We start from the raw sequence: 72,089 nt of genomic DNA, 5'->3' as shown, positions 1-72,089 counted from the left end.
TGCTGAAAACGTCAAACCAAATTTCAGTATATTACGAAATATTTTCTGTAAATTTTGATTCTGGAACTTGGGCAATTACATTTCCGAACGAATTTCGTCTACCTTTCCAATCAAATAAAAATATACTTAAGAAAAGCTAGCGTGTTCTATAAATTCGGACCTTTCAAAACCTTGTTTGGTTTTCAGCTTCGTTAGGACACGGAGGTTATTTATATCGTTATGTGTGTGAAGTTTCTTTCCAATAGGTGGGGTAGTTTCTGAGAAACAGCGTTACAGACATAACGCCATTTGAGTCGCTAGTGAAGGAGCTACTCTCCAACAATGAAATTGAACCTTCGGTAAATTTCCAAACACACTGTACAACTGGCAAAACAACTTACGAAGCACATTTTATTCATCTTATACGTTAACTACGAGTAATATTTTAATCAACCAGTACACTTACCTAAAACAACACAACAATCTACGAAAAGAATACCTATAACATTAACTCATTAACTTTAAGCTCATTTAAGTAACTTTCATGGGACACAAAAATCTTTAAAAACTCGGTAGCCTTATCAACAAATTTGTGTATTTAGGAACGAAGATTCGAGGATCAAACCAATGTTGCTATTAACGACGCTCAGAACTAGAGAGTATGGTCTCTCAAACTACTATTTTTCTGACTCTTAACGCAGCAGACTAGTCGTATCGTCGCAATGCATAATGACCCTCCATTTGAAATTGAATTTCGAATCTAGAGAGATACGCAACAACTGCTTTCAGCGCATCAACGCACCGTCGATCACAATACGAGTGAAGCTATTTATTTCGACGTTGAAAACTGAAAAACATTGACATACAGTTTTATAATCAGGGCTTTCCTTAAGTGATGACTTTTTAAGCTCTCTATTATTTTGTATGTGTAATACCAATAAAATTTTGCTTCAAATTATTTTTACCCTGTACATTTTTTTCGAAACTGATTTAAATAATGGGTGGGAGCCCTAAGAGTAACTTGTTTCAAAATTAAAACATTAGCAGTATAGAGAGTCGGATAAATTTATCGTATACCTTTTTGTTATTTTATTAAAAAAAATTATTTTCAATTCTCTTTTCTAGCAAATTTAAATTTTTAGGGATTTCCCTAGAAATGGATTACATCAGAATCTGTGTGAAACTTCTACTGTATTTGGCATTTTTAGACCTTTCTTTTTGTGAAACAGAGAGCGATGAAAATAAAATAATTCTGAAACTAGAACACCGTAAGTTTCTTAGTTTAATAATTGTTCACAGAGAAATGTAAACCGGAAGTTTATAATTAACAAAATGTTTAATATTTAATATTTAAAAAAACATCGTGATGATTATGTAGCAACGTATGCCAATGTTGGGTTGTTCAACAGTAGCGGCGCCAGGATTTTTCGGGAGGTAGGCGAACAATTTGGAGGCCCCACTTAAATTGTGGAGCCCCCCCCCCCACAGTTAATTCTTACTAAAAACTGAGTGTGTGTTGATCCTCTTCTGTGTACTGATAACACTTAACAAATGAGTGGTTATTTACTTATTTCTACGACTGAATTATTTTACATTCATTCCTTCGGTACTTCCCTTACATCAAAACTTACAACTTTACGAAAATGAATGTACACTAACGTCGTAAGTAAAGTAAGTTTAAGAACCATTAATTGGTTAATATAAAATTGAAGATACAATTTTGATATAGTAGCGCTTGCGAAAACTTAAAACTAAAAAATAAATTACTGTCAAAGAAAAGTGACTCGTACCTTTGAAAGGAATAAAAACAGCAGTGTCGTTAAGCGAATCACTCGCGTTGAATATTGGAAAATTAATAAATAAATAATTAATTTCGCCAAAAAATTACATAATTTTTTATATTAAATAATTTGGAGGCCCATATATTAAAGGCGCTCCAAAGTTCGGTGTCAAAATGTGTGTAAAGTAAGTAAAGTGCGAAATTTACGGTTGACTCTGCCCGTCTCTGCCAACCCCGAGTGAGGGGTTTGGGGAATGCAAAGCATGCTCAATTCTCTTTTATTTTGCCACTGAACTTTGGAGCCCCTTTAAATAATTTGGAGGCCCATATATTAAATAATTTGGAGGCCCATATATTAAATTTTGGAGGCCCCTTAAGACGACTTTTGGAGGCCCCTACCTAACCCGGCCTATTGCTGGCGCCGCTACTGTTGCTCAAGGCTTAGAAACTTACTTGACGAAAATGGGGGTCAAATCAAGGCGGACCCAATACGGAAGAAGTTCAATATAAGCAGCATCTACACAACTTTAGATTTGAAATGGCTGAATGCTGAGATTCGGGAGGATAGGTTAAGCAGATGGCGCTTAAATCGTACTTGTTCCGCAATGGCTTCGCCTCTATTTTACCCTCAATGTCAATCCACCCGGAGTTTCGGTGCTCCTGCTTGGATTAATTGAGCGCCGAATTTAAGACTACCCTATCCTGCCTGATTCAGGTACGCTTATACTCAAAGTGCCAACATAAGCCAAAGTCTCGCATTTGCCGCAAATCACGGGTCCTGTTATCTCAATTTCTGTTGCTAAAGTCAATCTTTACCAAAAACTAGTTGGATTAAATGTGACTACTTGAAAAATGTAATGTCTAATCAGTTTACCCTGACGGGTCATAATTAATGTATATTAAAACTGGCTCCGAGTTTGGTAGAACCCTATTTTAGGAAAGTTTCGAAGTTCTAATATTAATTTAATAATTTTTCGTATCAAATTAAGTTTAAGTAAACCGAGATTAGATTTCGGGTTCTCCTTCATCCTTTACCCTTGTTTGGAAATTATCTCGCTTCTAGAATGAGTATTTATAACAACATATCAAGTTTGCCAAAATATACCCAGCGCCGTAACCCGCCCTAAAATTTTAGTAGTGCACTGTTTTTAGTGGCGTAGTATAGATGAAAATTATAATGTTTTAATCTGTCGTCCAATGCGCAGAGCCTGTAACCAAAGCTGAACGGGCTCGTCTCTCACTAAGAGCCCGAGCTCGATTTAAGACTGAGCCCAGGCTTTATTATTAGAATGATACGAGCCCGAGAAGAGACCAAAACGTTGTGGTCATTTAATTTGATCTCGAGATGATACCATTAAAATATAGTAAATTGCTGTGAGCCTGAGCTGAGTACTATTATATATTTAATTTATTTGTAACGAGCCCGATATGAGACCTTTTAATTTTTAAGAGACGGTTATGTATCCGTTTTTGCACTATTATGTTTCCCTTGGCCACTAGGGAGCGCTGCGGCGCTGAGAAACCCGTGCCGTAACCGTACCGCTTTTGTTCTCTCCGATACGACCAACTTTGATTACGTGCTTTTTGCGCTATACTTTGGCGTGCCATATTATCGCTAAAGCTCGAACAGCGCGTGATCACAGTTGGCCGTGTGAAGAGAGCTCTGGCCTACAGGGTTAATACGGAGCTTACGTAATAGACGCTTCAATAAATCATCCTCCCAGGAAATCGCCCAGAAAGAATATTTCCGAGAGCCAGGACCTGCAAGCCACTCTTTATATAGTGCTTGTTACAAAAATGGACACTTTTTACCTTTACGGCAGACACAAGCGTTCCCCATGGCGATATATTTTAACCAGCTAGCTTTTTCGACTTAATTAATAAGGCTTGGCAAAAACACGACGTTCTGTTTACAGGTGAAAACTTTCCATTATTTCCACAAGCATTATATAAACCAAACCTTGCGGGTCCTGGCTCTCGGAAATATAACTTCTTGGCGATTTCCTGGGTGGATGATTTATTTAAGCGCCTATTGGCTATTTCGGATAACGTGATTTAGCCCAGTCTTTTTCTTATTGGTCCAAAGTAGTATACCTTCTAGAATTTCCTAAGATTGTTGTAGTGAAGAGAGTACCAAGCCTGGTCGCCCGGCTGTTTCGTTGGACTTAATATTTTTTCATATTGATAAATAAATCATAAGAATTAACAGAGATATTGGTAAATTGGAACAATAGCCCGCCACCCCCTTTGTTCCCCTTTCTCGACCCCCTTAAAGTACTTTTTAAGGAGATTCCAATGGTGCGAAAATTATTCCCCGCAAAGCATTATTTAAAAAGTTAATTAAAAATAGCCCAAAGACTATACCTTGGCGGCTGAAGGCACTCGTGTTGGATGAGGTAGGACTGATGACGTGGACGATTCTTTAAATTCCTCGATTAATACATTTTGGATAACGTAGGACTGATGACGAAAAAGAAAAAGGCTGAAATGCAAAACAGTACTAACTTTTAAGGGTTGGGAATGTTTCCCGTATTTCAACGCATTTTAGGCTTTTTTAACCATACTATGTAATATTATAAGTCTTCTGTGTGATGTTGACTTATACAACGTCGAATGTATTCTAAGTATTGGAGCCTGACGGCGCCGCGCACTCACTTCGCTCGAGAGCTGGGGGTGCGCGGCGCCTCCTCAAACCCATACTAAAAAAAGCTATGGGCCATCTATAACGCATTCTAGAGGACAGCACCAAGCCTTACGCATCAAGGAACGTCAACCCGATATTAATCCAACTAACCTAATAATATAAATAACCTAACCTATTTTCCCCGCCAAAACCCCTAAAATGCGTTGAAATACGGCGAAAATAAGTAAAATAAAAAAGTAAGTTAGTAGTGTTTTGCATGTCCACATTTTTATTTTTCGTCATCAGCCCCACGTTATCCAAAACGCATTAAAATCTAGTAATTTAAAGAATCGTGCTAGGGAAAATTCTTTGCAAAAGGCCAATGTTTAAAAATTCATATCTTAGTACATATTCATTTCCGGCAAAAAATTATTTAACATTAAAATAATCCCCATCTTGCCCTCTATCCAAAAAAAAATATATATAAAAAAAATCGGGTGGGGGGCAGCTATTCTACACTTTACCCAAAATTTATGGCAAGTAACAACTTTATATTTATCATATCTTTCTAAATAATAAATTGCGGTTAAAACTTTTTGCATTATTGTAATCCTTGACAAATAATAAACGAAAAACAATAAACAAAACCAAAACAAAAACAAAACCTATTGTTAAAAATAGCCAAAACATTTTGATTTACTGTAATCCTTGACAAATAATACATCTTAAAAAATAAACAAAAACCAAACGTACCTATTCTTTGTTAAAAATAGCCTCAGAATCTTCCGAACTTGCGGAACTACGTGAAGACCCGGAATCGGGCATGGTTAGCCGAAAATAAAACCGTATTATTTGTTTTGTTAAATGTTTCTTTTTGTTTCGCGCATCGTCATATTAATCCCTAGACCCCACGTCTACTACAGCAGCATATTTCGCGAATATTGTGGTCCTACTGGTGCCAATACCACTCCCAACAAATAAAGAAAGGCTGTTTTACGAAAGGGCAAAAACGGAGTGACGGCGAACTCTCTTCGCCGCGGAATAAAATCTAGGCCCCGAACCGTTCGGTTCGTACATCTTTAAAATTAGTATATCTTTCAAATTAATTATTCGCGGCTAATAATTTTTGCACCATTAAGTTCCCCTTAATAAGTACGTTGGTATGGTGGAACTAAAAAGTGGGAAACATGTGGCGGGGCTATTGTTCCAAATAGCCGAGATATTAAAAGAGTAGAATGAGCCCAGCAAATTAATGAGTTCGAGACGAGCTCTCGTAGTTAGGAAAAAACTATGAGCCCGAGACGAGCTCTCGTAGTTAGGAAAAAACTATGAGCCCGAGACGAGCTCTCGTAGTTAGGAAAAAAAACTATGAGCCCGAGACGAGCTCTCGTAGTTCGGAAAAAAAACTATGAGCCTTAGACGAGCTCTCGTAGTTAGGAAAAAAAACTATGAGCCTGAGACGAGCTCTCGTAGTTAGGAAAAAAAACTATGAGCCCGAGACCAGCTCTCGTAGTTAGGAAAAAAAACTATGAGCCCGAGACGAGCTCTCGTAGTTAGGGAAAAAACTATGAGCCCGAGACCAGCTCTCGTAGTTAGGAAAAAAAACTTATGAGCCCGAGACGAGCTCTCGTATATAGGAAAAAAAATTGTGAGCCCGAGACGAGCACTCGTATTTAGGAAAAAAAAACTTGTGAGCCCGAGACGAGCTCTCGTATTTAGGAAAAAAAAACTTATGAGGCCGAGACGAGCTCTCGTATTTAGAAAAAAAAAACTTATGAGACCGAGACGAGCTCTCGTATATAGGGAAAAAACTTGTGAGCCCGAGACGAGCTCTCGTATTTAGAAAAAAAAAACTTATGAGACCGAGACGAGCTCTCGTATATAGGGAAAAAACTTGTGAGCCCGAGACGAGCTCTCGTATTTAGGAAAAAAAACTTGTGAGCCCGAGACGAGCTCTCGTAGTTAGGAAAAAAAACTATGAGCCCGAGACGAGCTCTCGTAGTTCGGAAAAAAAACTATGAGCCTTAGACGAGCTCTCGTAGTTAGGAAAAAAAACTATGAGCCTGAGACGAGCTCTCGTAGTTAGGGAAAAAACTATGAGCCCGAGACGTTCTCTCGTAGTTAGGGAAATATCTTTGAGCCCGAGACGAGTTCTCGAATTTAGGAAAACAAACTTATGAGCCCTAGACGAGCTCTCGTGTTTTTGGGGAAATTATTGTGAGACCGAGACGAGACTAAGGCCAAACAAAACGTTTGGTAAGACTGAGCGCGAGACTAAGTCTTGGGGTGCAGCTTTGCCTGTAACGAGTGACGGGCGCCCCGTTTGTGTTAGATTTACTGCAAGTTCATAATCTGAACTTTTCTAGTGGGGTAGGTAAACACCGTTTAACTCACACGATAGAAATATCTTTGTATATCAGGTGTAACTACGAAGAAAGATTTATAGACTATTTTTGCGATGGTTCGACAAATATTGAAAATTTTAGTTATTATTTTTTTTATAATTTTATTTGTTTATATTGCTAATTATTATTTTTTTCGTTCCAAAAATTTAGTAAAAATGCGTACAGCTGAAAAACTTAAATGATAAGAAAAATATCTGGGTAGTGCACTTTCATGAGATTTCAATTTCATCTAAAAATTCTAGGTAGGGCACGGTCCGTGTGGCACCCCCCCCCTGGTTACGGCCCTGAATATACTTATCCTCGGAAAATTTGCTGGACACGGTACTCAATGATATTTCGCCATCAAAAGCCTCCTCCAAAAACATGTTATCCCGGTGCTATCCCAACCAGAAGATTATTTTATATTTTAATTATAAATATTACTAATAATATTGCATTAAACAAATTTCCAATATCAATCCAACAAAAAAACCTACTTTATGCCTGAAACGTTATTAATTACCAAATCAACAAAATGATAATTAGAAAATACAAAATTTAAAATTATTAGAACGCTCACGAAATGTAAAATCCACCCAAAAACCATTTGGTTAAAAATTGCAAGGTCCTTTAAACAAAAACGTCACGTCCTATATTACTCCAGGCCATAAAAGTAGTGAAATCAAATAACGGGCAAAATCTGTAATAATATTCCCATAAACGTCATAAACTGGACTTATTTATCGACAAGTGAAGTGCTCTGAAGTAATATGCTAGACCTTGCGCGTCCTTAGTGTTTTACTGAGTTAAAATCCTTTGTACAACCATAAAAATTTCAAAGAGAATGGCTAATATTAGAAGAGACAATTTTTCTCAGCTAAGCTGTAACGATTCTAAATAATTTACAAATTTAATTAAAGAAAAAGGTCAATATAAGATAAAACGTTTTCTTAAGAATGTATAAAGAGTGAACAAATCATAAAATATACAACGTAGCGGACGAAAGGCAAGCATAAATATCAAGAATTAGTTCCTAAAAACGATGTAGATGGCAGCATTACCTAATCAAGGGGACCATTTCAACCTCCCGACTTTAAAGTTTTCTTTCGTTCTCGCAAAACGTGGCCTGGCTTGTTTATTTTATTTATAGGTGCATATATTATTTAGATCGAAATATATTATCTACTCGGTTTCGATTTACTCTTTTACCTTAAAAGCCTAGTAAGTAGTAAACGAGTTTCAATAATCAGTCAACATAACTTGGCAGTGAAATAAACGTTGGCACGTGTTTAATTCTTGTCTCGCTTAAAGTACCACCTTGGCCAACCGAGACAAAATAAAAACACTCGATAAAATAACTGAATTGGTCCGTACTAGTGGTACTCGAACATTTCTGTACATTATCGATAGGTGGCGGTGCGACTATTGAAACTGGCAAATTACTGAAAGCAGACAAGTTGTTGACTGCAGTGACGTAATTACTGCAGTCAACAACTTGTCTGCTTTATTTAATTATGGTTTTAAGGTAAAAGAATAAATTTAAACAAAGTAGATAATATATTTCGATCTAAATAATATATTTGATACAATGCGATTCTAATATTAGCCATTCTCTTTGAAATGTTTTATGGTTGTACAAAGGATTTTAACTCAGTAAAACACTTAGGACGCGCAAGGTCTAGCATATTACTTCAAAGCACATCACTTGTCGATAAATAAGTCCAGTTTATGACGTTTATGGGAATATAATTACAGATCTTGCCCGTTATTTGATTTCACTACTTTTATGGCCTGGAGTAATATAGGACGTGACGTTTTTGTTTAAAGGACCTTGCAATTTTTAACCGAATGGTTTTTGGGTGGATTTTACGCCTTTTTCTTTATAACAATAGAAGTGAAGTTATTATAATACCTTCAAAAGTAACAAAGCGGAAATAATATTTATAAACAAAATTGGACAACCCCCACCCTGACACTCGCAAGACTATTGTTGTCGAACTCAGCGCCCATTTTTACCTACAATCCACCTATAAATATGTTGCATACATAGTTTCCAAGTATATCCGTCATTGCGGACTATTTTTTCGAACACAGCGCCACTTTTTTACGTAAAATCAACCCTCAAACCGTTTGCATTCTTTTTTTTAAATCGCTGGTCGCTCCGGTATAGTACTTCTTATGTGTTTATTACTCCATGGTTTCGTTACCGACTCGCTGAACTGTACATTTGTCGCCATAACTATACCAGATATGAACTTCTCCTTTGGACACAATGGGACCTTAATTTGAATCTGTATACCAAATTTCATTTAAAACGGTTCAGTGGTACTTGCTGTAGAGCAGTCTGCGAGGAGAAGATGGAAGAAGAAGCAATAGAAGAAGAAAAATTAAGCCTTACTTTGCCCCATTACTACGAAACGTCGCCTCAACCCTGTTCGATGGAATTCGTATATGTTTGTCGCGTTCTTGTAACCTTTCAAACGATACATCACTTGTTTTGATACGATCCATAGGTTTTGAGATACGAGGGGGTAAAATCGGCTTCATTCTGACTCGAGATAATATAGCAAGTGCTCGGGTAGGTGCTCTACTCTATACCCGGACCTTGCATAGGGACTACCGTCCCTTTTGATATACGTGCAAGAAACTGTTTTATAGAGAAAAACCAACCCATTGTAAACAATTAAATTTAAATGGAAAACAAGAGTTAAAGCGAAAACCAAAACTATAAGTGGGGTGGCGGAGTGGTTAGCACTTTCGCCTCGCAGCAAGAGGAGCTGGGTTCGATCCCAGCTTGTGGCACTGGGTGAAAACTCGGAATAACTCCTTCTGCGTTGAGTTTGCAAGTTCTCTCCCCACTGGTTTAAGGGGTTTTCCCCCGAGTTCTTCGGTTTCCCCTTCCATAAAAACTTGTCGAGGTTAACGGTAATAGTTAGTGTAGGGAGCTGTTGGCTCGATCTCGTGGCATGCAGGGCTTTCCACCAACCTCCTACGCATTGTAACCCGGCCACCTGAATTAATGGCTTCAAAAGTCGCTTGATGACTTAGGCCTAAGGTGGTGCCTTGGGTATTAGCCTAGCTGATTAAGTGAAAGCACCCAATCAAACAACAAGGTAATCCAAATACTTAAAAATCCAGGAAATGTCAATCCCTATACCCACGGTAATAAATATTGTAATAGAAAAAACCATAAACACCTTACCATTAAGAATTCCCGGCTTATAACGCACAAAAAAAACCTTAACTGAATAGTGAAGGCTAAACAACAGCGCTTATCTCGAAATATAAAACCAACGAAACCCTTTATTTAAAATGTATCACACATTTAAAGCCGATAAGAAAACACGTAAAATAAACTACGAAGTTACGAGTAAAGTAAGTAAAACGAAAAAAGCGCGTTGAAGCACTTGAATTGGTATTCATAAATGACCCTCAACGGTTCAAAAGTACCAATAGGCAAAAAACTAAGTGGACCACCCATGGGTACTACCCATTAACCCTCTTACCTCTGCTGACTGCGCTAAAACAAGATTTGACCTTTAAAATTTCATACGTAAAAATATAAAGACTTCAAAAACTATTAATATTCTCTTCCGCTTAAACTGAGCTTATAATTTTCAATTATCCATTATATGTATCGGTAGTTTTGTGGTCGAAAACTCACCTATCACGCAGAAGGGCTCGGGTTCAAAACCAGCCCGATGCGATCGCCAAATGATACTATGACGTTTACCGTGAACATTTGGTGGAGTCCCTGCCATTTGGAAGTTAATACTTTTACCGTAGCCCTCAACACTCGGTCCGTCCCAAACGTTGAAGTTTCTTCACGTACAATCACAATTCACAAAAGAAAAGCATAATACACCCAATTACAAAAAGAGGGCGCTTTTGGAAAAACATTTTCCCTAATTCTAAGAACCTGCGTACACAGCGATTACATTTTGCTCAGAAAATGCGAACGCGTTTGCATCCAAGACACTGGGAGGCCAGATTATGAATCCTAAACCCGCCAAAACAAAACTGAAAATAGCCAAAAAAACGCCAATCCTTATTTTGACAAGTAGCCCAAAAACTAGCAAAAAGATTTGCCAGGATTTTTTTGATTTTTTCTATTCTCAAGTTAAAGACACATATACATACATGTAGGTGTCTTAATCGTAATTTGACGAGTTGTAGCTTTCAATCAAGTTTAATGGTGGCTGGAGCTTCGAAATTTTAATATTTTTAATTGCCAGGCCAAATCCCAAGTACAAAACGCTTTCTAATAATTTCAGTTCCATGTGGTTTCTTAGTTCGTTTTTAACGTGAATGAATTTTGGAAATTGACGGTTTTCTTAGTGCAAAAAACCCAAAATAAAAACACGAAAAGCCCATTTTTCTGCCAACAGCCAACCCTTCTATTTCCAGCCCAATCTGGCATCCCTGCCCAGACAGACAAACTCACACACCGACAGACACAGACACGGTGACTTTAAAATATATATAAAAAATATAAATAAAATTGATTTTTTTAATAATAGATGGCACTCCAATTTTTATATCAATCGTGCACTTTGAGCAGAAAAATATCAATATTATAATAAATCTTATACGTTTCGAAATATAACTAATTAATAACAAATTAAAAAAGACTTTGGCGATATACATACTTAAAAACACCGAAAAGATCTAAATTCGTTAAAATAATTTATCGGTGGCCCAGAGTCCAGCTGAAGATTTATATAACCTTTATTTGAAAAAAAAAATACCTGTTTCACCGTCCCACTAAAGATTTTCTTCGTAGCCTTCTTTAAAGAGGCAGATTGGATTTTATTAATTTATAATCTTTTATTTTTAGCTTGGCAATCAAAATTTGTTCGATCACGAACAACGCATCTGAATATAAAATTAAAATGCGAGGATAAGAAATGTGAAATAGTTTGTAAAAACTCAAGCGATATATTTGTTGGAGTAATTCCCAAGAAAGTTGCAGACCTAAAAAACAAAAATAATTTCGATTGCGTTTGTAAGTATATTTTTAATGAATTAATTATTGGTATTATTATTGAGTGGGGTGGCAAGCCAAACACTTCAACCTAACGTCCGTTGTGCATCCCCAAACTGGGGGACTTCAATAAGTCCTATTGCTGACACAAAGCTTAAAATCTGCCTCACCGTGATATTAGAGACGTCATACGTCTCCAACCGATGCATACCCAAATGCTCAAACCTCTGGGCTGCATAGTAATCGCAGCTACAGGGTACATGTGAGGCAGTTTCCTCCTCAGCTAGACAAGCTCTGCAAATCGGGTTATCACTGACCCCAATAAGAGTTAAATGTCTGTTAAGATGGCAGTGACCTGTAAGTAGGCCAATAACAATCCTAATACTAGCCCTAGAGAGCGAGAGCAATTCTCTGGCTCTTTCCCTAGAAGGGCCAAGAGTAAACTTTAATGAATTAGACTAAAGATATTAAACTTGAAAGTGAGTTCTTCCAGTTTGAATTGTAGGTAATTACATGTCACTCCCGGTTATGAAAATATTTTGATAATTATCCCTGATGCATTATGAATCATATGAATGCTTACTAGTTTTCTCTCTAAAGTTGAGAAAGTTTGATTACATTTTACCATGGCGTTATGATTGCGCAATTTATTAATAAACTATTAACAAATTACCGAAGTGTTAAGTAAACTTTAAAGTATTGTGAACGGCTCGCCTCTTTTTTTGCTATAAAACGTTTACGGTTCATATAACCAACGGCTGGTGGAATTTGCAATTTATAATTAAGAATCACATTAGTTTATTCGTTATTGTTCATTTGTTTATCTTTAAGGGCCATTTTAATGGTAAAAATTCCAACTCTTTCGACGATTTCCACGTTATTTGAACAGTCATAGGTTTTCCCCCGAGATCTTCGGTTTCCCCTTCCATAAAAACTTGTTGAGGTAATAGTTAGTGTAGGGAGCTGTTGGTTCGCGTGGCTTGCAGGGCTTGCCAGCACCCTCCTACGCATTGTAACCCGGCCACCTGAATTAAAAAGGCCTTAAAAGTCGCTCGATGACTTAGGTCTAGGGTGGTGCCTTGGGTATTAGCCTAGCTGATTATTATTATTATTATTATTATTTTTAAAGCCAAATGGAGTTCTGCATTTAGAATTTCCTTAAATCCAACCAAACTTATTTCTGTAAAAGCAAAGGCCTAAATTTTAATAATGAATATTATTTAATTTAAAAAAATACATTAATATACTGATTAATAATTTGGTTATCATTCAGATATATAAACTTCTATGTGACACTTCACTTATATAGATAGCGCTCAGGTCACTAAAATTTATATTTCCACCAACTATAGTGATATTGAACGAGATTGACATTTAATAGCTCAACTGCCGTCAATAAAATATATCAATTATAATAATACGTCATTTATACTAGTACAGCGGAAATTATATAAACGCTTTTCTATTCGTTTCAGTAAGGCTGATTGTTAACTAGTTACAAGGTTTCACATCGACTATACACTCTTTTTAGCGGTATTTTCTGGGTGCATCCATGTTTGGTTTTCCCCTTTCAGCCCCATCCTCCATTACGGATACCCAAATAGTGGATGATGGACTCCCCGCTGATGACAGAAGAAACGGCCGAAGAGCGGGAGGCTATTAAGAGGGGTATAATAAAGGCGCGAAAAAGAGTGTATAGATTATAGGTGGTGCCTTAGGTATTAGCATAGCTGATTAGTATTATTATTATTATTATAATTATAATTTGGTAATTTCTAGTTTCACGGAACTAAATGTTTTAAAATCTGCAATTTAAAATTTCTTAAGTAGTACGTTCGCAATAAAAATGTGAGTTCATCATTATCTTTAGGCGCATAAAACTTAGAGAACAGAACTAATAAACAGTTTTGCCCCAAGAATTTTGGATTTTAAGTTATTTAAAGCAAATGGTGGAAAATGGAGGAATGGTGATTTGGCGAGATTCCAGAAGTTAAATGTCTTGGAAACGTACCTAAACCAATTTTAATTAAATCTGAAATTTTAGCGAAAATGACTAAGCCGTTGTGAAACTAGAGCATTTTCCATATATTTCTCAAAGAGTCGAAAGTCGATTTTCTTCAAAAGATAGGGAGTCTATTATCGCTACAATTTTCCGCTTGGGGAACACAGCCTGATTTTAAAATTCTTTATTTCAATTATCTAAATTGAAACGTTCTTTTTATACCAGGAATGATCTTGGAAATATTTAAACCTGACAAAAGATTAAATATTACTAATAATCTGATTTATAAATTTCACTAAGGTGTCATATTACACATGAATAAAAATAAAATATTTGTGTTTGTAGCTTCTAAATGTTCACTTATTTCGAAAATAAATTGCAAAAATTTACTAAAACAATCGTTTACCTGTGAAGTTCAAGAAAACGAATCTTGCGAACTCAGGGGAGGAGCACATGCTACGGCCAACTGCTTCTGTACAAAACGAAGTAAGTTATCAATAATCTACAGCTCTATAAATTAACACTAATATCGGAGCTCATTTACAACTAACATATTAAACTAAGCTAACTTCGTAGGTTCATATTTAAATCATCAATAATTTCAGAAAACGGTAGCAATATTAGCCAGATCTTTCCATAAAACTGAAGTTAAGCAATGTAACTAGATTAAGAAAATAAATAGAAAACTATTGTTCTGAAATGGAACGGATGTAGTCGGTGCTTAGTAGTTTAAAAATTAAAGTAGGATGTTTTGTGTACTTTTAATTTTATTAAATTATAATAATGGTAGAAATTTGAAATTTACATGGTTAATTAATTGTAAAAGATGTTATTATGCAGTAAATTTCACATTGTATTGAAAATGTTTTACAATTTTTCATAAAACTTGCCTTTTGCCTGTGGATGCTAAATAAGTTGAGTCAATCTGAAAGTTGTAGATCAATAACGAAAACCAATTACCATGTTTAACTCAATAACATAAAATACCGTTTAACTGAAATCAACATACAATTAAACTGCAATTATATGAAAAAATTTTAAACTTATAATTAGCAATTGTAAAACTTAAGAAATCGTTTTTAAACGCCTTAAATGCCAAGAATTAATTTTGTAAAAATGTGAAAAAAATTTGAATAATTATGAACATTTCACACAACAATAGCCTGGTAGAATTACTAAAAAAAATATTTCTATTATTTATTGTTTTAAAAACGAACAACTTGTCTAAACAAAACACACTTAAGAAAGACCTTTGGTTTTCTTAACCCTTTTATTCATTTGGATATCATTTAACGCTATAAGTGTATAGTACACCACAGATTGCAAAACTACCTTATTCAGATTTCGTAAAATATTTAAAATTCCTTGATTTAGAATTATGCGAGCCCCCGGAATTAGATAATGGAAATGTTAAGTGTCAGTCATCTCAAACTCTCCACGTGAAAAAGGAATGCGAATTTACTTGCGACGGCCATTTCAAACTAAAAGGAGTGTCGAAAATGTCGTGCCTCGACAGTGGAGAGTGGTCTGATTACTTGCCCAAGTGCGTGCATGGTAAGTCATAGTTACTCAGCCAAGAAACAGTTGATACCTTACGCGGGTTGCGGTTTGGGTTAAAATTATTACACTCTGATTCTAGCCGTCGCTAATTGGTTTGCATGCGTAACACGATTAATGACGTCAAATTCAGCTACTTGAGCTATACAATTAATTGAACTTTATACATTTAATTATTTCGTAAAAGTTGATTGCCCAAAAATTGAAATGGATCGATGCACCGGAAAGATGAATTGTTCTGAATTGGAAGAGCCGACGTGTGAAGTATCTGACTCGAAATTCAATTGTGGTTGTCGCCAAATTGGTAAATATTTCAATTATTTCCCCTTTGTACTTGATATAGATTTGAGCACTATTATGAAAAACAACGTTAAATAACTGGGTATCAAACTCTATTTGGAAATTTTTACCAAATTTCATATAAAAGATAACAATCATAATCTTTAAACGTACTTTAAGCCAAGGAATTTAATATTTAGAATTAAATTTCAATTTAGAGACAACATACTTTATGGCAAAAATATTTGATTAACATAATAAAATGACGTTCTAAGGGGCTTGACGAGGAACCACGGTTCTAAAGCCCACCATTTTATTATGTAAAGAAAGATTTTAGCCAAAAAAGAAGTATCTTGTCTCATTATCGAGGCCCTTAACGGGTCACAGTTTGCAATAACTGTTGGCTTTTCCGGTGAGCCAGGTCCGGCTCTAGTTACCCTTAAGGGTGGTGGTGCACTGGGCAATTTTAGCTCCGATCAAACGGTCCTATCTCAACCTCTGATTTGATCAGGTAGGAGCTGGCTAACAGAGAGGGTCTGGTCAAACTGGCCAGCCCGGAGGATTGGGTAGCCTACTGTGGGGTGGCGGTTCTCCGTAAAAAGCGCAATGGTCCTGTTTCCCGGATTTTGCAGCCCACCGGGATCTCCGGTTATGTGACCACTGTGTGCCCGTCGCTCTCTTTTCGGAGCCCTTGCTGAAGGGTGTGGCTCTCTACCTACGTAGTTAGGGTGTCGGCTGGAGATACTACAACATCAAACTCTCTTTACCGCAGCTGTGCGCGAAGTGACGAGGTGGTGGGCCTATTGCTGCGTATTTTGTCGGGTTGAGTAGCTCGCGTCGAGGGGTCGAACGCCAGTAGTGGGTTTCTGGTGCCTATGGCTGTCTTTGTCATCAGTCCGGGCTTGACGACGCTTGCGTAGGGCAGAATGATGAGACCACCGGTGTAGTAGGGTGCTTGATCGCTTGGAGCACCGGTTAATATATTTTGGACCACAAATCTCTCAATTGAAATTTATTTCTATAAAAGATAATAAATTGGGCATCATCGATAAATTGGATAATCATTAATTTGATTTGATGGGTTATGAGTATTTAAATATGCAGTGAACCACTACTTCTTTTCGAGCGTATATATAACAAAAACAATTAAAACAATTGGAGTAAGTTATCAACAAATTGTTTTGATTGATTCACTCTAAGATGTTATGTTAAATGAAGACTTCTCAGTTAGATATCTAGCTTTTTTAATATTGTTTAATGAATATGTATATGAATAAACTTTACAAGTAATTAATGGTTCACAGATGCAAATGTGTCTGCTATGATTTTATCAAAAAACAAACTTTTTGTTTAAATTTTTTTTGCTTAACTACCAGAACGTGGCTATTTTAACATTTGATTATTTGTAAATAATCAAATGACAAGTCTAAGATACAAGAAATATGAAATATTTGGTGGTGTGTTATTCAAATTTCAACAAGAATCCAGAGTGTTATGAACAAAAGGTATAGAAGAGCATTTTGAAGTTTAATTACTAACAATAAAATTCAATTTTAGTTATTTTCAAGAGTTTTGAAATCTTTTTAATATCAACTTGAATATAGTGCGCAACAAAAAATCTTTATTTAGAATTTGATATGGTTTAAATAGCTTTGAAATATTTCATCAGACTAGAGATAAGTTAAACATTTAATATTATTTATCAGTATATCAATAATTAAGCAAATTTTTACTCTAAATTGATCAGATGTAGTATAAATCTACCCTTCTAAAGTAAATAAATATTGACTTTTAGATGATCCATAACATAAGTTCACGGACTAAGGTGTAATTCACATTAGAAGCTAGTTTCTAATAAATTTAATAACGTAAATTTAACCGTACCAACCCTAAGTAATCCCAAATATTGAAGAAAAAAAGATTGTGTAGTGTTAAGTTGACAATTTGGAGAATCCCAGGGTCAGTTGCATTCATGGTTGGTTACTTTTTGGATTGAAGTTTAAACAGTAGAAATATTTTTTTTATTAAAAATATTTGGCATTGAACACGTTTTTTACGAGATTTGTACCATAACGCGCCGAGGGTTCCAATCATTTGCTAATATTTAAAATAAACATTAAGCGATCGATATACAGGATCACACTTGTAAATTATTAAAAAAATGGTTATAATTTTATATTTTAAAGAACCAATTGTTGACAAGCTAAATAAGCTATGCCACGAGGCAGCCAGACAATTAAATATGTGGCCGAAAGGAGTAATATTGGAAAATAATGAAAAATATAGCCATTTGTTACTTGTTTAACTTTTTTAGTTTGCCTGATGAGCAAATATGCGAAAGAACCAAATCTTTTTATTGATGGAACCTTTTCGGTAGTAAATAGCGTAATTCGTGCGGCTAGGATTAATTACCATCGAATGGGAGAAACCACAGCTTTATGGTTATAAAAAAGATACTGACCATACATACGCTTTCATACTTATCCCCAATTTTAAGGTTAAGTTTTATATAGTAACTATTGACCTGGTAAATATTTGACCGCCTAATGTTAACCCAGCAAATTTGTCAACGAAACTCATATTTTAGCCATAATAATGTAATCTATGAAGAAAATACAATGGATCATTCGACTGTGCTATGTTGTGGGAAATAAAGTATACAGCTTAGTTTAGTCAGGAAACACGTGAAGTGTGCGGCGATTTCCACAATCATAAATTGTTTTCTAGCTAAATCAATGATTACCGCAAATCAAAGAAATGTGGACATCCATTATTCCTGTTCTAGAGAACACTAAAATCATTATCTCAGAATCGAACCAGCTTCTCTAAAAGAAGCGTGGAATTTTTGAGTTTGAGTATTTTACGAAATTGTTTCCTTTATATTTAGTAAAAGGTGCGAGTATCAACTGTAGATTACCTAAAATAGAAAATGGAAGGCTTGATTGCTTCAGCACGGGTTGTGTCGTAATAATTAAATCTTCTAAAATGTTTTTATTGTCTTATGAAATGTAAAAATTGGGTCATATTTGAAGTGTGCATTAATTGAACCATATTAAGATGTGGGCATTTAAATAAAATCACTATCTGAAAATTTCTTTCGCACTGTGAAGTTTGGAAACCTCTCGTTCGAACCTTCTTATTCACAGACTTTTCTATTTTCACGATGTAGAAAATTGCAATAGTTAAGTTGACCGACAAAATGGCCATTAAAAATCGTTTAATGTGAACCTAGTTTAAAGAAAGTATAACCCCGGCAGGATAGATCAAGCTTCTTGAAAAAACGCTGCGGCCGTCGTGGCGCTGATTAACACTTCTTAAGAAATCTTCTACGCTAGTCTCGTACTTATCTTTCTTATGAGTAGGAAAATACAGCGTTTAAACCCCAAATTCCGAAAACAACTCTACTCCCTTTAAATGTTAACCAGCAAAATTGCTATACTCTTTTACTTTCGAGAGTGGAAAATGTTTAATGAGACGTTTTCCGGTTTGTTGGTAGATAAACATCACGTGGTGCTGTGTTGGATAACCCAATAGGCTTAAAAGGGTCTCGAAATCGTGGTTAAGAGAAAAGATACGATCAATCGACTAAAAGCCAGGCCCTAATGATATAATCTGGTTTTAAAAAAACCCGTTTTTTTTTAAATACCCAGCCCAGTGGGTTTTATTGGGTATTTATGGGCTTTATTGGGTTTTTTATTTTAAAAATATTAAATATATTATGTTTATTAAATTATTATTGTTTATTAAATATATTTTGTTTATTAAATATGTTATGTTTATTAAATATAATAACAATTTAATTTTACAATTTTACATGTGAAAAGGCATTGAAACTTGTGAAAGTCTATAGATATTTCCGCGCTGAACCAAAACACTGGTAATAGGCTAATAGTCTAATAGAGTAGTAACACTCTGTAGCTTTGGCCATGGCCGCCATTTTGGTTGCAGACTTTTTATCTATAGGAAAGAGCATGGATGACGTACTAGGACGTCACATTGCCATTACTCTATAAAGAATTAGATATAAGGTGGTTTAGATAATAAAAGTAATATAAATCTTACTCTTAGTAAGTTGTAAGAATATTTTCAAATTTCTAAAATAATAAATATCTAAAAATTTTCCACTCGTGTTTTAAAAAAATTCAAAACTTTGAATGGGGTTTTTTAAGTGGTTTTTTTAAGTGGGTATTTTTAAGTGGGTAATACCCAAAAAAAACCATGGGTTTTTTGGGCTGGGTTTTTTTAATTCGAACCCTGGATATAATGGACCTAATCATTGATATGGCCCTGATCGTGCGAGCCCGTTTCTAGTCATGTCGCTTTGAACATGATTATTGAAATCATCACTGCCCTCACCAAAAACAAAAAACAGAATGTTACTTTTTAGAAGACAATAGACACTTCAATAAAAACTTTTCAAGGAAATTGCCAAGAATTAATATTTCTGAGAGCCAGGAACTGAAAGTGACCGTTTTTATAGTGATTGGTTAAATAAAGGAAACTTTCCCCTTGTACAGTGTGCAACAATTGTTTCCTTTTATCCAGGTAGCTTTTTTGTTCCAAATTAAGGCTTAGCCGAAACACGACGTCCTTTTTCAATAGATGAAACCTAGGTTATGACATGACAGGAAGTGAATATGCTTAACGAATTCCGAGATGAATCTGCTATTCATATCTCAGTTTTCTATGGTAAAATATAGTTTTTAAATAAGTAAATGTCCGCAAAAAGTGTAATTTCTACCTTTAAAATCGTTAAACAGCAGTGATTTTGACTTGTGATACACATCGGATGCGCACTGTTGTAGGAACCTCGGTTCGGCAACCGCCTATGACAGTGAATCCCCCCCCTGGTTTTACGACCTGCATCTGCAGTTTGGCGGATAAATAACTTCTATTGAAAAGTGCCGATGCATAGACAAACAAGTTGCCATGCCAAAATATCCCTCTCCTCGGAAGAATTGTCGCTAGTGGTATTAATTTCTCGACACGACCATTAAAGATATATCCGCAATTCAGAGTTATTTACTAAAATGGTAATCCCGGTCCAATCCCGCCAGGTATAAATTTTAAATTTTAATTAAAGTAATTGAGACGAAACAACCGAGTTTAATTTATTCAGAATAATATAAATTAAGTCGTTACAACAGCGAGTTAGACGTACTAAAACAATGCACAATTGAATTTAACCCTATTTACAGTACAAGTTTATCAGTTAAATATAATACGAAGCAAATTTTAATGAAATAAATATCTACAGAGGGTATTTGTATTTTTGTCGCTTACGAAATACTTGCCGCATCTTTAACGCTCATTTTATTTCAACACTCGCCCTTGATGAAGATACCGTAGAATAGCTTTATTCGGCATCTGGTAGTGGACGACTCGTAGACTTCCTGTGGATGTTGTGACACATACCGCCTGAAAAAGACCAATACCGTCCAATTTCCAATATCATATAATGACTCACACACCCAGGAAATCAATGACTGCATTAGAAATCGTAGATGTCCAAATATCCACACCAATAAAAATTTATTAACAAGAAGCGAAAAACTTACCATTCACAAAGCACAGAAAGCCACTAGACTAAATGACAGCTCGTATATCAATAAATGACCGTAGACGGAATAGTTAGGGCTCTTTATTAAAAAAAAACAAACGAACCCACTTGATGAAGTGCTTTAACATGTATCGGTGGTTCTGTGATAGGACACTCGCCTATCATGCAGGAGGGCTCGGGTTCGAATCCCGCCCGATGCGATCGCAAAATGATACTAAAACGAATACCGTAAGCAATTTGTGCAAACCCTGCCAATTGGACGTTGAGACGTCTATCGTAACCCTCAGCACTCGGTCCGTCCCAAAAGTCAATAAGAAGAAGTTGGAGAGAAAACACCCGTACATACTAAACTCATACACCACGAACTCATCGCCCACAACCGCCATAACACAAACTCAACATTCTCACACTACACATAAAATTACAAAAAACAAACTTTACAGTAAAGCTGTGTTGAAACCGTCGCGACGGTGAGCGTTAACGAAAAAAAAACAATCGCACCCAACCCCAACCGCAAAATCATCCGTTAACGCTCACCGTCACACGGTGGTTTTGCCTCCCTTTCAACTGCAACACGGTTTTTGACTTTGTCCCGGTAACGCGTTCGCAGCACGCATACACACAGACAGACAGACACGGTGATTGTAAAACCCCACCTAGAGGGCATAGTTCCCTCGGCGAGGTAAAAACCTTAAGGAACTCAGAATTTTTCTATAGATAAAATGGTAGAAGTTAGGGGGCAAATCACAATAAGCCAAACTGAGATGGAACTGCCTGTCGAACTTTCCTCCCCACAATGTCAGTGGCAATTTCCTCCCTCATATGAAAAAATCAGTCGTTTCACTTACGTCATAACGTCGTCTGCTATGTCGTCCTGCCTCTCCCTTTCCTAAGCTTAAGTTAAGTCGATGAAGCAAACGTCCTTCGGCCGTAGAGGAAGAGAGTCTTCATTTCATTAGGGAATTGTCACCCACTGGCTTTCGGAATCAATCTATTTTGCATTATATTTAAAGTGAGTTTACTAGTTACACTAAAAAGGTCCAACCTTAGTTGCGCTACTGAATGATTGACATCACCCTTTTATAAAGTCACGTAAATAACGGGCAAGCAGTGCATACAGCGGAGGTGGCCCCCAAATGATTCCAAATTAAATTATGATCAGAGGAAAACTCGATAATTATTTCGTGGGTGGGTCCCAGTATCTTAAGGTACGCCACTACTCAAATAAATTATTTGCGACGATCGCAATGTCGCTTGAAGCGTATAATTATCATCCTAGAAGGAATTTTGGTTTAAAGAATTTATGTTCCCACACTGAAGCGTTCTCGTAACTTCCTCTTTAAACATTACTTCACTTGAAGGCTTTCGGAACACTTAAAAGTGAATTTTTATAGATTGAAGGAATTTCAGATACTTTTTGCTGAAATATGTTATTTTCTAAAACCTGTAATTTTCAAACGAATACGCAAGATACGTCTTTTTTGTTTTAAAACCTTCAACTTATAGTTGGAATACGATTTTTTCGCGAAATAATATGATTAAGGTAGTTTATTCTTCAAAGGCACTCCAGGAAGGGAAGATGCCCACCTTTGACCATATGTAAACTACCAGTTTTTCCATGGTGAACTTTTACGCATTCACGTAGGTGCCCAAACTTTTTTTGTCGTTCATTGGTCCATATAGGTACCCAACGGGTTAAAAGTCATATTTAACGATTTTCTAATTACTAACGAGGTAAACGTTATTTTATATGGCATCCGGTTTTTTATTCAAAGAAAGTACACTACAATTAACAGACACATTTAATAAGCAAGAAAACCTGTATCGAAAGGTTTTCGTCCTCAGACAAAATGAAAGAAGGCTCCTTCACAGGGTCAAATGTTTTGTAACTGGTTCACATCTTTTACAAAGCATTGCTTTTTAAATTTGGATTATTTTACAAGAATTGACAGCTTTTACAAAATATTGCTTTTTAAATTTAGATTATTCCACAAGAAATGACAGTTTTTCCAAAATATCGCCTTTGTAAATTTAGGTTCTTCCACAAGAAATGACACCTTTTCCAAAATATTGCTTTTTAAATTTAGATTCTTTTACAAGAAATGACAGCTTTTCCAAAATATTGCTTTTTAAATTTAGATTATTTCACAAGAAATGACAGATTTTCCAAAATATTGCTTTTGTAAATTTAGGTTCTTCCAAAAAGAAATGACAGCTTTTCCAAAATATTGCTTTTTAAATTTAGATTATTTAACAAGAAATGATACCGTTTCCAAAATATTGATTTTTAAATTTAGGTTCTTCCACAAGAAATGACACCTTTCCAAAATATTGCTTTTTAAATTTTGATTCTTCTACAAGAAATGACAGCTTTTCCAAAATATTGATTTTTAAATTTAGGTTCATCCACAAGAATTGACACCTTTTCCAAAATATCGCTTTTTTAAATATAGGTTCTTCCACAAGAAATGACAGCTTTTCCAAAACATTGCTTTTTAAATTTAGATTTTTACACAAGAAATGACAGCTTTTCCAAAATATCGCTTTTTTAAATATAGGTTCTTCCACAAGAAATGACAGCTTTTCCAAAACATTGCTTTTTAAATTTAGATTCTTACACAAGAAATGACAGCTTTTCCAAAATATTTCGTTTAAATTTAGATTCCTCCACAAGAAATGACAGCTTTTCCAAAACATTTCGTTTAAATTTATATTCTTCCACAAGAAATGACATCTTTTCTAAAATGTTGTTATTTAAATTGGTTGAAATTTTAAATTTAAATAGCAATATTTTGAAGAAAAAAAAGCTGCTATAACATTTTTTTTTTCAGAAATAACTGCAAATACACATTCAAACTAGTTCAGATATTGGTACATTTCCGTATTTTTCCTACTTTTCCGTTCTTTTCCGTTCTTTTCCGTTTTCCGCACTTCTCCGTAGTTTTTCCAACTTTTCTGTACTTGAAAATCTCGAAAAAGGTGCAATACAATGATGTATTTGTCAACGCTTCATTTCCGGTTGTTTCCAAATAATCGTTTCCAAAGGAATTATATAATTTATTACCGCTTCTCATTTTGCCTAAAGCCTTACTTTTTCGTACTTTTCCTTACTTTTATGTACTTTACCATACTTTTCCACATTTTTCCGTACTTTTCCGAATTTTTCTGTACTTTTCTGTAATTTTTAAATATTTTTATATCAAACTTCCGGAGAACCAAGATTTGTTTAAATATTTTATTTGGAATATTCCGCCCAAAATCCTACGAACACATTATTATTGGAGCAAAACCAGTAGACTAGAATCCTACCATCTTCTTTTCGGTTAATTTAAATTCCGGATTCCCGGTTTACGCGTACTGACCAGAGCTCGTGAGAAGTCAGATTAATCCCGCAGTGATTCCATACACGTTAGACCCATTTGCATGTTTGATGGTCTACCACTGAATTCCCTAACTTTTTTATTTAGAACCTATCTGATATGTGACTTTATCACAACTGGTTTCATATGCATCCCAATATCCACCATGGATAAAACTACATTACCGAATTTCATCTTTGAAACCTTTAGATTGGGGCGTAAACCATTTTTCTTACCTTAACTCAAATTGTCTATTAAGACGTTTGTTGGTAAATCAACTGTCAGTATAGATTCTTAGATATATCATTGTAATTTAGAAACTAATTCATACGGTTTGCTAGGATGCTCCTCTCATTCATAGTCTTAAGGATACGTAGCAAAGTCCCAAGTATTATGGCCTCAAAACAGTCATAAGGATAACCAAAAAAGTTGGTGTACGTTACCTTTTTCTGGTGCGTTTTTTGTAACAGGTGTAAACAAGAAAAGGGTCAAGCCGAATCGAACAAATAAGAAAATTTTCCTATTATAACCTTTTTTCCATCTCCCGAAACTTTAAAAGCGACGTTAGTTTACAGAGGTCAAAGATGATTGATAAATAACTTATAACATAACGTTAAATGGTAAATTATGGTCATTTTGATGGTTTCGCCTTGTCAATAAAAGAATGGAAACATATCTAAATATAGCTTACTATCAACCGAATTGTTGCCAATGTTATTTATTTTTATTCATTGGGCAATTAATTAAATGTTCAAAATTAAATGGAAATCTATCTTTAACATTCCATTGGGCATAAAATTGATTGGCGGGAATAACATATATTTCAAATACTACCATGAACAAAATATTTAGTAACCAAATATTTCATTAGTTCAGTGATGCCCTAGATTGCTCCCTATTTCACAAAAATACTAAAAACCTTTTCCCAAATATTTGGCGGAATCTGTGAGGTTTTGATAAGGAAAAAGTCGTCAACAAAAGGTATTAGTAATTTAGAATACTAATTTAGTATTCTAAATAATTGTAATACTAATTACTCAAAGTTCTTTGACCTATCGCGAACTATTTAAAAATAATGCAGATGATCTGGATATTGATTGCTTAAATGAACCAAGAAGTGTAATACTTAGCTTAATTTCTAGCCTTCCTCGCGCAGTCCATGAAATTTTGAGCAGACGTTAGGCGGACGACAGACAAAAAAATATTACTATTAATTTATTATTTTGTCAAAATATAAATATAATATAAATTAACCTTTACATTCCTTTTTCCAAGTTCTCACATATCTCCAAGGCCTACTTCAATTTTTCGAAATTCCGGAGGTTATGCCAAAAACAAAAAAGATCCATCGACTTTCGTCAGAGGATTTTTTTGTCTCATCACCACTACTTTTCTTAAGTACCTAGTTAAGTGGCCTATAAAGTTACGTGATCGTTGAAGCCGCGTTACGGAACTATTTTCATCCGCGCGAAAGGGGGAAGGCATACGAAATTAAATGTCGCATGAAAATTCTCAGTAGTACGCTTCTTGTTTCATTTATTTACTTCTGCTTTTACTTAATCAATGATACGGGCTATTATTATTATTTATACGGATTCTAAGTCCTTTAAGATTGGGCTATTCTTTAAAGGGTTCTTGTTTCATTAATGCGTCTTTCCATTATTAAAAATTCTGTGGACGGGTTCTATCGACAATAATATGGGTTATTTGGTCTGTCATTATAACTAGTTTGGTGCTCAATGATAATGGTTATCTGGATGACCAAACAGTTGAGTTTAATCGGTATCCCTGGGTATAAAAAGGCGCCTCTGTTTCGCTGCAACGTATTAAGCTGGTTTTCCACTAGCGCGCGTCATAATGTTATTTTCATACGCGCGTAAAAACGTTAGAACGTTTCAAAGCTGCGAAACGCGTCAGTGGAAATATAAATCTTACTCTTAGTAAGTTGTAAGAATATTTTAAAATTTCTAAAATAATAAATATCTAAAAATTTTCCACTCGTGTTTTTAAAAAATTCAAAACTTTGAATGGGGTTTTTTAAGTGGGTATTTTTAAGTGGGTAATACCCAAAAAAACCATGGGTTTTTGGGGTGGTTTTTTTTAATTCGAACCCTGGATATAATGGACCTAATCATTGATATGGCCCTGATCGTGCGAGCCCGTTTCTAGTCATGTCGCTTTGAACATGATTATTGAAATCAAAACTCAATGATAATGGTTATCTGGATGACCAAACAGTTGAGTTTAATCGGTATCCCTGGGTATAAAAAGGCGCCTCTGTTTCGCTGCAACGTATTAAGCTGGTTTTCCACTAGCGCGCGTCATAATGTTATTTTCATACGCGCGTAAAAACGTTAGAACGTTTCAAAGCTGCGAAACGCGTCAGTGGAAAACAAGCATTAGAGTACATGAAAAGGCTTAATCAATACTGTATCGTGTATAATATTTTTAATTCAAATATTTTTTTGCAATAATTTTCAGCTCATTATCCCAACAACTGTACGTTTTGGAAAACAGATATGGAGATCATTCCAAACGGAATTTTTAAGTATTTGAGCAAATGGAAACCTTATATTGCAAAAAATGTTGAACAAAAAGGATCAGACAAATTTAAAAATATCATTCCAGTAGAATATTTGCCATATCCAGATAGAATACTAGACATTAAATGCAAACCATTCTTTCGTTTGAAAGGTTACGGAAAAGCTGAATGCAATTTAAATACTGGTGAATGGATAATGAAGAAAACGGAGTGCAAGTTTTACAGTAAGAATTTATCTGTAAAATTTCGGACGTTTCTGCGCGTTGCCACAGAGAACCACAACATCAAATTTTGATTACAAAAGCAGCTGGAACATATTAGCTAGGTTTTTAATTTCGAGAGTTAGCCGAACCTAATGATATTTGATATTCTTTTGGAAACACCATAATATTCGAAAACTGAATAACCACCTACGACTCTACGAGTTACTGAGTAATCCGTAAATTAATACGCTTAGCGAGCGCCATTGGCGATATTATCCTTTTTAAATGTCCATCAACCTTTGTCATGTTCCAGAAATATTATCTTTATTTCTAGTACAGCGTATCGAAAATCCGAACAAAGTTTTTACATTTAAATATACGTGTATTTATTGTAAAACTGGCGATTCTTCGATTCACTTCCGAAATTACATCGCAACAAGGAAGATAAATCGCATATTAGACAAGTATTTAATATTCCGACATTTGACATTAAACCCTTGCAATTTCAAAACTAGCATCGCGAACATTGGCACTACATTTGTACGTATCCTGCATCAATAAGGATTTTTTTGATGATAATGGCAATACTTTGATTCTTACAAATTTCTTACGGTTGGAATGTTTTTGATTGGCGAGAACTTCCAAATCTGAAAATATTGGTCGCGGTTGATAAAGCACAAGCTACGTGCCTAAATTTAATTTGACTGGTGTGTCATGCATTTTCCCGAAATAATTTTTCTTATCGCCCAATGCACTTTAAAATATAATTGCACCATTTAGCAAATTTGAATCAATTTACAGACCCATATAACTGTGAGGAATTGGATGAAAACGAAGGAAGAATAGTTAGTTGCTTTGGGAAACCCAAAGTTGAACCTTGGTACTGCAACATCAGATGCGCCAATGGTAATTTGGCTATCCGAGGGCAGAGAAGAATTATGTGTGGATATCTTAAAAACTGGTCAGCAGAGCCATTAAAATGCAAAAGTAAGTAACATCACTTTGATATCTGAATAAATTAATTTAACGATAAACTTTAATTTTAATGTATAAATAATCAATTTTTCAGTTATATATTGCGATTTTAGTTTTGTGATAAACAGCCAAAATTAACTCGATTTATTTATGAACTGGATAGATTTAAAAATCGTTTACGTTTATTGTGGACAAAAAATCTCTTAATTTGGTATTGTGTATTACCTAAAAAACTATAATGGAGAGGATTATGAAAATGTTTCAAATTATTAATGCTTTGGCTGGAGGAAAGTATTTTCCCTTAAGATCTTACGCCACCCTAATTGCCTGCTTAATAATTTTATTTCTTATATTTAAAAAATAAATAAGCTTTCTTTTATATTTAGAAAAGTACAATTGCAAATTGGAACATAGCGATCATAGAATAGATGAATGCTCGCCTAGAAAACCGTTATCACCTTGGAACTGTACCTTTTCGTGTCCCAAAGATTACTTTTTGACAACTGCCACAGACTTTATTAACCAAAAACTGAATGCAAAGTGTATGTTGAACTCTGAATGGACAGAAAAGATACCGTATTGTGGAAGTACGTTTATTTCTTTTTTTTTAAATGGGTGGCTGGGCTATTAATCATAAAATAAACATCATATTAGAATTTGAATTAAGAAACTTTTTCAGTTGTTACTTAAATACAATCTTTTCAACAGCACTGGCCTTTTCAATGACACGAGGGGGAAATTGCTCTTTTTCGCGTAGATTAATCTATGGGCTTTTGTTAAATCAATTTCGGTATCACAGATTGTACTGTGCGGGCCTTAATCATCACGGAGTATCATGTCCAGATTTACACTGTGGGGTCCATGAAAGGGAGAAGTGTTGAATATTTAAAGGTTCAAAAATTAAGACTGAATCAGAGCAATTTTTCTCATGGGCGATCTTAAAGCACCTTCTCAGAGGGTGCAGTTGGGACTTTTTCTCGAAAGCATCTTTAAGGGTACCTCTTGTTTTTATAGTGTATGGTAGTGCCTTTTGTATTAGTTTTCCTGGTTCAATTTATTAAAAATATTAATTTCATTTCCGCCAAAAATTTTAACCTGAAAAATGATTAGTGAATCAAATAAAAATAAATCAAATTGAGATTCATCAAAGACAATAAAGGTACAATAAATTTGGTTAATGTAAAATCTATCGTTTCGCCCCCACGGAACTTGGAATCTCGTTATTTAAAATCTACAAACTTATTGGAAATGATTTTGAAGAAAACCGTTTTAATATTTGAATTAGCAGAGAATAGTTATGGCACGTGCAATTATTAAAATTTAGACATATGTATGCACATATTTGTGACAAAAGAATGGAATCTTGACCACAAGTATAATTATTTATCGTAAACTTAAATCTCTTTTAACAGCCGAAACAGTGTAAATACTGTTCCGTGTTCTTAAATTTCAGGCGAGGATCAGTTTTTGCTAATTACAAAATATTATTTAGATCCCCTTTTGAACTTTTATCACTCAGTCATTCATTCTTATTTCCTTAACTTAAAAAACATTTGTGCTTCGTGTCAACTTCGTACGACTGATATGCACAAATTCGTATACTTAAGATACACTTAAGTTATTGGCCAAAAACTCTTGAAATAGGACATTTGACTACGAGATCACGTCGCTTAATACTCTATTTACGAACAACTGTTCTAAAGAAATAAGCAAATAGGTCGTGTGGGGTTTTACCGTCCAGCTTTCCAAGATGGAGGCCATTTCAAAGTGTCCACGTAAAAGAGAAAAGATTGCCGATATCTCTGTCGCGGTGCTGGATATTAATGTTGTATACACCTTAAGAACGTGAGTTGTGTACCCAATATAGAATGTTTAATGGCTTTATTCGATTTATGACGCTTTCTAAGCGGTTAAAATACACGATATGATTAACTGTTAATACTGTTTTTCGTTTGAAAAGGAAAAATGGGTTGTTTGCAAATAGATTGGGTTTTTTTGGGCTTAAAAATGGTTCACTGTTAAAAAACGGATTTATAGGCCCATTCTTTAGGATATATTTGTTAAAGGTATTACTGCTACGGGCGTAACGTGTGCCACAGATATTTCTCATAATTAAGCGTAATATTTATGAAAAAACGGTTTTGCAATGCCAGGAGAATGACAGCACTTCCAGGAGAATGACAGATTGCCTTTTTATTTTATTCTCGCCATGTCTTTTTCTTCAGTGTGCTTTAAATAATTATTAAGACAAATTTAAAACATTTATCTTTATTTAGTATCAAAATTAATTAAGTTTTTCAAAAGATCAATAGAAGAAAAAAATATTGACCTCGCCGGACTTGGGGTTGTTGCAAAATCTTCTTTATTTGTTTTTTTTTAACATCAGAAATATCAGCAATATTAGGGAAAACGAAATTATTTCCACGTTTCCTTAGGGAACTTATTGTTAGGAACCCTGCAGCGTCAGCTTCCTTAACTACTTGTGCCACATAGTGCCTTGAAGTGTATCCTTTTCTGGTCGGCAGATTAAATTCAGCAATCACCAAGCTTCCCGCGTCGAAGGATTTATTGGCATAAGAAATATCTGACCCAGCGCCTTGCGGACTTTCTTCATCTGGGGCAATATCATTCTCAACGCTTTGATTGGATTCTGAGTCTGAGAAAATTGCTTCAACTATCAACTTCACTTTTTTCGATTTGATTGGCTTTTCAATGCAGTAACGTCCTATTCCAAAGTGAGGGCATTCGTTATTAGGACAATTTAAGCATGTTAGAGTTCTCATATCTAGGACACCATCAGCCAGTCCGATAATCTGGTGGACCTTTATAGTTCCTTTGAATCCCATTACGTCTTTCGTAGAAACGATCAATTGCATTTTTTTATACGTCTTGTCCGGTGATTTCACGAATAACTGTTTTAATAGCAATCCTCTTACAGGTCCCACCTACTCCGTCTGGAGCTCCTTTACCATGCCCCGCTTCATGATAATTCCAAGTAAATTTCTTTATGTTAGAATACATTTTTTTAAAGTCGGTAGCGAGGAACTTAAACATGTATTTGTTTCGGTATTGAGTTACTGGACTATCACTCCAGAAATGGATTACTTCCACTTCTTGTGGAAGATAATTCAAAACCACTTGGAGATGAGCCCAAATTGCAGGCACGTCGTGGGCTAGGCATTCGGATATGGTGCAAAAGCTTCGAGTTTTTATTTCTTGGATTGTGTTTTTCAAATCATAGTAGTGGGCTATTGCAGTATGCAAAGATGCCTGAGGTCTTGAGCCTCCAAAATGGTAACTTTGAGTCTCTTCGCCGTACTTACACGCATAGTTTTCGCTGAAATCCATGTGAATTACCGCCTCATTATTTTTAAATTTATTTTTTTGATACTTCAGATGTTGATGGGAAACTCTGCCTACATGCGCAAAAATTCGTTGATATTCAATGCAAGTACATTAGCCATATCTTTTAAAGTAGTCTCCAGTCTCGTTTTTGTAGATTTCTGAGCTATTTTTGTATTTCCAGTTTTTTATCCACATAAGTATCTTTAACGGTTTGCCATTTAAAATAAGTACCCTTTTCTCCTACGTTCTTAAAATTGAATATTGATGATTTTTCTGAACATTCCGCACATTTCCTTAATAAATATTTCTCTTGACTGGGATCACAGCAAATTTTTCCCAAAACGTCTCTTGTTGCATGGACATCTAATATTTTGTTTTTATACAAGGAGCTAGTTAGGAGCTTCATGTTAACATGCTTAATACACAAGCATGTCTCCCTCTTCTCGACATTAACCTTTTTAACCCACTTCGGCTTGTGACGGGTAAATGTCTCGTAACAGACTTTCCTTCTCAAAGGGTTTTCTTCTAGAAACTTTATATGAAGATGCTTCATATCATCTTCTAAGTACCGGATTTGACTTGAGCTCTACCTTGGTTGCACAGCACCGAGTCCCTTTTTCCTGGGGCCAAACGACTATTTTGGTCTTCTTCAAAAAAAGCAGCTATTACACTTCGTAACGCATCGGTGGTCGATTTAGATTTGCGGGTATTCTGGCAAATATTAACTCTTCCACGTTTCAAAAAATTAAATGTTGTCAACGGTTTGTACTTCTTCAAGATTTTGCCACGGATAGTATGGTGAATTGTTTTCTTCTTTTTTTCGGACCCAGACCCCACTATTTCTCTCATCGATGTATTTAGCTGTTCCTTAAGTGCTTCTCCTTCAAGAAGTGCCCTTTTTACTGCTTCCGACGTCCCCGACTTCAATAATTTTTTAACCCTTTTTCGGGGACTTAGGTTTGGATCGTTCGTTGCTCTCTTCTTCAATTTTTCTCTAGCAAGTTGTTTCTTTACACATCTGAGCTGTTTCTTTAATTTTTTATTTTTCCTTCTTTTTTGGCTTTCACCTTATCCTTCTTTGTCATTGCCTTCTTACTCTCCAGCCTCCAAGTTCGCGTTAATGATTCAAGATCTTGATCGTCTTCTGATTCTGAATTAGGAGGTGCGTTACTGGCCAACATTTTCCTCTTCTCCCTTACAGATTTCGTGTTTTGTCTCCATTGTTTTCGTTTCAGGCGCAACTCTCTTGCCGTCATTTCAGCTACAATCTTTAATTAATATAAAAAACCACAATAATTTAAAGTGTTTTAATGCACGTGAAACCTGTTGGCCAGATATTCTCGTTCAAGGAAACATTATCGTATAACGTTACCAACCTTAACTTGCTTCTTATTCCTCCTGCTCAAATACTTTTGATGAGAACGTTCTTTCAAAGCCACCATGTAGTTTGGATCTTCTTTTGCCCTTGACTTCATCCGAGGATACCGCTTCCTTTCAGCTTCTCGCTTTTTTCTTAGTTGCTCATCATTTTGCTGCTTACGTTTGCCCATATCTATAAAAAAAAGTTTTTACTTTAATTAGGCAAAGCCTCCTGGGCCGGCTGTTTAGTCATTCTCCTGGCTCTTATGTCATTCTCCTGGCGGGAAGAAGCCAGGTGAATGACAATTATGAATAAAATAGTAAATAACTCATGATCGTAAAACGGTACATTCTTAAGTAATACAGAGTCGTTATACAAAATAAAAATAGACATTTAATGGAGCGATAAACAAAAAAAATCTTTTATAAACTTAATTTTAACTTACCAGAAGAATGACAGTGAGCAAGGCACGCCTTCCACTTTACCGATCTAAACAAAGGATATCTTTGAAAACCCATCTCTTCGCGGGGAAAAAGTCAGTGCTGCCAATTCACCAAATATAGAACTGCATATATCCAGTATTTGGCGGGATAAGCTTTAGAATTGTAATTTTTACGTTGAAATTAAATGCTCGCCAGGAGAATGACCAAAATGTTTAGGACAAGAGTTTAAAATTATTAATAATTTTATATTTTGATAGGTCTTTATAAATATGCAATTGGTTGTTTTTTATAAGGTTTAGTACTCTTATAAAACCTATTTTGTTAGAAAAACATGAAGTGTTGTCGTTATTTCAGATTAAAAGAAATTTCAATATTCAGTTAGACATTCCAGGAGAATGACATTTGACCAATTTTTTTAAAAACTTTCCTGGTTAAGGAATTTTTTTTAAACCCAAACTATTAGCATTTGATTAATTCAATGTCATTTAAGCCACTGGCTACCCCAAAGATAAGGTTTTTGTTATCTATTTGCAAACAACCCAAATATAAGTAATTATTTTAAACGACTTAACTCTAACACTGGCCACTTAGATAGAAAAAGAGTCACGCAAAGGTGTGGCTATGTAATTTTGTATTAGGGATGTTTTACGATATGCCGATTGTAATTTATATTTCAGGTTACTTGCACACCATAAACTAAAGAAATTTCTTGTAAGAACGTACTTCATTTTATTCACGGTCATTTACCGTGCGATAAATGGAATGCCCTTTAATCCGAACGGCTTCAATATCCGATGAATCAAAGACTCGGAGGTCTCACGGATTTCCTTTGTTTTCCTTCAGCACATTTCCGCAACTAGAAATTTTATAAGCTACCCAACATTCTTATTTAATAGATAAACACGTACAATTGTAAAAATGGAAAACGCGCGCTCGTTTGTAAGTTGAGAAATAACGCTAAATCCGAAGATGGTGATCCAGAAAAACCGACGATATCCAGTTCTTCGTCGTATTTCCTCTAATCGTAGCTGCCTGATGGAAATATGTTTTGAGACTTCTTTCGAAATTGCACTTTGGTAGTTTGATCTATAGTCACGTTCCGTCGGAAACGTTTTGCTTCGCTTCGATCTCGCTGTGGTATCTTAGTGCGTAAACATATATGACTTTTTTTGTTATTGAAGTACAAATGGTATGTTAGTTTTCGAACTTTATAAAAAGTATCTTCGTTCAGCTTCCAATTGGAAGCCGTTGTATGTTTTTCATTTTCGATGATAGTCTTGGAGGCTCTTAGTTTTCCCTTAGCGGCTTTCGCACATGTAGCACTAGCCATGCGCTCCTCATTTGTCCTTTTAATGCGCTAACCAATTGGGAAATATCAAAATTACTTACTTTTGATTTTGGGTTTTAATGAAAAGTGGGAGACAGCTAGAACTGAACGCTGATTTCCCGCGTGACAGGTAAGCATGCCACGCTTGGATTAATCAACACATCGGGATATTCCGGTGTTGTGGAAATTCCCCTGGCAGGCGGAAAATGTGGTGCTAATCGCGCTCTATCGCGAGAGATAGGCGTGACAACGGCTGCGCATGCGCCAAAAAACGGGGCACACTTTTTTCTACGTTATTACGCCAGCCGTTAATATATTTATTTTCATATTGGATGCGAAAAGTTGTTCTAAAAATAAACGAAAGGTGTTCCTACATTCTGAATATATTTGTGTGACGTTTTTAAAGCTTTGCATTTTCTCGCCGCTAAAGCGCCATTAACATAATTTTCTATAGGCTTTTGCTAAGCTAGAATATCCATTTGCATTAATTTATCTAGGGTCCACGCCACGAATAAAGCACTTATGGGGCGTTATAGGGCACTTTGCGTAATTTCAGTGGTCGTTGGTGAAGGGGACGAAATAGGATTAGCTTTTCTCTTCTTAAGAGGGACCAAAGAGATAAATATTCACAAGTGAATTATATTAATTGTTATATTAAAAGTATATTTTGCCTTTTTTAAGGTAAATTTTATGTTCAAGAATAACTAATTAACCTTTGTACTCAATGCAAACTGTTTTTAACGATTAAGTTGGGTAAAATGAAAGACAGGAAAACGTTAAGTCTCACCTTCAGGCGGTTAGAAATGTTAAAGATTTATTCTGAGATTTATCTGTAAACAAATATTAAAATCGATGGTTGTATTATGTATAAGATTGATAAACTCCAACATTGCTTGACCGATAACCATGAATAATGTCACATTAAAGTGTTTTTTCACTGATAAGGTTTTTATGCTATCCATTTCACTTTAACTCGCCACTAGATGGCGCTGCAGCTCATCAACTTCTTTATCGTACAACCGATCATCATGGAAATTGTTATACATATTTGAACACGGAGATTAGTTTCACTCCATACATTTTGCTATAACTCGCCACTAGATGTCGCTTGCGATTCATTTCCCTTTAACTTGCCACTAGATGGCGATGCAGCTCATTAACTTCAATTACGGACAACATGGAAATTGGTATATATAGATATTTGATCACGGAGTATATTTTCCCGCCATCCATTTTGCAATAACTCGATTCTAGATTTGCAGCAGCGCATCAAATTCTTTACCGTTCAATCTGAATTTTAAGTTAATTCGATGACATAGCGAATAGAATAGTCAAAAATATAGATAAATTAAGAGAATTGTTATTAAAAAATGTAAAAAGTTCATCATCAATGTATACCAATAAAAATAATGAAACCTTAACAGAAGGAGTTATTTTTCATTTTTCCACATGAAGGAACAAATATACACTGGCAGGACAACGTTTGCCGGGTTCAGCTAGTATTTTATAAAGTAGTTGAGATGTCAAAAATTTTCAGTTTCGTGTTGGCAAAAATAAGTGTTAATAAAACCTTTCAGTACCATATCAATTTATATTCAATGTTATAGTTGACTAAATAATTTTATATTAAAAAATATATTCTTTTTTTTTCTAGAATATTATACATGTCAAAAAATACCTGTATACGAGGGTCGAAACGTGTATTGTTATACGGAAGATGGTCGGTATAATTGTGAGCTTAGCTGCAACGGGGGATTCTCGATTCAAAATCAATATGCCGCATCTAAGGTGTATTGTACAAAATATGGTAAATGGTCTAAGGAATATATCCAATGTGGCAGTAAGAACATAATTTTTTCATTTGATTTTTTTTATGTTGACGCTTAGCTAAATCATTAAAATCATTATTGAACATCAAAATAAGAAGCCACGGTATTAACTTCGGCAAACTTGGTGATTTCCGTGGGCTAAATGAAAAATGTTTAGTTTAATTGTAATTCTGATTTTATTAAGTGTAACATTAAGTACAGACTAAATATTTATATAACTTTTTCTAATTAAGATTTACCTTTTTAGAAAATTAAAGAAACAAAGGCTAAAGAATGAAATTTTCGAAATATTCATCTGAGTTGTATCTTTGAATAAAGTTTCCAACGTATCATTTTCGTTTTTTTCTTACGTTGCTCAAATCAAGTATTGCAATTATTCAACAAATCACTTTCAATCGGAAACATTTTTGGTCTATAGTATTTGGTCCTCCATGCTTCACAGGAAGGTTGGACCTCCAGTCTCCAGTCCTCCATTCTTCACTGGAAGGTTGCACCTCCAGTCTCCGGTTCTCCATTCTTCACTGGAAGGTTGGACCTCCAGTCTCCGGTCCTCCATTCTTCACTGGAAGGTTGGATCTCCATAGAAATCGCGGGTCTCAGATCTTGGGGGCTGGAGACTAGAGGCCAGAGCCGCCGATTTACGGACGTGATGGAGGCCGGGAAACTATCCAAAGAGTTTAATTTGTAACAACCAGGTCCTTACACAGCTATTCCACCAGTGCAACTATAAATGCTATAGAATCCGTTTTTTATAAGATGGGGCTAGAAAATCACTTGTCTCGAAAGCACGTCTTAATTACGTAAGGAGAAGGTAAAAATATTTTTTTAATTCTTTCATTTACCCAACTTTGAATTATTTATTTCTAACCAAACCATTTGAGCAGTTGATAATTAACCCAAGTTTGGGTGATTATTTTTACCCAACTTGGGTGGTTTTCATTTGGATCATATTTATTTGTATTAGAAATACTGACCCAAAATTTGGGTAACAATTGACCCAAAATGGGTTGAATTTCACCCAACCTTTTTTAACGTGAGTTCTCGTGAAGCATCCGCCCATTACCACCGATATTTGGGTCGAAGCCAACAGTGGTTCATTTTATTTTGAAGACGTTGGTACGGAAACTACTTTCTAGCTCCGAATAACGAAGGACTAGTACCCAGATAGATTATTTCGGAATAGAATAAATCTGAAGACTAGAGATAAAAAGGTTTCGTTAATTATAATTCCCTCATTTTAGTATATCATATATTCATGACCCGGTGCTCCAAGCACAGCATATAGCCATTTTCGTATAGCCAACGAAGCCTATGGAGCGCGTTCCATCAGTTAAACTTCAAGTTCCCCCTCGTATTTGACTCAAAAACAACCCAGCTTCTCTGGCCAGAAATCACTGATTTGGATAAGGCAAAGGCCTACCATACTCATTTCAAAAGGGTCAGGCTAGAAAAAATCTAAGCAAAAGCCTGAAACAAGAAGCTTTCACGATGTGGAAATCGAAATGAAATACGTTGGAGTTAATTGAGGACGTTTACGAACCGGTTGAAAGTATCTTGTTAGATTGAAACGATCCTAATCTACTTCACTATTGACCGTAGTCTAATACAACAACTGATAAAATTGATAATGCCTTTTAAAATCGCGACAAAGGACTAATCTAGGGATATAAATCCCTCTATACATCTGTCTTTTCCTTTTGAACCATTATAGTGTAAGCTGCAAACATGAACACCCTGAAATAAAAGGCTAATTAAAATTCCCCGTTAATTTTCTATTTAAAAAATTCAACTTCAATCTCGATAGAGTCAAGAATTCCTGAAAGGAAGGTTTCAATATTGGAAATACACGAACTCCATCGAATTTGCATCGCCTTGAATCCAAAAATAGAGTCTTATGAGATGACTTGGTCCAAAAGAAAGATAAGAAATGATGTCATTCCTGAATTCCAATTTCTTTTTCGAAGTTGGAATCACAGCACTATTTCCGCGTTGACTAGTTACCGCGACGACTCAAATTATAACAAAATTGAGAGGTATTTGAGTCAGAAGCTTACGAAGTTGGATGACATAGTTGAATGGAGGAGATCTTAAAAAGGTCGACTATTCAATTTTGGAGGAATACGCGAGAGGACTTCTGTTATTCGCAGCTTCTAGTGTTTAAAGCAAAAGTCTGTTCAGTGCTTCGGGTCGTTATTTGTTGAAAATAAAAGAACCCATTTCAATTCTAAAACGAATGGTCAACTTCTTTTCTTTTGCGTTAAATTAATAAAAAGCCCATCTTCGTCGTATTTTTCTCAAAATCCGTATTCTGGAAAATAAAAGCATTTCCAAAAAGTTTCAACTCTATTTACGTGATACTTATTACGTCATCGTTTTACTTTTAGAGAAGAACTTAATTTCAATAGCGTCGATAATGGCGAAAACGCCGCTTATGTGATCTCTATTTGTGTAAATTAAATAATAAATAATGTTATATCTAGGCTACGGACAGTCAACATGGAACACTATTTCAGCAAAACTTCAATAGCTTTCGTTTCAATTAAGACAGAAATTTGGCTATTCTTCCATTATGAACTAGGACACATTTCCTCCCTGGATTCAGCTCTGAAACCCTTTTCATAGTAATTATAATAATAAAATTCCCAAAGGTAATAGCGAAGGGCCGAAGGTTACACAGATAACGGTAACTCGGAACGGCTTTACACCAAAAGTTACACTAGGGCCCCCACTCTAGTCTTAAACTTTTGCTAATATAACACGGTATAATTAATATTTTTCTAATATTTAATTTGTGGTTAAGCGATATTATTTAACATTTCCACCGGATTTGAGACGTTTGTAAACTGTATTAATCTAAATATTATTACTGAAATTTTATATATAGATTACGCCAATTTAAATCGGTATTATTCGTATTATGCTATGGTTCACAATATTGCAATGCTTTTTCAATAATACTAAGAATACTTAATGTAATAATATAATATATAATATATAATAATATTATGGTAATTACACGTGAAATCATACTAAAGGCAGAATTTAATCAAACCTTGTTTTTGATTTAACTACCACTAATAGGAAGCTTTAAGAGAAAAGGATCTTTGTTCCGAGATTGAGATAATCAGTCAGATATCTTATCACAATCGCTCCCCTACCCCTTTTTACCCTCCCCAATCACCGGAATATAATCACCAAGATTTCCTTCCCCCTTTTTCCCCTCACCAATCGCTGAACGGTAATCGCCAAGATTCTCTCTCTGCTTCCTTCCCCCTCCCCAATCGCCGGAATATAATCGCCAAGATTTTTCTGCTTTCCCTCTTTTTCCCCTCCCTAATCGCCGAAATATAATATCCAAGATTTTCTCTCTGCTTCCTTCCCCCTCCCCAATCGTCGAAATATAATCGCTATAGCACCCCCACCCCGTTAACCATAATTTCTAATCTCTAGGCAATAATAATAAGTTATTTACATTTAATATTTTATTTTAGAACTTTGTTTACGGGTTAGTAGGTACTATCAGATATTCCATTAGATGGTTATCTTGTACTTTACACAATGAAAACAAATTAAAGTAAGTAAGTTTACAGGTTAATTGATTATCTGCGAGTAAATTAGTAAAATCTTGTAGTAATTCCGAGGGTGATTTAAACAGCCAAAATAAGATTTTACTTTATGGTACGAATTAAATTGATCGGGGTACAAAAATAAACCCTCGAAAGGTTTACCATATAATAATTCGTGAATTTTTTAAGGTTTTTAACAATAGCTAAATACATGCATTCGATAACATTTTTATGCTCGTTTAAAAAATCTATTTGAAACCGAATAAAATCCCTTAATTTATAATCTATAGGCAATAAAAACGAGTTATTTAAATTTAATTTTTATTTTAGAACTGTGTTTACATGATTACGTAACATTGGTTCTACGACTAATCCGATATTATATATAATCCGTTTAAATCGTAATTTATCAATATAGTTGTAATTAATTCGAAATGGATATATACAATTTCATTTAAAGGGTTGAAACGAACTACCTTCTGCAACTTGTATAAATAATTTAATTAAAAGTTCTAACTCACGTATTTGTAGTGTCTAACAGCAGTATCGTCTGACATACGAGGGACAGTCACAAAAGTCGTCTTCTTCAGATGCAGGTGAGAAGCTTTTATCTGGTACGTCTCCTGATTCCCATTTTTCTAAGATTCCGTGGCACGTTGAATGTAGTAGAATCCAGCCTCCGCTAGTTTTTCTTTGGAAACGTGTGGATTTTTCCAGTGACGAACCGTTTCATTTTCCATAGTTGATCTAGATACAATATGTTCTATAGTTTCAAATGATACATTCTATACTACAACATGCTAAGCCTACTAAACCTAAATCACTAAGCCTACATGCTAAGCCTAAGTGTCTCACTAAGCCTACTAAACCTAATTTTATCAATATGGTTAAATATCTACGCTAAAATTCTCAATATAAACGCTTTTTTCAATATGCAAATTGTGTTAAATATGTCTAAAAATATAGTCTATTACAAAGAAAAAAATGGTTACTTACTTTACGGTTGGAAATCCTTTGTCGAGCTGTAGAAAAAGACGGAAAGATCAGAAAGCAGGTCTTTACTCGTCAATGCGCCGAAGAGAAAGGACGCGTGGGAGATTAATCAGTTCCTATCTTGTTGAGATTAATTCATCACGTGATCTAAACTTCAAATAACCCTCAAATTCTATTGGCTGTCTCTCTCTGAGAGTTTAAACTGCCTCTAATGATTGACGTCACATATTAATCCACTTGAGTATTTGGAAAAAACCCTTGGCTACTCGAAGGAGAGTTTTGGAAATACCACGTTGACGATATCAAAATCGAGCTCTCACTTGAAAATGTTTACGGAAAACAATCCTTTTGGAAAACTGAGCGACGTAGAAGATTGCTAAAAAATGGGTAAGTGTTGCACAGAAAAATGAACGAGTCACGTGATAATCGGTACGTCACGAGCCCCTATCGAGAATTTTTGGTACTATGAAATTCTACGTTTAAAAAAACCCATTGCTCAAAGTTCAGTTATCTTATTAAACGTGCGCGCGCACAGAAAAATGAACGAGTCACGTGAGATTCGGTACGTCACCGAAAAGGAGGGAAGTGTCATCACTTGAGCCCTTTTATCAATATATTTAATTAAGGATTATTTCAAAGTTTAGATGGCGCCATGGTACTAAATACAGTAAGCCCAAACTAAAATATGGTAATAGTATGCAATAAAGAACGCAAAACGTTTTTAAAGGCTTTATTATTATTATTTTCGATCGCGTTGGTTCTTTTTCCTCCGATCTCCTAGTTTCTGCTTCTGTCTTTAGTATTTATAAATATTTTCCTATCAATAAACCATTTCCTAACTGGTGGACTTTGTTAAGACTAAAATTTTACTTATAATAATACGCTGAAATACATTTTCCAATACGTAAAAAATTAAAGCTAACCCATGAAAGTACATTTTCCATAAATCATTTCCTAACATGAATGCATTTGTTAAGAACAAATGTTTTTTAAAATACGCTAATTAATTTCGTAAACAAGCATAAATTTTTAGTTCGTCCTTCTTCAAAATATCTAATAGAGCTAGTACATTCTCGATAAATATACATGTTCTTGAGGAATAAGAGACGTTTTTTTATCAAAGATAAGCCAAGTTTATAGCTTATTGTCATTGGTTCCATAACAAAAACCACATTGTAACGTGATAATGGCTACCCACTAGTCCCAATTCCATGTGAAACTTTTTCAGTTTCTTTAAGTTCCTTTTGAGTTACAAAATAGGGTTTTAGAAATACATTTTTCCTATTTCATTAAATATAAGTATTACAATTAGAATTGCTTCATTAAATTATGCATTTGTACTATAACAATACCTGCATTTGAAATGTTTCAACAACAGACATGGAAATATTAATTAATTTGGACAGGTAGAGTGTTCAGATCAGTACTTTAAGTAGATGATTAAACATATCCTTTCTGGCCAAGTACCGAAATTTTGTACGTCATTCAGAAAAGAGGATTAGGGAAAAATTTCCATTTACGTAGCGTAATACAAAAAAAATGTCTACTACGCGGTATGAAATTAATTATTTTTCCCCATTTTAATAAATACGATAGGAGCTCATCTCAGTGACGTCACGATGTTCGTTAGAAACGAAGTTACCAACCTTAGCCCTTAGCAACCACAGCGTATCGAGGCAACCTTTTATAGCCTAAAATTTTATTAACCTTGAACTAAGCCTACACGCTAGGCCTAATTTTATCATTTTAAACGCGTACTAATGATAAAGTTCATTACCAATAAATTGCTAAACTAGTATTTCATTTCATAATAATATACCAGCTAGAATTAAAAGGTCTTAACTATTTTTGAAAATTAATAAAGATTTTATGAAAAAGAAAAAAAGTCAATTCCAATTCCAATGAAAATAATTTTATTTTATTAAAACTGAAATCTGTAAATCGTTATTTACATAAATTTGATTTTTTTGTGTTTGTTTTTTCTACGGGAAGTCTTCTGCTTCCCCTTGTCGTAGATGGTGCATTCAAAAATCTATTTTTGCAAGTAGGGCAGCCGAGATTTCGGCGACTGGAGCCTGAATAGGTGGGGTTACGACGGCTGGAATCTCGACGACTAGACCCTGGACAGGTATAGCTTCAGCGTCTAGAAAATCAATGACTGCGGAGCCTGGGTGGGTGGTGCTGGAGCCTGGGCTGGTAGTGCTGCGGCCTGGACGACTGGTACTGGGGCCTGGACGACTGGTGCTGGTGCTGGGGCCTGGACGACTGGTGCTTGGGCCTGGGCGAGTGGTACTGGGGCGTCTCCCCAGAACAGATTGAAAGTTTCTTCGACTTCCTCCTCCTCTTCCTCGGTTACACCCACAGTACGCTCTTCAATCTATCAAATGTATTAATTTCACTGAAAACATTTACCGAGTTTGGAATTTTCTTAATTTAAAACCCCACTTAATGTGAAAATCAGTTTAAAAATATTGATTAGAGAGCGGTAACAGATTAAAATATAGATTTAATATTTTAGAACTGGACCTACCTGAACGTATTTATGAGTTTGAGGTCCCATTCTTTTATAAATCCTGGGAATACTAACATGAGCAGCCAAATGAACATCTATATGTTTTTTACATGGTTTGACTCCATGGATCTGCGGAACCAATTCTTATATTTCTTAACAACGATTTCCAGCATGCGAAAAGAAATTTTATCATCGCGTACTTTAAACCTCAACACCTGTTTGGTTACAGACATATCGACTTCGTTTTCCATGGTCGAGACTTCTTCTTCTAGCTTAGACGACAGAGATAGAGAGGTAGAAACTTATTTTAACTTAATTAATCGAAGAGAGAGAGAGAATTGATAATTTTTATATGTGTTTAGAGGTTTTTATACCAAAACTTTGTGTACTTGAGATGGAAGGATTTTCCAAGTTGTTAAATATGAAGTGGAGATGTTTTTGGTTATATTTTTATTTATAATTTAATTATTTTATCGAACTACTTATAAAATTAATAATTTTCGATATGTGAAATTGGTATTGAGATGATTGGAAACTTTTAAATAGATTTCTCAAGTTATGAAATGTGTTTATAAAATAGTATAAAAACCGACACTGCCCTCCAAATTTATTCATTCTTCTAGTCTCTCTAGAAACGTAGAAACAAAACTTCCATAGTTTTCAAGAAACAAACTTGGTAAATATACTTTTCTCTCTCTTTTTCCTTGGTAGTATAATTTATCGTAGAATTAAAAATTAATACCATGAATTTAAATTTGTTTTAATTTATGTAAAATTTGCTTTTTTTCTATATGTTATTTCTTCTATTTGTATAGTAAATGGACCATATTTCCATAAAATTGGCATTGGGGGAAGAGTACGTCGGTACGACAACCGAATCTATGATTTGCTTTCACTGTGGCGAATGTACGGAAGAATTGAATGTAAGAGGTGTAGCACTCTACTTTTGCTGGGGCAGAGAGTGCGCGCATTATCAAAGGATCGTAATTTTTCGACATGGTAATGCCTATACCAAACACATCCATGGGCATCTGATAAAGGCGTTCCCGCCCCATCTCCGCTGTACGTACTGTGGAAGAAGAGGCTCAAAGAGCAGCCGTCGACGGGAGGAGTGCGAGGAGTTCAATTTCATGGGTTGTTGTCACTACCAATAAACCCCCACGAGACCGAACTGTTGTTCGTTTTATAAATAAATAAATAAAATTGCGAATAATTTACAAATAAATGTCTATTGACTTTTCTTCATCCTATAATATAAGTTTATTCCTAAATTTATAAGCTTATTACAGTAAGATTTCTTTAAGAGTGAGAGAGAGAGAAAGAATTGCTTAAATTATTAAGTTAGGGTTATAAGTCATCATGATAACTTATATCCGGGGTATAATTTACTAAACTTCAATAAATTTGACTTGATAAAGTAGGTAATATATGATTACAACTAAGTATACAAATGCTTCAATCATCCATAACCCTTTATTTAAATTACATTGATTGTGAAAAGGCTTCTTTAAAAAACATGCTATTATTTTTAACTTATATGAGACAATTTTTTTGTTAAACGCTATTTCTTTTAGTTAAACACTAATATCAATTTCTGAACCAACTCTTTCAGTTTATTTTTAACAGCAAAATAGAGTATTAGATATTGTTTAAATTCATTTCAAGTGAAAGGGTAGTTAAACTTACGACGCATTTCCTTAACACGTAAGCTGATGCAAAATCGTTTGATAGTTTCACTTACTTTATTTCTATTTTCAATAATGAGCTATTTAGATTTAATATAATTAATGTTAAATTCTTTATTTTTAATAGAAAAAATGTTAAATATGGTCGCGTTGGGGAAGATCATACAATGTGGTGTCGGAATTATAATATTAAATAACACACTAAGCCTTGGTAAAAACGTGTTTGGTAAGTTGCAACTATGCAAGGAGTATAATTTCAGCAGCACTATTTTTCTTAGCCGAGTAACGCATTTTCAAATTGCTACGCTTCTAACTTTCATTTAGATGGCCTTAAAGCCAAGTATTTAACAAATTGTGTAACCAAGTAGATGGACCTTTAAACAATTTTTCAGTCATAAAGTCAAGGAAATGTTCAAATATAAGTGTATTTGGTCATTTTGATGGTCAAATAGCCCAGTATGGAACTACCCGCGCCCCCCGTCGACGTCTGAAATGTAAAAAGGCAAATTTTACATAAATTAAAACCATTTTAAATTCATGGTATTAATTTTTAATTCTACGATAAATTATACTACCAAGAAAAAAGAGAGAGAAAAGTATATGTACCAAGTTTGTTTCCTGAAAACTATTGAAGTTTTGTTTCTACGTTTCTAGAGAGACTAGAAGAATGAATAAATTTGGAGGGCAGTGTCGGTTTTTATACTATTTTATAAACACATTTCATAACTTGAGAAATCTATTTAAAAAGTTTCCAATCATCTCAATACCAATTTCACATATCGAAAATTATAAATTTTATAAGTAGTTCGATAAAATAATTAAATTATAAATAAAAATATAACCAAAAACATCTCCACTTCATATTTAACAACTTGGGAAATCCTTCCATCTCAAGTACACCAAGTTTTGGTATAAAAGCCTATAAACCCATATAAAAATTATCAATTCTCTCTCTCTCTTCGATTAATTAAGTTAAAAGAAGTTTCTACCTCTCTCTCTCTGTCGTCTAAGCTAGAAGAAGAAGTCTCGACCATGGAAAACGAAGTCGATATGTCTGTAACCAAACAGCTGTTGAGGTTTAAAGAACACGATGATAAAATTTCTTTTCGCATGCTGGAAATCGTTGTTAAGAAATATAAGAATTGGTTCCGCAGATCCATGGAGTCAAACCATGTAAAAAAACATATAGATGTTCATTTGGCTGCTCATGTTAGTATTCCCAGGATTTATAAAAGAACGGGACCTCAAACTCATAAATACGTTCAGGTAGGTCCAGTTCTAAAATTTTAAATCTATATTTTAATATGTTACCGCTCTCTAATCAATATTTTTAATTCGGAGTTTGTTTAATAAGGCTACTTACGTATAATCAATAGAATAAAATTAGGTACAACTTCAATTACGTAATAAAAATTAAATGACGTAATTGAAGTTGTACTTAATTTTATTCTATCAATTTTTTAAACTGATTTTCACATTAAGTGGGGGTTTAAATTAAGCAAATTCCAAACTCGGTAAGTGTTTTCAGGGAAATTAATACATTTGATAGATTGAAGAGCGTACTGTGGGTGTAACCGTGGAAGAGGAGGAGAAAGTCGAAGAAATTTTCAATAGTTCTGGGGAGACGCCCCAGTACCAGTCGTCCAGGCCGCAGCACTACCAGCCCAGGCTCCAGCACCACCCACCCAGGCTCCAGTCATTGAGATTTTAGACGCTGAAGCTATACCTGTCCAGGGTCTAGTCGTCGAGATTCCAGCCGTCGTAACCCCACCTATTCAGGCTCCAGTCGCCGAAATCTCGGCTGCCCTACTTGCAGAAATAGATTTTTGAATGCACCATCAAGGGGAAGCAGAAGACTTCCCGTAGAAAAAACAAACACAAAAAAAATCAAATTTATGTAAATAACGATTTGCAGATTTCAGTTTTAATAAAATAAAATTATTTCCATTGGAATTGGAATTGACTTTTTTCCTTTTTCATAAAATCTTTATTAATTTTCAAAAATAGTTAAGACCTTTTAATTCTAGCTGGTATATTATTATGAAATGAAATACTAGTTTAGCAATTTATTGGTAATGAACTTTATCATTAGTACGCGTTTAAAATGATAAAATTAGGCCTAGCGTGTAGGCTTAGTTCAAGGTTAGTAAATGTTAGGCTATAAAAGGTTGCTAAGGGCTAAGGTTGGTAACTTCGTTGCTAACGAACATCGTGACGTCACTGAGATGAGCTCCTATCGTATTTATTAAAATGGGGAAAAATAATTAATTTCATACCGCGTAGTAGACATTTTTTGTAAATGGAAATTTTTCCCTAATCCTCTTTTCTGAATGTAGTACACAATTTCGGTACTTGGCCAGAAAGAATATGTTTAATCATCGACTTAAAGTACTGATCTGAACACTCTACCTGTCCAAATTAATATTTCCATGTCTGTTGTTGAAACATTTCAAATGCAGGTATTGTTATAGTACAAATGCATAATTTAACGAAGCAATTCTAATTGTAATACTTATATTTAATGAAATAGGAAAAATGTATTTCTAAAACCCTATTTTGTAACTCAAAAGGAACTTAAAGAAACTGAAAAAGTTTCACATGGAATTGGGACTAGTGGGTAGCCATTTTCACCTTACAATATGGTTTTTGTTATGGAACCAATGACAATAAGCTATAAACTTGGCTTATCTTTGATAAAAAAAACGTCTCTTTTTCCCCAAGAACATGTATATTTATCGAGAATGTACTAGCTCTATTAGATATTTTGAAGGAAGGACGAACTAAAATTTATGCTTGTTTACGAAATTAATTAGCGTATTTTAAAAAACATTTATTCTTAACAAATGCATTCATGTTAGGAAATGATTTATGGAAAATGTACTTTCATGGGTTAGGCTTAAAAATTTAGTCTTAGCTATTTACATTTTACAGGTTTTTAGGTCTAGCTGTAATTTTTTACGTATTGGAAAATGTATTTCAGCGTATTATTATAAGTAAAATTTTAGTCTTAACAAAGTCCACCAGTTAGGAAATGGTTTATTGATAGGAAAATATTTATAAATACTAAAGACAGAAGCAGAAACTAGGATATCGGAGGAAAAAGAAACAACGCGATCGAAAATAATAATAATAAAGCCTTTAAAAACGTTTTGCGTTCTTTATTTCATACTATTACCATATTTTAGTTTGGGCTTACTGTATTTAGTACCATGGCGCCATCTAAACTTTGAAATAATCCTTAATTAAATATATTGATAAAAGGGCTCAAGTGATGACACTTCCCCCATTTCCCGTGACGTACCGAATCTCACGTGACTCGTTCATTTTTCTGTGCGCGCGCACGTTTAATAAGATAGCTGAACTTTGAGCAATGGGTTTTTTTAAACGTATAATTTCATAGTACCAAAAATTCTCGATAGGGGCTCGCGACGTACCGATTGTCACGTGACTCGTTCATTTTTCTGTGCACGCGCGCGTTTAATAAGATAACTGAACTTTGAGCAATGGGTTTTTTCTCACGTAGAATTTCATAGTACCAAAAATTCTCGATAGGGCTCGTGACGTACCGATTCTCACGTGACTCGTTCATTTTTCTGTGCAACACTTACCCATTTTTTAGCAATCTTCTACGTCGCTCAATTTTCCAAGAGGATTGTTTTCCGTAAACATTTTCAAGTGAGAGCTCGATTTTGATATCGTCAACGTGGTATTTCCAAAACTCTCCTTCGAGTAGCCAAGGGTTTTTTCCAAATACTCAAGTGGATTAATATGTGACGTCAATCATTAGAGGCAGTTTAAACTCTTAGAGAGAGACAGCCAATAGAATTTGAGGGTTATTTGAAGTGTAGATCACGTGATGAATTAATCTCGACAAGATAGGAACTGATTAATCTCCCACGCGTCCTTTCTCTTCGGCGCATTGACGAGTAAAGACCTGCTTTCGGATCGTTCCGTCTTTTTCTACAGCTCGACCAAGGATTTCCAACCGTAAAGTAAGTAACCATTTTTTTCTTTGTAATAGACTATATTTTTAGACATATTTAACACAATTTGCATATTGAAAAAAGCGTTTATATTGAGAATTTTAGCGTAGAAATTTAACCATATTGATAAAATTAGGTTTAGTAGGCTTAGTGAGACACTTAGGCTTAGCATGTAGGCTTAGTGATTAAGGTTAAGTAGGCTTAGCATATTTGTATAGTGAGTTGCAGGCTAAGAAAGACAAAATATATAGTACAGTCGGCGCAAGGATACCTCAGACCATTTCCGGCAAGTCGACCGCGCGAAATTTGAATTTGACTACTTTACGGTCAATTTAAAATTTCGTGATTTTCATCGTATTTTCGCGCCATCTAGGAACCGAAATTGGAATCTATTTTTTAATTTCATGTTGTCATTAATTACTGAATACAGCAGATTTATTTCGCTAAAGAAGGTTCGATAATGACAGCTCCAAATATTTTAAATAGTAGCCCAAGAGGTTCCTATAAAAAGCCTGATAAAGGTTTATTTTTAACAAGTAAAGAGAGAAAAATAATTTGAAACGTCTATAGCTCATTAAGACAACGTTACCCCCAAGAAAGCGTGGTAACTATTTTAAAAGAAACTGCCGATTTAACTGGTAAGACGTAGAAATAAATTTACGAAATTAAATAATTATACATACTATTTTAAATTTAAGGATGATAAGAATGCCTTATCTTTTAAATTTGCTCGCCAACACAATTATGAAATTAAAAATAAAGATTCCAATTTTGGTCTCTAGATGGCGCTAAAAGCCGATGAAAAGAGCAAAATTCGAATTTGACCGTAAAATGGCCAAATTCAAATTTCGCGCGGTGGAATGACCGGAAACGATCTGAGGCATCCTTGCGCCGATTGTACTATATATTTTGTCTTTCTTAGCCTGCAACTGACTATAGTATAGAATGTATCATTTGAAACTATAGAACATATTGTATCTAGATCAACTATGGATAATAAAACGTATCGACTTGAAACGTTTCGTCACTGGAAAAATCCACACGTTTCCAAAGAAAAACTAGCGGAGGCTGGATTGTACTACATTCAACGTGGAGATGAAGTACAATATTACAAGTGCCATGGAATCTTAGAACACTGGGAATCAGGAGACGTACCAGAACTTGAACATGCCAGATGCTTTCCAAACTTTCCGTCAACGGATAATTCACCCTCGGAAAAAAAAGTATCTCTCGCAAGAATGGGACATTCCACCTACGCCAAAAGCAACTACTGTCATCGATTAAAGCTTCTCACCTGCATCTGAAGAAGACGACGTTTGTGACTATCCCTCGTATGTCAGACGATACTGCTGTAAGACACTACAAATACGTGAGTTAGAACTTTTAATTAAATTATTTATACAAGTTGCAGAAGGTAGTTCGTTTCAACCCTTTAAATGAAATTGTATATATCCATTTCGAATTAATTACAATTATATAGATAAATTACGATTTAAACGGATTATATATAATATCGGATTAGTCGTAGAACCAATGTTACGTAATCATGTAAACACAGTTCTAAAATAAAAATTAAATTTAAATAACTCGTTTTTATTGCCTATAGATTATAAATTAAGGGATTTTATTCGGTTTCAAATAGATTTTTTAAACGAGCATAAAAATGTTATCGAATGCATGTATTTAGCTATTGTTAAAAAAATTAAAAAATTCACGAATTATTATATGGTAAACCTTTCGAGGGTTTATTTTTGTACCCCGATCAATTTAATTCGTACCATAAAGTAAAATCTTATTTTGGCTGTTTTAAATCACCCTCGGAAGTACTACAAGATTTTACTAATTTACTCGTAGATAATCAATTAACCTGTAAACTTAGTTACTTTAATTTGTTTTCATTGTGTAAAGTACAAGATAACCATCTAATGGAATATCTGATAGTACCTACTAACATGTAAACAAAGTTCTAAAATAAAATATTAAATGTAAATAACTTGTTATTATTGCCTAGAGATTAGAAATTATGGTTAACGGGGTGGGGGTGCTATAGCGATTATATTCCGACGATTGGGGAGGGGGAAGGAAGCAGAGAGAGAATCTTGGCGATTACCGTTCAGCGATTAATGAGGGGGAAAAAGGGGGAAGGAAATCTTGGGGATTATATTCCGGCGATTGGGGTAGGGGGAGCAGAGAGAATCTTGGCGATTCCCGTTCAGCGATTGTGATAAGATATCAGACTGATTATCTCAATCGCGGAATGGTATTCCTTCTCTCTGCTTTATGAGGCGAATCAAGATTATTTAAAAACAAATAAGTTTGTATTTTTTAAATTTATCACTTTTTGGCTAGATTTTGAGTTGCTATCGCACATTCTACTTGAAATCACCAGGTGACCACACTAACTATTTTTTTTTAATTCCCTATCATCCTATTACTTCGTAGAAAAGAGTATATTAATATAATTCCAATGTTTTGAGAATTTTCGTTATTTTCATGTTTAATTCCTTTTTTTTGTAAAATAGAAATACATAAATTATTAAGTTGGAAAGAATTAAGCCAGATTAAATAAATTCCCTTCCAAAACTGAATGTTTCCCCCTCATAAATATCTGAATCTTAATTCTGCTCAAATTTAAATTAAACTGATCCTCCATTTCACTTCATTTTAAAAATAATTCCCCGAAGAAAATGATCAAAATCGACCATACGTTTCCCATTTTTTAATAAACATTTTGGGGTTTTAAAATCCATAAAAAAATATTATTTTTATAATTCCAAGTTACAATGGAAAGCGGATTAATTTAACCTATAAAAATATTTAAATTGATCAAAAAATGATATCTTTAATAAAAAAATAACCACTGTGTTTTATATTATCCAAGTAAAATTATGAAGTTTCCAATAAACTATTAATATTTTATAATTATTATTTATAAATTAAATTTATTAATTATTAATCACTTTTAAGAGTAATCCCAAACTACATTAAAGTTTCAAAGGTAAAAATTCTAAAATTAGGTATAGAAAGATTCACTTAATTCGCTAGACTCATTATATATATTTATACATTCGCAAATGAATATATACTGTAAAAAAACCGTTCTTTAGACTCTATATACTGATTTACCGTGGCTCACAAATAAGAAAATAAACCTGTAGACTTACTTTCTTCCCGACCACCACCGGTCACTTCCAAAATAACCCCTCCCTCTAATTTTATTCCGCCAGTTTGAACATTTACGCGGTAGATGGCAGGAGCAATCGACACTATTTTTGTTTGGAGCAATGAGGTGAAGCTAAGGGTAAATCGTCACGGCTTACGTCACTTACGTGTGCTTTAAAGAATGTGAGTGCAATGTTTGTGGATATAAAATTTATTTATGTATATCACATATGAGCTAAATATGGGTTTTCATGGACGCTTGTAGATTGAAAAAGTAAAAATTGAGATATTTCCATTTTGCGGGAAGCTTATACTTTATTATGAACTAGCTTTAATACCTGGCTTCGTCCGGGGTCTTTTTGATTTGTACGTAATAAAAGTACGGCACCATAACAAAACCTTCTTCAGAAAACTTTGTATTTTTATTTCCTTCTTACGATTCTTCCTAATAACTTTTGAGAGAGCTAACTTTTAGTTTGTTCTTTAATAAGCCGACTGAAGAGCTAAGTAAGATTTAAAAACCCAGCAAACCCGCTAACTTTCAATACGCGAAAGAAAACCGAAAAATAATACGGTTCGCGAAAAGCAAAACTCGAAAGAATACCGAAAATAATACGGTAAGAATACGGGCGAAAAGCCAAACTCGCTAACTTTCAATACGCGAAAGAATACCGAAAAATAATACGGAAAAAATAATTGTTGGCCGGGGGACTAATTAGCGGCTGCGGGAGGGCGAAAACGAAGGGGGACAACCGGAACGCGTTCAAGCGAGAGGGAGAGACCGAGAGCGAGGGGGAGTAAACTTAGGGGACGGTCGTCGATCGGTCCACGGAAGCCACAAACACACAAACATTGAGGATTATATATAAGACTAGCCGCCCTGCCTTTGGCTTCGTGACAGACTAAGCAAACATTCCTGAAAGCTCGGACGACGACGATCAACGTACCAAGCGCTCCTTATAATATAGAATAGTGTAGCGTAAGCGGAGCTGTTCAATATAGTCCCGTTCTCTACGTGTGTGTGTGGGTGTGTGAGTCTGTCTGTCTGTCTGCGAAAGCGTTCGCATTTTCGGACCAAAGTGTAAGTTTAATCGCCGCGTACGCAATTTCATGAAATCGGGGAAAAAGTTATCACTTTTTTTTGGTGAATTGTGATTGTACGCGAAGAATCGTTGACGTTTGGGACGGACCGAGTGCTGAAAGTTACGGTTAACGTCTCAACGTCCAAATGGCAATGTTTCCACCAAATGTTCACTGTATACGTCGTAGTAACATTTTGCGATCACATCGGGCGGGTTTCGAACCCGAGCCCTCCTGCACGAGAGGCGAGTGTTCTACCACAGAACCGACGATACATGTTACGATTCATTGAAAATTATAAGCTCAGCTGAAGCGTATGCAATTTTAAAGGTCAAATCTTGTTTTAGCGCGTTCAGCAGAGATAAGAGTGTTACAGGGTAGAACCCGTGGGTGGACCACTTAGTTAGTTTTTTTGTCTATCGGTACTTTTGAATCGTTAAGGGTCATTAATGAATACAATTTCAAGTGGTATACAACGCGTTTTTTTCGTTTTGCTTACTTTACTCGTAACTTCGTAATTTGTTTTACGTGGTTTCTTATCGGCTTTAAATGTGTAATACATTTTCATTAATGTGGTTACGTTGGTTTTATATTTTGAGATATGCGCTGTTGTTTAGCCATCACTATTCAGTTCAGGTTTTTTGTGTGTGTTATAAGCCGGGAATTGTGGTGCCCCCTTGTCATATTGTGTAATATTTTTTAATTTAATTCCATTTTATATTTTATGTCAAGTCCCCGAGTGTTTCTAGGTTTTGCGTACTCCTATTTTATTTTTATAAGTAAACCATGTAAAGTACCCCACTCTTATCATATTGAAATATCTAAATCTATCAAACGTTAACTATTTTAAGTTGAAATTTAAGTTTAAGTTATGTATATTGGTTGGCCCCCTAGTCATTTCTACAGTATAAAGTCCCTAAGGAACTATAAAGCCTGATGGCCCAAGATTAGAAATGTAATTTAAGTGTGATCCCCACTAAGTTTTAGTCAAATATGAAAATTAAATGTAAAGTAATGTAGATTTCATTGTTAAGCCTAGGAACAAAATAATTCAATAGAATAGGCAAGGAGGAGAGTTTTATTGTCAGTTTGAGAGAGCCCCATGCAAAAAACCTTGAAAAGTATCATAAATCTTTCAAAAATAGCTCTAGCATAAACAATGCTTTCGAGAGAGAAACTCCGCTTAACAACAAGTCAAGGACACCGCATGTGATCACGGACCCCATCAACGACGTCATCGGAAACGACCTAGTCACGTAGACCCGAAAAAGCATGGCCAAAGGCGTAAGCCGCCTCCCTGTGTCCTAGGGACCCAATGCCCAGAAAGAGCACCATCATTAAGGAATGAGTGACAAGACCGAGGGTATAAAAAAGACCCCGCACCCTAAAAACCAGAAGAGAACCCCAAGAGACTCGCTGGCGGAAGCTCTGCTCCGCCATGTCCCGACCGTTCACTTAGAAACTTCAAACTTTAAACCAAAACTTAGATACTTTAGCGAAGTCGAAATGAAATCATGAGGCCCCTTATCATTTAACATTCATAACTAACGACGTTCAGCAAGTCCCCATACGTATCCAGCTACGAAAATCAATGAATCCAGAAAGAAGGCCAATCCAAATCCTAAGAGATTGAGAGACGTAAATCCAATCCAGAGTTCGAAAGTCCCGTTCAGGTTATCCGGAAATCCCGTAACCCGGAAGAGACTACATCACAGTCGTCAAATTCCAGAGAAAGAGTCCCCAGCCTTCCATTGCAACTTCGAGTCAAGCGACGCACCGTGAATCAGGAGAGAAAGAGGGCTCTGGGAGCCGCTGCGATCTGCTGTCTGGATTTATCCCTTGCTGTTCGTGGAGCGTACAACCCTTCCGCGTGCGTTTGAACGAAATGTTGTGACTGTTTGTCCCACCCCCTCCGTCACACTGTGAGAACGAGACCCCCGCGCGAAAGATGAGAAGAAATCCCTCCTCTCCAAGACAAGCGACGACACCAGCCAAAAGGACAATTGATAAGTTGTAGTTTCTCCTAAGTTGCCCCTAAAAATTCACTGGGTCAAGGTAACGAGAGGAGTAAAGTTCCCCACCCTCAAACTGACCAAATTCGCCTCAAATCTAAAGTTTCCTCCTAATAACCATACCGCGAGATAGCGTAGACCCCCTAGTAAAACCCACATTTTCCTGTGGAGTCCCGAAGAGATTACAATACTAGAAAACGCCCGGAAAGACGAGATAGTAAGTCCCGTTTAAAACAAGAAGTCCCCTTGCCTAAATCTATGTTATTTTATAATGTAGATTCTTGTCCCCCTATTATTTTTAAGAGTGTATTTTTTGTTAAAAAGGATTAATAAAGAGAATTTTGATTGAGATCATACTGTTTTTCTGTCTGAGATTCCCCCCTTTTATAATCATTTTCGGTGCTAGCGTATAACACCGGACTATTAACATCATTTGATTACTTTCCATCTAATCACCAAAACGCTCCGACCGTCGAGGGTCATACTAGCTCGAGAAGATTTATTGGTCGATCCTAATTTACCGCCTACATGGTAACAAATTAGTACTCGTAATGAGTTATAACCTAATTAATTTCCTCTTTTATATGTTAAATTAATAATGTTGTATGAATATAAACGAAATTAAACGGTTAAAGGAGTTGGCAACGTTCTATGTTAGCTAATTATCTTGATGAATTTAATTGATGTTATATAAGTCATATACTAAATTCTATCTATCTAACTTTTCGTTTAAAGTAGAATCATGAATTAATTAACCTCATTAATTCATGGTAGAATTACACATAACAACGCGGAGCTTTATACAGTTTTGGCATGCCGAATTAAAATCTGAAGCTCCACACAAGTCGTGAAAGCGCTGGTAGTAAGAAAGTGACTTAAGAGTTAAATTAAAACAGTCATGTTTCTTTCTAGAAAGGCCTATTAGAATTTATTATTACTGGAAGAAAAATATCTTTTCTTAGCCAAAGGGCAAGGCACACGGCTATCTTTGCACTTGCAGGCTCTCTCTATAGGAAGAGAATGTCATCTGTTTATCGTGAAAATAGAAGCTATAGTAACATCCAAATTTTCTCTGTTAACTTGAAGACAGTCGTGATTAAATTTATGGCAAATCTCTTTTACTTATGACTTTTTCTAATTTAGTTTCTGATATATATGTATATATACAGTGATTTCAGTGTCACGTGATACAACGTCACCCATGCTTATTCCCATAGAGAAAAAATCCCTCACAAAATGCCAGTCATTGGGAAAGCTACAGAGTAAAACTACTCTAAATTAAATGCTGTAACTTTACACGTAATCCTTTACAATTTGAAATTTTTAAGGGAAGAGTTTAAAAATATATTAGAGGTGAGGAAAATCGATGGAAATTATTTTAAAATATATTTCGCTTTTGAAAATTCCAAAAACAAAACTCTTTAAAAATAAATTATTTTCAATATCTGCGCCTTCATAGATCTCAACTACTCCCCCTTAATTCAACCTTTCAACTTCTTTGATAAAACCATTTTTTTAATAGCTGTCCCTTTTCTCTGCCTCACAGCGCATATTTTGCCTAAAATTTATAATTGTTAAAAGAAACCGTAAGTTGGAAAATAAAAAGTATTTATTTTTAAAAATATTTTAAATACAACAGATCAGTACTTTGCTGTAGGATATTTTGCTATATTATTGAGGGCAATTAAAAGTATTTAAAATTGTTTTAAATATATAATACTCAACATATATAATTGTTCTATGTCAAATTGACTTTTAATTGTCCATTAGGGTATAGATAACAAGCTATAGGTGTATAAATGGCTCTAGTGAGCAGGTTAAATATGCTAATTTTATCAGACAACTAGTTAAAGAAAGGTATTGGAATCTGTTAATTCGTTGATGATCTTGAAGCAGCTGCGAGAGCGTAAGTACCAGTGAAAGACGCAAATCTCAGAAAAAACTGCTCTTGATTTTCCAGTGGAAGATTTTATGAAATCTAGTGCGAAACTTTTTATATTACATCCCCATTAAAAGTGACCCAGCGTTAGATCATCTGGAATCGCCAATTGTAAAATCTCACAGATTGAATCCTCGGAATGCAATTGGTTATTTTTGCATGAGGTCATTAATATGGAAATTGAAAGACAAAGCTACTTGGATAGGTTTTTTTTATTAAATAGATAATATTTTGACATTAACATTTTGTATTTATAGCATTTTGGTATTTGAACTCAATGTGATTATGTAATATGAAAACTGAACAAGGGCGCCACCTCCGGACCAAACTATTAGCATTGAATCGAATGAAACGATTATGGTTTTTCGTTACTTTAAGGAATTTAATGAAAGCTATTCGATATATTCGTCGATGTCAGAGGTAGAATAAACCTTTTTGCATGATTTACAACCCTTTTCAAAATTTTCTAATTCAATTTTCCCGCCGAGATCGACTATTTCCAAAAGTGCCACCGGTCATTCGCCAGTGGAAATCACGTGCTTAGAATGGAATTTGAGCAAACCGACATGTGGAACTTTTCATCAAACGTTTTGATTGAATTTTAAGCTATTTGATGGCAAGTAGATAAGCTATTAAACTGATATTTAAAGTGATGCAACTAAAATTTTAGGGTAACGAACATAAACAAAACTTTTAATATTTTTATTTAATAATTTGTTTACGTAAAAGTTAATAATGGCATTTTTTCATTAAATTTTAGAGACATATATAGTTGGAATAACACAATAAAATATCACTGGTGTATGGTGATCAAAATATGAACATCCGTAATGAAAATGAAAGCCGTTTACATTTTCAGAAGTTTTCTCGATTGAGGTTTGTTAAATAGTACCTCTACTTTCTCAAATCAAATAGTCCTAGTTATGATATCAACTACGGGTGGTATTTTGTCACAGATAAATTTGGCAGATATTAAGGCATGTGGGACTTTAAAAAATCGCACTGCAAAATTGGACACGTGGTAAGTTTCGGCAATATTTTCGCTAATTCTTGGTGATTCTCGTAAATAAGGAACTGCTGCCTCAATGAAGATCAACACTACAGAACGAACCAATACTATCGGATGTTTTAATTAAGACTAAAAGTGGTGGATTTGAGCAGGGTCCGGAAATGCACTCGAGACACAAGCTACAAAATTCAGCTTGTTACATTTTCTGTACCACAAAACCAGCTACGTAAGCCAAACTTGCCAATATTAAAGTGGTTCGTTGCGTCATGGGCTCTATATAAGGGGACTGGCTAACTATAGCCTTCCACTGTACTAAAAGAGTTGTCTTTAGCACTCCGACGCCAAATTTGGTGAAAGAGAGAGTGGGTGAATTTTCGGGAACAGTCGAAGGTCGGTTGTCACATGATTTCAGTTAAAAACAATATGGATGCTTGTGTCAGCTGCTCCAGAGTCCAGTCTGTTTATAATTTTTTAATGAAATTTTGGTGATTTATTTAATGTTAATGAAGAGTAAATATTGCGCAGTTAATATTTATTAGGGTTTTCGCTCTATTTATATAATTTCAAAATGGTTAGAAAGCAGTGCAAGTTTTCTTTTTGTTGCAACACTGAAGAATCTATTAGAACTTGCCAAGTCAAAATAAAATTATTTCCATTTCCTCGGCCAAAAAAGAATTTAGAACAATGTCAACGTTGGATTCAAGCTTGCGGTCGTGATGATTTAAATATATCAAAAATTACCCAATATACCCATTATGTGTGCTCTGAGCATTTCTTCGATCGTCAAGGTCCAACGACAGACCATCCTGATTCTCTGCCTTTTGATCAAACTTTTGAAACAGTTTCGATTGCAGTTATTGGGGATCGTGAACCCGAACCAACTTTTGATACCGTAAGTCGAAGTAATATTTAATATATCAATAAATTTTTAAATATGTTATTTATTTGTCAGAAGGATAATGTATTACTCAGCGATACTTTGGATTCCGTAAATCAAAAATCAACAACTACAATAGTTGACTACCATGATCCTGGACCAACTTTGGATACCCTTCAGAATAGTAACATAATACTTGGTGAAACCTTAACTAATGAAGAAGCACCTGATATTACCGACAAACCAGGCTGTAGTACACCATTACGATCTAACCATGATCTACCGAAACTTGCCTTTCTCTTGATCGCAGACAAATCTTGCCATCGTGAAATAAACTGTCCCATAAGTCAAAACATTAACGTTGACAGAGATTCAAATATATCATCGATTCAAATAGAAGATAGCTCCAGTCTTATTAAAACCACTTCTCACTCCGTTCATCCTCCCATTCACGAAGAAGAACCTAAAGACCCAACAAAATATACTCATTTTCTGCGGCCACTACTAGCAGGGGTACCTCTACCAAGAGGATGGAATGCATCAGTGATAGATAATTCTGCAATTTTTTCAAAACTTAATTTGGAAGGTGGCTATATTATAAAATCATTTGAGATAAAAGATGGAGAACCAAGTGGAGTTCTGCGCTTTTATTGCAAAAGTATGACTGACGACAGCTTTAGTAAACAAGCCCTTCCTGAAAATACAGATGTTAAATCATTGCATAAATTATTACAAATAATTGACTCTTTCGAATTGTGCAGTGGAATATCTAGTAGCTACTTAGTTGAATATTTTGACAATATGAGAAAGTTTTAAAATTTAAAAAATTAAGTTAAATTAAATAATCATTTGCGGCCAAACTAAAAAAATACCCCCGGCATCTACGTGACAAGGTCTATCAGGCGCAACCAAAATTAATATAAAATTCAATGAGGCCGCTGTAGTGCACTTCACCCAAAAAAGCGAATACTAATTTAATGAGAAAGCTGAAAAGAGCGAAGACTAAACTGCGCAATCAACTGAATAAAAATGGAGAGACACTAAGCGATGAAGACAATGATAACGTTTCTGCGATCCTTGAAAAACCAAAAGATAAGCTCCCAAAAAATAGTTTCAAAAGATTATTTCTCGAAGAGCAACTAGCCGCTTTGAGAGCGAAAACCAAACGTTTGAGAAGATGGGACCCCAAGGTATTACAATTTTGTATTCATCTCTACCGCAAATCTCCGGCCTCGTATAAATCGCTATCGTCTAATGGAGTCTTGGAATTGCCTTCAAAAAGAACACTATACAACCATAGTTATCATAATGGGTTGAAATCTGGCTTCCAAAACAGCGCATTTCAGATGGCCAAAACTATGTTGGATGCATCTTCCCCAGAAGAGCATCAACGCTATGAAGCCATAATACAAGACGAGATGAAGATTAAAGAGGATATTTTATATAGAGCGAATTCTGGGGAGCTCGTAGGCTTCAGCAACCTTAATGACAACGACAATGAGTTATTACAAATAAAACAAAGATCAAAGGAAGATTAAATTCCTGAAGTCGCAACTCACGTCCTACAATTCATGATTCGTAGTGTAACGGGCAATTGCAAGTTCCCTATTTCTTATTTTCCCTGAAAAAACATGAGTAGCAATGATTTACACTCCATCATATCAGAGGCCATAGCGAATTTAGAATTTCACGGCATAAAAGTCATTGCAGTGATAGCGGACGGGGAAGCACAAATAGAAAAACTTTCAAAAATTTTGTGGGAGAAGTTTTCCGTTGGAAGAATATTTACGCTTGCGATAGAAACCGGTGGGTGTATTTTATATGTGATGGTCCCCAGTTACTGAAAACTGCTAGAAATGCATTTGCAAATAGCAATTTCCACACAATGACAAAACGTCTATTAAAAAATGGACCATGTATATTATGGACTATCTTGCTAAACCTTTATGAATTCGATTTTCAACGACCCTTTCGATTAATACCAAAACTTACGAGTGACCATCTATATTTAGACTCTTACTCAAGGATGCGAGTAAGACTCGCTGCGCAAGTGTTTAGCTCTACGGTGGCCAATGCCATAGAACTAGAATTTGGTGATCGATACTCTGAGACTGTAAAGGTCATCAGAATTATGAACAAGTTTTTTGATCTGATAAATAGCAGAAATTAACGAGAAGGCCAATTGAAGATAAAACCCAAATTTAAATGCATATGACGACCCTGAAGAGGCACCATTACAAGTAATAAGGATATTTTTAAGTGTATATTAAAATTTCTTAACATTACTGGTTTTAAATGGCTGGAAAAAGACTTTATTCAATATTTCAAAGACTGGGAAAATGAAGTTTCTGTAAAAGCGGCAGACTCTACGGCTAAAGAACGCCAAAAGATGATGCTAAATCGAAAAACGGTAGAAGGCCTCGTTTTGACAGGTTGCGCTAATATTAACCAAATGCTGTATATGAATAACCTAATTATAACCATTTGTCATTATAGCTCAATCGGTTCCTGCCATAGTGCGTTTTCTTTTGTCGAAGAATGCGTCATTTGTTTTAACCTGTAAGCTCAATCAGGATTGCTTGGAGCAGGAATTTGGCAAACAGAGAGCGTCATGCGGTGGAAACACAAATCCAGATGTACAACAGTTTGGTCAAAATGTGGATCGCTTTATTAAATTGGGTGATAAAATAGCCCCACCAACAGAAGGTAATATAACTGTATTATCATAAGTGAGAAATTACTCGAGAAATGTTATAACATTTCAAAAATGGCTTTATTAAAAAATATTTTTGGTAAAATGAAGTTCAGGTACTTTTTTTATCATTTAACATTCAGGAATATTTTAGGAATGTAAGCTTATATCACAACCGTAAGAGGGTTTCTTGTAACCACAGACAATTATTTCTTATTTTCCTTTAAACCTATTCTTAAGGAAGGGGCTGACTTCTGTTTTTTATTTTCTTTCGCAAAATGTTTAGCTCTTAAATGTAACTGCAACCCTTAACCCCTTAACTTTAAAAAACTTTTAGTTAGCTTAGTTAAAAGTTTGTTTCGAAAGTTATTCGTTTCTGGAATACATGACTTAGATACGCTTTGCCGATATTCTAGAACTTCCTTACTATGTAATATTGCATCTTTTGCCATTTCTTTTCTATTACTATTGTTTTTCAAAAGAATTTGGTTTCCGTAGAATTTACAGGCAATGGTATTTACAATATTGAACATTTCGTAAGTAGTTTTTTTCACATAAAGTAACCCACCTCGATTGTTTTTGGTTACCCAGGAAGTTATTTCAAGACTTGGAAGCTCTTTATTCAAATACTGTTTGATATCTTCGTACGATCTCTTAACAGCTGTAGCATCTATAAATCCCCACGTTGATTTAACACTACTTAATATGGATTGGATTGTGGCACCAGCTATGTAGTAAAGAATTTGTTTATCTTTTAATTAATCTGAAGTATATGTTTTTATCTTCAGCTCCACTAGTGGTAACAGTCCTACCGAAGGGTTCGTTGGTAATATTTCATTATTTGCCATATGTACGTGTACTTTATCTAATAGTGTCTTCAGAAAGAAAGCAGCGCAAAACCTTTTATCATATTCTGATATACATAAAAATATCTGTAAGATATCAAGCCGATTAGCCTCTATAAACGAAAAGTATTAATAAAATTAACAATTACTGGGGGAGCTATGGATGATAGATACGCAATTGCATCCTGTAGCATCTGTTCATTTGATTGAAGCTCTTGAGCTGGACCCCAGAATGATTTTGATGTTTTCATTTGTGAAAATTGTAAATACATTTTAGTATATCCTTCTTCCCAAAGAGGTGCTGTTTTACTTTTCCCGATTTTTATTAATTCATCTATGATAATTAATATATTAGGGTCTGCTATTTTCGAATGGCCCAATGATTCAAATTTTTTACAATTTTCATTGACAACGTCTCCGAATTCTGCAGCTGTGTACCCTGCATAAATAAGGATTGAGGGTAAAAAAAAATTGGCTGTGAAGGTTTTTTATGGTACATACGTAAAAGGTTCTCGGACGCTATGATGCTGTTATGGGCTGCTTTGATGCAATTGATGACTGAAGTTTGCATCTTTAATAGTCTGTTTTCTATCACAAACGCTTACATCACAGATAGATGTAACATAGAAACTGTCGCAACGTATTCTGTTATCTGCATATTCAACTACTTGAATTTGGGACTCTTCACAACTATCCTGGTCCTTTTGCAACGTAATACCATAGTAATTTGCCTCTTTTTTTATGCTATTAGTTGAAATTCTGAAAAAAATCGGAATTTAATACAGTTCAAAATAATATTTTATTTGACTGGCCTGGGAATAAATATATATTTTTCTGTTGTTTATCCTATGCATAAAACAGCTAGAATGATTAATGATAGTAGTCTAGCCAAGGCTTAACCATATAGAGCTCAAAATATTACTTTAAACAAATTACTGGCTAAAAATTATAAAACTCTATGATTACAAACCATTCTATGTAATCGTGTTCATTTTGCGCATCGTTTTTTCTTCTTATAAATTCCAAAACTTTGTGACTGGTCATAACGCGAGCCATCTTGAAAAAACTTAGAACGACCAACGATGATAGCTCCTCTGGCCAAATATCCAGTTCCTATCCTCCTTGGAACGACCTTGGACTGTTCTCGGTTTTTTTACAAAGCAAATCTGGTGTTGCCAAAAATATACCCGGTTAGCCAGTCCCTCGGGTTGGGAGGCACTACCTCACCGATTTTTACACGAATTGTTTGTGAGTATGAAGGTTTGAAATAATGACAATTCCCAAAATTTAAGCCCTCTAGCTGTAAAATTGGGCGTTTTATGATTCATTGAAATTTACACACAACGAAGGCTTCGCGGCCCCAAAAATTCAAGTATTTGACTATAATTCGCTGTGAAATTTCCCAATACCAATAACAATGCGTCACTTTTTCACAAATCGTACAAGAAATCCAAATCTGGTAATGAAATTTAAATCGGACTGTTATTGTAGAAGATATTAAGGTATTAGGGGGGTTCATTTGACACCCAAAAATCAAAAATGACGTCACCTTCGATTTTTTTTTAATTTATTTATATGTTAGTTCTCCTGACATAAGTTACGTATATTTAAAATATCAACAATGAAAAACTTTTATTTTAAGTATAACACTTACGACGTTAGTTTATTGTATTTTGAAAAAAATATTTTTAATTTGTAATGTTGAATATAGAGGTAACTTTTTCAATAAAGTGCAATTGAAATGTTTTGTATTTATAATAAATTAATTTGAATATCAATCTCTCATTTATTTCAATTAAAATTTTCAAATTAAAAACCATTCAGTGTGACTTAATTTGTCTCTGAAACAGTGGCGGCTTAAAAAGGCTGGGTCCCCGGGGGGCAGCAGTGTTTTGTGACACCCCCCAGGACCGTGCAGAAGTTTTCACGTCCGTCTTCTTCAAGTTTAATCGTTCTGATTTGCACCCCCCCCCTCGAGCTTCTCCGATGGCACCCCTGGCTACCCTGGTACCCGGGGCAGACCCCCCCCCGCAAAAACGGGAATGACGTCACCTTCGATTATTTCGATTTTTGAATATATTAGTTATTTTGGCCAAAGAAGTTTATATTTAAAATATCAACAATGAGAAACGATTTATACTACGAAAAAGTTTAATTTTGGTTTTTGGGGCAATATTATACTTTGGCGTTCTTCATGATCTTAGAGAAGACCAGGACTAAGCTCTCTCACTGATTTGTACATTCACACAAATCGCCAAGGATAGACGATCTGTGCTGATAACATATACAACAATTAAAAAAAATCGGAGGTGAAGTCATTTCCGGTTTTGAGGATCAAATGAACCCCCTTAATGTTTTCTACAATAATGATTTAAAACAAATTTCGGTGCGAAATTAAGATAGACTGAAAAAAAATTTTAATAATAAAAATTTCTTCTTGTGCACTTTTAACTATCGTTGTTTTTCCTTTATTTTTATATAATAGACTGAATGGTTTTTAATGTTCAATTATAATTGAAAAAAAAATACATATATAAAATCATTCATGATAAATACAAAACATTTAAATTGCACTGTATTGAAAAGCGACCTCTATATGCAATATTACAAATTAAAAATATTTTTTTCAAACTAAGTGGGTACTTAAAATAAAAGTTTTTCATTGTTGATATTTTAAATATACGTTACTTATGTCAGGAGAACTAATATATACATAAATTAAAAAAAATCGAAGGTGACGTCATTTTCGATTTTTGGGGGTCAAATGAACCCCCCTAATACCTTAATATCTTCTACAATATCAGTCTGATTTAAATTTCTTTACCAGATTCGGATTTCTTATCTAATTTGTGAAAAAGTGACGCATTGTTATTGGTATTGGGAAATTTCACTGCGAGTTATAGTCAAATATTTGAATTTTTGGGGCCGCGAAGCCTTCGTTGTGTGTAAATTTCAATAAATCATAAAACGCCCAATTGTACAGCTAGAAGGCTTAAATTTTGGGAATTGTCATTATTTCAAGCCTTCATTCACACAAAAAAATTCATGTAAAAATCGGTGAGGTAGTGCCTCCCAACCTCTCGATTTCACATGGAATCACCCCTAAGTAATGAAGTATTTGAGGGGTTATATATGGAAATTGAACTTTTAAGTTATAACCTTAGTATAAAATAACTACAATTTGGTGATATTTAAATAATTTCCAATACTATATACTCGTTATGGTTTTCTATGGCGCGAAACTTGACCATGTATTTTATATCGTAAAAGTAGCCGACTTTAAGGTCCGGAAGTGGCGCTCCCGACGGCCGTCAAAGACAACAAAAACCAAACTTATATTTCGCGCCAATACAGGGATTTGAACTTTTTTAGGTTGGCCGCCTGGTGCGAGCGTAGGTAGTCTTCATGTCAAAAATGTTTCAATGAAGCAAAGCCTTTGGTAGGCTTTTACCTACTGTCGAGTAAACCATGTAATGAATTCCGATTATGAAGGGTTTTTTTTTAAAAGTTGACAGTAATAACACTGATTTGCCAAAGTGTTAAAACGCCTTTTTAAGAGTTAAATCACACCTTTAAGAGTGTAAAAAAGCCCTTTTGTTACAGTAAAATCACACGTTTAAAAGTGTTAATACGCCTTTTTTACGAGTTAGAGTTAAATAACACCTTTGAAAGAGTATACGCCCTTTTTAAGAATTAAATCACACCTTTAAACGTGTTAATACGGCCATGTGTAGAGTTAAATCACACATTTAATACTACACGTTCAAGCACATAGTTAACTAGGGATTTTTCAGAATTCTTTATTAACTAAAACATGGTGTTATTGTTAACCATTTTACACGGTTAGGTGTAGTTAATCCCAATAAGGGTTTTCCTAGAAAGATAATGCTTCTGTCCAAAATTGATTAAATGACAATCAAAAATCGAATAATTGCACATATAACTATCAAGTTTTATAATGTTCATATTCATTAACGCATACCGAGTCAAAATGTTTAATTGAGTGTTTAAAAATTTGGTATTTTATTTAAATATATATATTTTGTAAAAATTTGTGTATAATTAACTGTTTTTAAATATTATTGGAATTTAAATTTATCTTATTGTTTAATTTGCTTATTGGTTTAAGTAAGAAGTGTTAAATTTTCTATAAAATGCGAATTAAGGAAAAAATAATGACCAATAAATATCATGTTTTTGATTGATAGTGACACCTGTTATAACGTTAAGTCGAAAGTTTCAGTCCAACCTGGGCCTTAGTGTCAATTTTTGAGTTCTTGCTTGAAAATCTACAACGCCTGGGCCAATGAAATGATCCACAACCCCAAATTTCCCCAATGCGCAAAGCGTATCAATATCCGTGACATCTATGCAACAGAGCTGGTCCGAGATGATCAGCCATTACGCCTCAAGTAATATCTTCATCGAGGGTGATTAGTTAAATAAAATACGATAAAGATATTTTTTCGTGCTTAAGCTATCATTCAGTTTTTTATACATATTTTATCTCTCCGTCATTCGGTTTTTTAACAGATAATAATATTTTTTTTACACCTTCGGTTTTCGGTATAAAGCACCCTGGCATTATTTTTCTTTGATGCAGTTTTATTTACGTCTTAGGTGTAGCCGGTTCGTTGTGGTGTTGCTTTAGTAATACTGAAATTTTTAGAAACGGTCTCGATCACTTGCTGTGCTGTAAACCTTTACACTTTCTTCATTGAAAAACAACTTCTTCGAATTAGTTTAATTGAAACCATGTGAAATGAAAAAATATATATTAATTTATAAATAAATATCAATTTGTATTAAACTACACTAGTTTATTTTGTATTTTCACTGTTTCTATGGGTCATTTAAACAGATTTATAGGTTTATTTATTTATTTACGGTGTGTTTTAACTCTGTAAGGGGAATATTTACACCTAAAAACAGTGATTTTACTCCTTAAATGGGCATATTTATAAATCTTAAGGTGGGATTAAAGTCTTACCAGGTGCAACTAAACTGTTTTAAAGTGTGCATTTACACCTTTAAAAGGGTGATTTTACTTTTTAAAAGAACATTATTACACCTTTGTAGGTACAATTCAACTCTTATCAGGTGCAATTTTTATCTTTTAAACGGCGCATCTACACCTTTTAAATTGTGATTGTACACTTTAAAGGTGAAATGTAACTCTCACCAGGTGCAAATTACACCTTTAAGAGTGTATATGTATTATTTAAAGGTGTTCTATAACTCTTTAAAAGGTTTTGAACTCCATCACTGGTTTGATTTTACCTTTTAATGCGCGTATTGCCACCTTTAAAGGCATGATTTAATGCTTAAAGGTGCAAAATGACTCTTTAAAGGTGTATTTTCTGCCGCCAAAAGGTATACATTGTAATTGTATAATTTTAAAGGTGTAGTTACTACCGCAAAAGGGTGCAATTGCATACATTTAAAGGTGTAGTTTCTGTTGCAAACAGGAGTATTTTCGTTTCAAAAGGTGTAGTTTGTATCCCGAAAGGGTGTACATTAAGTATCGGGAAGGGTTCATAATTGTGGTGCAGAAAAAGGTGTTATGAAGCACCCGTTTTTTTAAGAGTGTACCGGCCATTCTTAAAAAAAGATTTAAAACGTAGACGTTCGTAAGATCATTAAATTATTATCTTTTGTTTTACATTATAGAATAATATTTTTTTTCGTAATTTGGCAGAAAAGGTAAAAAACCTGTACTGTCTCAGATTCATAAACTTGAATCAATATCTCAATTAGAAAATAAAAACACGATGGTTTTAATGAAGTATTTTGCTAATTTAAAAATTTTAGAGTATTGTAAAGCACAAAAGAAGCGTATCAAGCCTAAACGACCGAAATTTAGTTTAATCTTATCCCCCTAGTGCCAATTTAGTCAATGCATTACTTTGATAGCATAATTTAAATAATACAATGTCCATCACATGTTATAAAAGAACTCAACGGCCAAGCTATAGCAATATAACACTTCATTAAAAAGAGTGTTACCATAAGAGGAAAGGTCAAGCTTCTGTCACCACTCTTAAAATGTAGTAGCAAATTCTGCTGCCGGCGTTTTTCACCAAACAATACTTTGAGACACTTCGCTACTTTCTATAGTTAGTCTCACTTTATACGACCAGGAATTCATACCTCGAACTTGGAATGGTTATCTCGGCCGATTTTTGTCTCTATTTAGGGGACCGTTTTTTCCCCATCATGTCAGAGCATACGTGTTTTCTCTCACGATTTTCATTGGCTTAAAAATCTATTACCAAGAATATCCTGGACCCCTCAGTTACCTAGTTTAATCGTCTGCTAGATAATCTGGACAAACCTAACCCTAAATTTCGAAACGGCCGGGGAGTCGAAAGTAACGCTAAACCTATTGAAACAGAAATTAAAATCAGTTAAATTAGATAAAGTCTTTAAAGAACAAAAATTTTGGCTAGGGAATTGTCATTTTAATTTCACGGATAGCCACGAAAATATACTGGAATTCAATGAGAATAAGGAAAACACGTTCGAATCTTTATACAAAGCTTTGTGGGAAAAATGCAATAATGAATTTATAGTAAATAATAAAACGGCAAAATGTTTACGGGTATGGTACTCTACCAATTCGAAAATTGTAGAAACTAGCGTAACTTTGGCAGAACGGATTATTTGGAATTGTAAGTATATGATTTTATAATGTACTTTGAAACATAAGAAACTTTTTTAATCAACTTCTAGGTAACTTTTTGGGAGATAAACTTCAAGAGCAGACGACAACAAAACTACAGTTGTAAAAACGGGAGGTTGCGCGGGGTAAATACTCCTAAAGAGGGGAGACGCGTGCGAAAGGGCGATTTTTTTCTCTTACTTGTCACCGAAAATGGTCCCCGAGATCTGACCATACGGCCAGATAACCATTCCAAGTTAGAGGTATGAATTCCTTCTACGACTAATAACTGAAGAAATAAAATATTATTTTTTAAATTTATTATCGTTAAACCAATCCACATTGGTTACCTTTATATTATGTCGGCCTTTTACCAAACGCGTGATAGATTGTTGTACTACTACTACATACTTCTGCCATTAAACATAGTCGCTTTTCTGTCACAAGTGTTACCGATCATGACTCTCCATAAGGCTTGGAAACTATTAAACAACACTATAGTCGTTCCCTTCTGCGGGTACAGCGTTCAGTGAAAACACCTCTTCTTCGTTTTACCGTAAGTAAAACTCTCTTGGTTTTAATGTTTCGTTGGTTTCTTGGAATTAATATAGTAAACAAAAATTAAATCATCTGTCTGCCTATAATTTATTTGTTCCTTCGGGATTAAATAGTCCCGAGCATAAGCGTTATTTATAAGAAATCGAACACACTATCAGAATCCTATCTATTAACCAAAACGTAAATATTCGCCATTTAAACGTTCTCCGTTTCTTTTATAAAATAAAAGAGATATAAAAGCATCTTCAGGGTTATTTATTTGCAAAGATAAGGATAATCCTGTACATTGGGGTATTAAATGTTAAAACGTTAAAATTTCAATCTCTCATCTTACAATTATTAACTGATGATAATTCGAAAAGAGGTCATTTCTAGCTCTCTCTGTAATATAGCAGTAACTGTCTCGTTAATATATAGTTCACAAATGTCAGGAAGGATTTGAACCTATTTTCTTGCAATGGAGGAAGATAATGGTTTCTATGGTTTGTGCGAAACGGTATTTTGGGTAAGTTTCGAAAGCTTTCCTAAGACCATTTTATTCGTTTATCATTCATCTTAGTGTAATATATATTGTTTTGTACCTTACCGAATTTAATTTTTATAAGTGCAGGTGGTACTCATTAGGTTTTATTTAAAATGTCTTAGATCCTAGCCTCCTTATTTAGTTCCAATATAGAAGAGATAATTGAACGAAAGTTTATCAAAAGCTGAATAAGTTAAAGAGAACATACAACAACTACCGTTGTGATATAAAAAGGAAAAGATGTGAAATATTTTTTAAACACTAGGGTATATAATGGAATAGTTTTAGAGAGTTAAACGGTTCATTATAGGGTTGCCCAATCGGGAGATCTTGAGTAATCTTGATCTCAATAATGGCTATTTAGACCTGCAATAAAAAATCTATTTATCTCGACCTAGAAAATGATATCTCTAGCCTAAAAATCGAGGATCTCGTAAATTAAAATGATATTTGAGGCGAACTAGTCTAAAAATTAGCTAATCACACGAAGTTGGTATTAATGGAATGAGTTTAACCATATATTAATATTATCATTTCATAGATTATTTGAGTACGGTTAATATTTGCATTTAAGTAATAATTTATTCTGCAAATTTTTAAGTGAGTAGCACCCTAGCAGGGAATATAAAATTTCCGTAATTACAGTCTGAAGCTCTGTTTAGACCCCTTTTTGTGCGTTTTTCTAAGAGCAATATTTTCATATACTTCGCAAATGGATGGAAAACAACATACCAGACCTCCGTGTAATTTATGACGGTTTTGCGAATTTGAAATTATTTTTGTACCAAGAGCTTTAGCCAATAGGAACAATAACGATAACGTCAGCAAAATAGTACGGCAAATTGTTTTCCGAAAAAATTAAAATGTGAGCGATCTGCGAGTTACGTTTAAAATTAGAACGAGTATCACTCATTATCTAATTATTAAATATGTTATTACTAATTTATGAGCTGCGCTACCTTAATTTTTACTCATGTATAACATATAATTACTTAATTTGCGATCCAATAAGCTTTGGCTATGAACCAAGGCTTCCCTCTCACTTCAACGGTAACACTCGGCCACGGACAGCGGTGCGCCTCTATTCGTTCATCGGCGTTGAGAGCCAGACGTTTCCTTAGGTAATATAACATGCGGTACCATATGGTACCAAAATGTAAAAATTTTAACGGTCGCCAATCTTTATGAAACCTTAATATACACTTTTAAACGCTTTTTTCTTGTCCCAGATTTGACACCACAAAGGTTTAAAAATGGTTTAAACGGTGTATCGACACTTTTGGAGGAGAGGACAGCGGTTAGGCTGTTCCATTTTCCTTTGTAGGGTGTTAAAATCGACTGTTTAGGGTGCTTTAGTCCCCCGTTTAGGGAGTTACATTTCATCGTCTATGGTGATTTACGACGCCGTCTAGGGGGTTTTACGGCACCGTATAGGGTGTTTTACGACGCCATCTAGGGCAT

General features: G+C 34.7%; 1 protein-coding gene across 2 annotated transcripts; it reads left to right on the top strand.

Annotated features, from left to right (window-relative positions):
- Window positions 1-15,198: 15,198 nt before the first annotated feature.
- Window positions 15,199-36,860, top strand: LOC149962177 (P-selectin-like). Of its 2 annotated transcripts, none has more exons than XM_090164953.1 (7): window positions 15,199-15,306; window positions 15,497-15,613; window positions 27,202-27,273; window positions 28,054-28,239; window positions 28,614-28,814; window positions 36,357-36,542; window positions 36,779-36,860. In XM_090164953.1, exons 1-7 carry the CDS (start codon window positions 15,252-15,254, stop codon window positions 36,784-36,786), a joined length of 825 nt encoding a protein of 274 aa, XP_090021079.1. In that variant the 5' UTR covers window positions 15,199-15,251; the 3' UTR covers window positions 36,787-36,860. The 2 variants fall into 2 exon arrangements, with proteins under 2 accessions (XP_090021079.1, XP_090021077.1); XM_090164951.1 differs by having other exon boundaries at window positions 26,989-27,273.
- Window positions 36,861-72,089: the final 35,229 nt, after the last annotated feature.

The sequence above is a fragment of the Leiobunum rupestre genome, chromosome 1 (genome assembly GCF_980474605.1).
Source record: "Leiobunum rupestre chromosome 1, qqLeiRupe1.1.hap1, whole genome shotgun sequence".
NCBI lineage: Eukaryota > Metazoa > Arthropoda > Arachnida > Opiliones > Sclerosomatidae > Leiobunum > Leiobunum rupestre.
This window is presented reverse-complemented; position numbering and strand designations above follow the sequence as displayed.

What these genes read in the sequence shown, in the direction of transcription:
- LOC149962177 (XM_090164951.1), top strand. Translation starts at nt 15,252, where the DNA reads ATGTCGTGCCTCGACAGTGGAGAGTGGTCTGATTACTTGCCCAAGTGC. An exon ending in TTGTGGTTGTCGCCAAATTG is followed by an intron (nt 15,614 to 26,988) that starts GTAAATATTTCA and finishes AATAATTTTCAG; the next exon opens with CTCATTATCCCAACAACTGT. An exon ending in AGAGCCATTAAAATGCAAAA is followed by an intron (nt 28,240 to 28,613) that starts GTAAGTAACATC and finishes TTTTATATTTAG; the next exon opens with AAAAGTACAATTGCAAATTG.